Source organism: Dinoponera quadriceps, unplaced genomic scaffold, assembly GCF_001313825.1.
Source record: "Dinoponera quadriceps isolate SergipeBrazil2010 unplaced genomic scaffold, ASM131382v1 scaffold1421, whole genome shotgun sequence".
In the NCBI taxonomy this organism is placed as follows: Eukaryota; Metazoa; Arthropoda; class Insecta; order Hymenoptera; family Formicidae; genus Dinoponera; species Dinoponera quadriceps.
Genome location: NW_014555502.1, coordinates 7,475 through 61,615, shown reverse-complemented (window position 1 = coordinate 61,615; position 54,141 = coordinate 7,475). Strand labels below are relative to the sequence as shown.

At 43.1% G+C, this 54,141-nt stretch overlaps 3 protein-coding genes across 13 annotated transcripts; 1 reads left to right on the top strand and 2 right to left on the bottom strand.

Annotated features, from left to right (window-relative positions):
• Positions 1-2,663: 2,663 nt before the first annotated feature.
• On the bottom strand, positions 2,664-4,857 carry LOC106744535 (seipin). Of its 2 annotated transcripts, none has more exons than XM_014619402.1 (5): positions 4,214-4,857; positions 3,821-3,966; positions 3,541-3,743; positions 3,135-3,420; positions 2,664-3,037 (listed from the first exon to the last, which is right to left on the bottom strand). In XM_014619402.1, exons 1-5 carry the CDS (start codon positions 4,435-4,437, stop codon positions 2,871-2,873), a joined length of 1,026 nt encoding a protein of 341 aa, XP_014474888.1. In that variant the 5' UTR covers positions 4,438-4,857; the 3' UTR covers positions 2,664-2,870. The 2 variants fall into 2 exon arrangements, with proteins under 2 accessions (XP_014474888.1, XP_014474889.1); XM_014619403.1 differs by having other exon boundaries at positions 2,664-2,992.
• A 2,608-nt stretch (positions 4,858-7,465) lies between these two features.
• On the bottom strand, positions 7,466-26,071 carry LOC106744537 (alpha-tocopherol transfer protein-like). 6 transcript variants are annotated; one of them, XM_014619405.1, is made up of 6 exons: positions 25,799-26,071; positions 25,316-25,711; positions 11,510-11,782; positions 8,881-9,244; positions 8,408-8,513; positions 7,466-7,697 (listed from the first exon to the last, which is right to left on the bottom strand). In XM_014619405.1, the coding sequence occupies exons 2-6, from the start codon at positions 25,354-25,356 to the stop codon at positions 7,543-7,545; spliced, it is 939 nt and encodes a 312-aa protein (XP_014474891.1). In that variant the 5' UTR covers positions 25,357-25,711; positions 25,799-26,071; the 3' UTR covers positions 7,466-7,542. The 6 variants fall into 6 exon arrangements, with proteins under 6 accessions (XP_014474891.1, XP_014474895.1, XP_014474894.1 ...); XM_014619409.1 differs by lacking the exons at positions 25,316-25,711; positions 25,799-26,071 and adding an exon at positions 24,615-25,307; XM_014619408.1 differs by lacking the exons at positions 25,316-25,711; positions 25,799-26,071 and adding an exon at positions 24,187-24,515.
• Positions 23,839-50,013, top strand: LOC106744533. 5 transcript variants are annotated; one of them, XM_014619399.1, is made up of 17 exons: positions 23,839-23,942; positions 30,633-30,767; positions 33,506-33,834; positions 34,464-34,641; positions 34,751-35,194; positions 35,882-36,188; positions 36,628-37,208; positions 37,428-37,554; positions 38,259-38,467; positions 38,896-39,300; positions 39,593-40,127; positions 41,140-41,355; positions 41,651-41,865; positions 42,511-42,747; positions 42,915-43,170; positions 46,068-46,336; positions 47,857-50,013. In XM_014619399.1, exons 2-17 carry the CDS (start codon positions 30,735-30,737, stop codon positions 48,373-48,375), a joined length of 4,860 nt encoding a protein of 1,619 aa, XP_014474885.1. In that variant the 5' UTR covers positions 23,839-23,942; positions 30,633-30,734; the 3' UTR covers positions 48,376-50,013. The 5 variants fall into 5 exon arrangements, with proteins under 5 accessions (XP_014474885.1, XP_014474881.1, XP_014474884.1 ...); XM_014619395.1 differs by lacking the exon at positions 23,839-23,942 and having other exon boundaries at positions 29,735-30,767; positions 34,473-34,641; XM_014619398.1 differs by lacking the exon at positions 23,839-23,942 and having other exon boundaries at positions 29,735-30,767; positions 38,283-38,467.
• Positions 50,014-54,141: the final 4,128 nt, after the last annotated feature.

Below are 54,141 nucleotides of genomic sequence, written 5' to 3'. Positions count from 1 at the left end.
CCCCCCCTCCCCCCCAAAGTCTATTACGTCGGAGGGTCGCGTCTGCAAGAGACTCATGAAGAGGATTCCGCCGAGGCCCGGATAAAGAATTTCTTCGCAGCGGCCAATCCCCTAATCTCCACCGCGTTACGTTAATCCATCTGTTCTCCAAATCCTCCCCTCCCTCGCCGTCATTGAGAAGACACACTTCTCGAAAGCGGCCGGGACGTCACGCGACAACGAATCGAACGATTCCGCAGCTTGAAGTTTGTACTTTGAAGCAAAGGAAAGCGAAGCGTCGAGTTTGCGCAAATACGATCCGATTGCGTTGCCGAGATGCCCGATAGCTTCCGAAATACGCGAATATCGGAGGAAGCGAATGCATATGCTGCAACGATTGGACTTGTACTTCGCATCGTGCGTCTTCAATCGTTCGACATGGCGATCGGGGGTGCGAAGAGCTCGCGTGCCCATCCGGACGTTGCAAAGAGAAGTCGGGCGGGTTGACGAGAGGCTCGGAATGTTCGCAGAGATGCGAACGAGCGGAATCCGTCATCGGCGGCTGCGTCCCTGGAAACCGAGACAGCCGGTCATCCTGGTTGGCCGCCGGGTCGACCGGACCCCGACGTCGGTGTAGTGCCTGTGCGTGCACTTGCCGCGAGGGAAAGGTGGATGGCCGCGACCTTGATGCGCGTGGTTCTCGCGTGCCCGAAGCCTCACGAGGCGGCACGAGGACGGCCGAAGCAGCGGCACGACCGGAGCAACGCCTGGTACACGGTGGTTAAATTATCTCTGGCGCTCTGCCGATCTCTCTCTCCTCTCTCGCGGACCTTTTCCTTTAGCGTCCGTTCGCCTAGCCCTCTCCCTCCGCGAGCGCGCGCGCCTTTTTCTTAGCTTCACGAGCACGCACGCACACACGCGCGCGCGCCTGCACGGACTCACAGGCCGGCGTGTGGCGAAGTCTCACGGAAGCTGGAATGACTATCGCTACACTCCGCCAGTTCGAGCTCGGCTAGTTCTCTAAGATGGGACGACCGGTATTTCGACTTAACCAACCAGTCATCCGAGGCGGCAGGGTCTCTCAACTCGTTACCGATACGCGCCCGCTTAATGTCGCTCGGGGAGAATGCCGTCCTAAATGCGGGATTTATGAGCCTCCGCCGCGAAAATTGCGGTAATTGTCTTGTATGAAATCCACGGCGGCGTTCCTTCCACGAAATGCCTCGGCCGCATCTATGCTTTCAGATTTGATGTTTCATTGTCTTATTGTACCGGGATGTCGCGTGTGTTTTTGTGTTTTTAATAAGGACAGTAATGGCAATAACTCTCGGTAAACATTAACCGACAGTAAAATTGCATTCAATGTTATTATTTCCCACTCAACGATACGTGACTGTTACATACATGTTATATTGCATTTACATTATTGAACGGGAAATTATAACATTAATGTAATATTATTATTGCTCGGTGTTTACTGGATAATATGTCGAAGTGAGTGGATCTATAATAGACTCTGACGATATACGTAAATCATTGCCGCTGCATTGAATCGCCTCGCTCGCGTGTGATTGCTATAGTATCGAGTTACTCTCTGGCTGCAGATCGGTTATCAGACTTATAAGAATACTTACCTTCGGCTCCTCTAAAAATCAACTTTAGCCTCGAAAAATCAACAATTCCACACAGAAAAAGATGACGGTAAAATTCAAGTAAATCATTACTCCAGTACTCCTTAGCAATTTTTTATTTAGATTCAATAAATGTTTTACTTAGATAATTTATTTGGAAAATATTTTACTTGGATCAATAATTACTTCAATACTTCTCAGCAAACTTTTATTTGGATTTTAAGTAAAAATTTGTCAAGGAGTATTGGAGTAATTATTTATTTGAATCTAACGTCTTTCTCTATGCAGTTTCTGCATATAAAAGACATTATGCCGTAAAATATGTACGCTAATCTCTTTTATGTCTTCACGTAGTCGACACTCAGCTGTGTTGCGCGGGTCCTAAGTTGAACTTATGAGCTCTCAGGACTACGCAGCCTGCTAATAGTTCCACTGCCACCTTCGAGTCTTTGTCTTTTCATTGCCGAGAGCTCATTAGCCCTACTTGGCAACGGGGATCTCATCAGGACCTTGGACTGACGGCCGACTGCTACAAACTTCCCACCTTCGGATCCTCCCGTCCCTTGTAATCCCCGTTGACTGCTTTGCCAACGGCAAAAGGGACACTATTCCGTCAGAAGGTCTGCTAACCCCATCTATAATCAGGCTGTCTGCAATCTCAGGTTTGCCTGATGTTCCTTGATGCCCAAATCAAAGTGATCTTATTCGATGGACCCGATATTTCCGGAGTCTGCGTACAGTCCGAAAACAAGGATAACTCAGTAATCATTTTAGCATGCGCAGCCAGCGTCGTTTCGCCACTCGAATAGATGTGGATCCTCCCCGTTGCTGTCTACCTGAGGAAGGGGAGCTCCAAGTTCTACATCAAGATAGGCGGCATCTCGGCCGAAAATATTATAGATAGACTTTCAATTCTGGAACCGCCCCCTCCGTCTAATATATACCCATATCAAAGTGATTATTTAGTTCCCGACCTATCCATAGATATCTATCGAGGATCTACATTAAGGTCGACGGAAGAAATGGTAAAGAAAAATGAATAGGAGAGCAATGTCATGTATAAAATAACAATATATTTGAAAATCACCTTTCTTAAAGTAACTTTACACTTTACACAAACAATACATTTTAATGACTCTTCCTTTCTCGTCGATTCTCTTTTTACTTATATAGTTGATACCTTAATAACTCATAGTTGATTATATATTATATCCACCACGTATATCCTTACATCGTACCATCACATTTCTCAGCATCAAATCACTTATCGCTACTTGATGCCTCGGCGAGTAATGTGGAGATCTCCTGAATATAACTCGGCTCACCCCCAATTGTCTCGGGTGTACGAGATAAGAAACTTTTCTTCTTACTCTTGATATCTTCTGAAATAGGACTCTCTTGCAATGACGATGTTTCCGATGACGATACTATAATATAAAGAAACGACGATTTTTCTCAGAACCTCTACCGCAGAAAAAATACCCAGACCTTAACAAGCATGGTAAATATCGTAAGATAACTTACGTTCGCTAACAGTCTTATTATCCTTCTCATCCTCATCTTCGCCCTTCTCATAACTGAAATTTTCGTCCGTGTTTTCCTCGTCAACTACAATGTGCAGGTACGAAAGCGTACATACAAGTGCTATGAAAAACAAATTTGTACCAATACCAACAATGGCGGACAGAGTTGGCCAATGAAACATCAAGTAACGCAGTCCTGTTAAATGGGCATTTATCATGAGGCTAGCGGAATAGAATTCGATATGCCTCGATTGGATCTGAATGTAAATAATTGTTACTGGATGACTCTGAAACAGATATGGAGAATTGCGTGCCAATGTGCAAATACATGTATACATTTATCTAATTGATCGAACTGAAAAATGCTGAATGTACGTATCAGATTCTGCTGCAATTGCATTCATTACCTGATCCTCTTCAAAATTACCAAACAATTCCAAAACGACATCTTGCTTCTCTTCAACGTTTCCAAAAATCATCATAGGTGAGAATGTAAGAGTTGTAAGGGCATGCAATAACGTACTACGATAATGTAACATTGTAGATCTGCAGGAATGGTCAACAAGAAACCCATCACGACTCCGCAGCTGTGCACAAACCATGAACATACCTAAAAGATAGATTAGTTTCAAGAGAGATCATGATATTTGACATGAAGAGATCCAACGATATGATCAGACATCTTACCAAGTTCTCTGTTGGCAGGTGATTCCGGCATTTCCAGATGCAAATTCACTTTGTACGCCTGACCTATCATTAGAAGCTGCTGTTTGTTAGTCAACTGCACATGAGCCGATGGAAAACTACAAATGCCTTTTTCTTCGTCGCATGATCTAGAATGAAAATCAGTAGTGAGAACGATTGATACGATTGTCACCTTTGTGGTTACATGCAATCACACTGCCACATCACGCTGTGTTATTTTTCTCATCGCTCATTACTTTAAATGTGTGTCAACAACTTGTTTTTTTCACACAAAATCTCTAATATTTTGAGTAAATATAATTTCTGAGCATTATCTCCGTCGTAATTATCGTTTTCTTTACAATACGAGTTTACAGTGTTCTAAATAAAGCTTACTTGAATTGCAAATGTACAGGACGCACGTATGACATACTGGGCATGTAGGTGTAATAGAAAGCCGTATAAAGAAACACGGATAACCAAATTACGAAGATAGCGCAAACAACAATAATAGCGCCACGTACAACCGCATCCCTGGCCGATTGCACATTTTGCGTAGTTCTCTTGCGTACGACGAACCACTTCTTATTGACCTCACGTATTAACCTCGAAATCAACATTTTGCACAGCTACTGCCAGAAACGCACGACGAGATTCAATTTACGTTCGAAAGGTGTGTAAATATGCGTACGAACGTTTAACGACGTTACATAACAATAGGCTAAACTTTGATCGATTTGGTGATTCTTTTTTTTGCATCATTTCACCTTTGTATACTTCAACGTGTACGTTGGCTGGCGTTATCTGCAATTGAGAAATCGATCTCGGGCCTCATCAAGAGATAAAATAACGACTGTCGACCAGTGATTCATACATTCGAGGAACGACACAAAAAAAAAATGAAAGAAAGACAGATAAGTAATCTCTGAGATTATGCTGCTGAATAAAAATTATATATTCACAAGAAATCTTCAGAACTTCGTGTTTCGCATAAACCGAGAGGTTATGTCCATGCGGCCGATGTTTAGATGGCACCAGTAATACAGCGAACTGAAAAGTAAATGCATAAAAAACAAACCATTTGTCACGATCATGAAAAATAGACAAAACTCGACAGGCGGTAACTCCGACAAAGATTACGATAATAAGTTGGTTTAAAAAGCACTTAAAAGCGCTTGAAGTCTTTATTTTTCAGGAATATTAAAGTATACATGATATGTTGCTGTCGTTTTTCGATGAAATATATCAACTTAATGAGAGAAGTGACAAACGTTTAATTTTCAAACACACTTTCAAAATTAAGTTTTAAAAAGTTACTTTTATTAAAAATATAAGAAAGATGCAGTTTAAAGAAATTTTTATCAGATTCATTGCTTGTCCGTGTTATTGAAAAATAAAAATATGTTAAATAATACAAGATTAATTTAATCCGATATTGAGTTATTATTTGAGATCAAAAACTAGCTGATTGGACAAATCATACTATTCACAAATTAAATAGTTGTTTGATTTGACCTTGAAATATGCCTGGAAATTAGAAACTTCAAATTATAAAATCCTTCTTTATCTCATTATTATTATTCTTGATAAAAATATAACCTATAGAAATTTTGTTCTATTTTTTATGATCGAGAAGAGTAAAATTCAATTTTTAGGATAGATATTGTTTAATACAAGCTGTAACATCGATAAAAATAATTATAATGCGATTCAAGAAGCACTTTGTATTCCTTAGTCTTTATATTTACTTATTATTATTTTTATTTTATTTATTAGGTATTCACTGCAAGGGACAAATGAGTCTGACTGGTCGTTGAGTTGTATTACTACTCCGAATCGTCAATGAGTATGGTGGCGTCTCGTAGTGGTGACTCTGGAACTAAATTCGACGCCACATTATCCAAGCTCAAATATATTTTCAGCGAATAAATTTTTCCTCGACATCACTAAATGGCGTCAAGTAATCCATTAGATGCCGGATTTATTTTTAATAATTAATATATCTGAAACTAATATGAATTCAACAAAATATTCGAAACACAGTTTAAATATTTTACATGTTACTTACCATTTATTAAAGCGCGTAGCTATCGATAAGTGCATAAGCATTTCGAAAACGGTAATGCGTTAACTGATCGTCACACAATTAAATATACAATTAGTCTATATTGAAAAATAATCCATCCATTCCTGCGTTTCGTTGAACTCATCTTAGTTTTTAGGATATTAATTATTAAAGTTAGACTTCATGACTAATGAAAGGTTTGAGTCTTGGCTAAATAACCGGTAAACAATAATTGGGAAAAGTTCGAATCTTAATGTTCGACATCGACTTTTGGTTCCAAATTCTCCGCTACGAGCCGCCACTATACTTCTCGAGATTCGAGATCGTGATAAGTCCAGTAAGCTGCGCTTCTGAATCCTGTACGCTGGATTCTGCATCCACTTTTGTATGTACAATCTTTATTTTTAATAAAAAAAAAATGATATCACAATAAACATAACGATAAGTCAGACACCTCTCGCATTGCTCAAGTAGTATGAGCGACTGGCTCAGTGACCAGTCAGAAGCACTTTCTCTCATACTGAAACAAGTTCAATAGGCTGTAACTTTGGCAAAAACAACGATAACGAAATGATTCCGAAAGCATTTGAAAGCTTGAAGTCTATTTTTCAGACATATTAAATGCATATAATGCTGCTATCATTTATTACAGATATATTGAGTTAAATGTAAAATGGCGATTGTCCGATTTTAGACTTCATCTTACAGTTGAGTTTTCACATTGAAAATTTATTTTTATTAACTATATAATAAATGTATATTATATAGAAAAAACAAAGTTTTTTATTCATTGCCTATCAAATGTCATACGCTGATTCGTTCGCTTAAACAATCAAACCCGAAAGGACAGTTTTTGCTTTAACATTGAATGACCCGTTAAAATAAAACCACATGATACTCTGTGTACATGCAAATTAAAGAGAAAAATTGATTTTTGTACACTATAAAACGATATTCGTGTTTGATTTGGTGTTTACGTGATGCAGTTTGACAAATTTCATAAAAAAATTTTAATATTTGACAGATCTCGATTTATTCTCGTACAACAATCGTAAAAATTAATTAAATCTTATTAAATATTCGATGATATATCTGATAACTGAAAACTATAAGCTGTAAAATACTTTTGAACCATTTTGTTATCGTTATTTATGTCAAAATTACAACCTGTTGAACTTTGCCTATTTTTTGCGATCATGAAATATAAACTTTTAAATTTGATCTATGGTGATTAACAACGAGTCTGAAAATGTTTGTAAGAAACCTTATGTTAGATCAGCAAAGTAGTCTTTTCTACAATCGCGAACACAATTATCTATGAAAGAACGTATGATCAGTTATAGAAAGGTTGCAATATTTTTTTTATAAGTTTCGAAACGCATCTTGTGTCCAATAGGAGAATTTAGTGTTTAGCAATTGTCAAGAGATATATTTTCTTATTGGATAAAAGATGCATTGCGAAATTCATCGAAAGAAAAATGTTGCATTTTTGTGAATGACCATACGTAAGTGAGAATTAAAAAAAAATTAAAATGATACTTAATGTAATTAATAATTAATTAACTAATTAATAATAACACCTTTATTTATCTGTACAGTAAATACCTCATATTATACAGATAAGATTATTTATATATAAGATCTTAAAACTACTTTTATGTCAAGTATCATCGTCATTCTGATCTTCCTCCAAATTACTAGTAGTAATTTGTAGATTATTTGATATCTTCGTCTTGCTAGATGAATAATTATGAAACAGAGATTCCTCCTCGCGAAAATAGTTCCGCAACTCGTCCAATTTCACGCAATGCAATTCTGTAAATTAAGATACAATAAATATTAACGCAACGTTATTATTTATGCAACAGATACCTAACGAGAAATAAACGTCGAATTGACAGCAAATTAACATTAAATCAACGTCGAAATAATCGGAATTATTATTATAATTCAATGAATTATTTCTCCCTAGGTAGCGTTCGTATAACAAGCAGGAAGTTTTTAATTATAGATATATTCTCTCACGGATTTTTTTAGAAATTCTCTTAATTGTTTCAATAATAAAATGTCACGTCCAATATTTCTTGAAAAGAAAAACTTTAATTTCTAAGTCTTTTCAATATTTTAAACATCATGTAGCTTAACACGATGTTTTAACACGTGTGTAGCTTTGAAAAACAGCAAAGAATTACTTGCACTTTGTTGCAATATTCTGATGTTATTTACTTTTTAGAAGTCACATATTTTCATGATGCGATTTCTCATAACTTCCCAGACAGTGCGAATTTCTTAAAAAATGTCTCAGACATCCAAAAGACGCCTTATTTTTTCAGATATTTTTAAAACGTCTTTAAGACGTCTTTTAGACATTCGTGTTGCCTGGGATATTTGTATGCAAACATAGGATTGATTCTAAGTGTAATAACGCAGACACGCCAGATGAAGCGTCTTAACCTGACATTAAAGGAATTAACTGTACACGCTCATTGCATAATCGCATAAATGCATATATCGCATGTACTCACCGTGAAGGTTTGCGATACAGTCCAATTCCCCACCAAAGTCTTTCGGCAGGCATTCAGGCGGTACATGAGGATATACGTCGGAGACGTCACCGGTGTAAAGGTGAAGCTACGAAGTATAAATGAACTCTATTAAACGAGCGGATACACGCATGCGCGTTTGACGCGTATAATTTTCGCACGCGCGCTCAGTATTGTACGCGCGGTCGGAAAAATATCAAGCGCCTTTGTCGGTATCCGATACACACGCGATAAATATTCACGGTGTGCACGCATGAAGTAGCATTTTTTATCGACAATGACTTTCACCGATCCGAGTGCAATTGAGGTCAACTTGCGCGAAGCTCAACAAGTCCGGAGCGTGATTATCAATCACACTTGCGCCGATGAACTGAATCGCGCGAACCTGGAGAGCGCCCTGATTTTTCTTTTCCCTTTTATTTTCCTCTTTCTCTATTTTTTTTTTCTGTCCTTACCATATCGTATAGTTCCCGTTTCATGAAGGGTTTGATGAACGCGAGGACCTTGTCCATGAACCAGACCGCGTTTAACACGTAAACGGCCTTGAGCCTGACCGGCATGCCCTCCTGAATATACTCGAAGAATCTCCGGATGCTGTTTATCGACAGCTTCGGCAAGTGGCTGAGACGCACGCCGTGCATGTCGAGGAGAAACACATATCCCGGAGAACAGCCGTCCGTGTAGAGACTCGCGTCGATGGACATCAACAACAGCTTGATGGTGTCGTTGAATACGTACTGGAGCGGTCGGGTGTCCGCCAGTCGGTGAAAAATTATCCGATAGCCATTTTGATCCGGCTTCGGGAGCGTCATTAATACTCTGCGACGAAGTACGGGCAAATTAATGTGTCAATGAGAAAGAAATCGTCGCGAGCAAATTTTATATTCTAAGAGAAAGAGAGAGAGAGAGAGATTTCATTTAGGAATAAGATATCTCACACGGTACAATAAATTAAGTACAATGCTAATACGTGAGGACACGCAATTAAATCTAATTTAAAAATTTACTGCGTTCTTATTTTTACATAATTAGCGGAGGGAAAAAAAGTGAGAATAGAAAGAGAGGCGAGCGAGAGATAAATAAATAGCGAAAATATACAAGCGACATCTGATATTTAAGGCTTTCGCAACGTGGAGAAATGTTCGATCTGAATTCTGTGTTGGTACTGTGTCCTTTGTGGAAGTGATTCCAATTGTGAACATTTAAGTTCACCTGTTTTTGAGAGAAAAACATTTTGAAATTGTTTCAAATTGTTACAGGAATAAGCTGAACTGTTCGAAAGAGAAGGGCAAGCTGAAACGATTCGGTTTACTTGAGAGGAGTGACCGGAAATTATTTCGGATACAATTGTACAATTTAAATTGTTTCTCACGTTGTTTCAGAATCCGGATCGAACACACAAGAGAGATATCAGCGTGAGCGTGATGAATGTGTGAAGTTGCAACGCCGAGAGAGTAAATGTTGACCGGGCCTTCATTGTCGCGGTGATTTGCAACGATTTCCATGGAATTGAAGAGCGGTAAAAGAATGCGAAGGTAACAGGATCTTTCTCGGTGATATCGTCACTAGCTAGTCGGTATCAGGTGGATGCATGCTGCAGCTGCATCGCGAACAGGGAAATTGCAGCGATAAAGATATCTAATGCGGTCATATTAAGCACAAAGTGCTATTGGCAGCCGCGCAATTTGTACATACATATACACACACGATAGGGATAAGGGATGAGACGGGATTGGGAAGAAGATGAAGAGGAATCGATCGGGAACAGAAATCGCGTTCGACGCCGCTCAATTCTGCGCCAGTACGTGCATACATGTCTGCGATGACGAGTGACTTATCGACCTTGTATTAGTATTTTCTTTAACTTTCCGTAGGAGGCAATGCGTATAACGACAACACTAAACGCAATGAACCTGACAGGCACGTTGCTACTTTAGAAAAACAGCTGAAAGTGTCTTATTCATCAGCTTTATTACCAAGAAAGTGCCTTATTCGTCAGCTTTATTACCAAGAGAGCAAAATAATGTATGAATAATTTTCAAATATAAAATCATTTTTTTATCCGCACGAAAAATTGTACAAGAATTAACTTATACTTGCAAAATATTTTATTTTTACATTGTTTAAATATTCATTTTAAATATTGTATCTTTAATTGTATAATATTTATACAAATTTATACAAAATTTGCCGAATTTTGTATATTTGACTAAAATTCATTGGCGAGAAAGTGATATCTCTTATTGTGCCAAAATGCGTGCCCATGCAGCACAAATTAGTTGGCTAACCGTTGCCCAACGTTCGACTAACGTTGGCAAACAGTTAGCCAACCAATTTGTGTTGCTCGGGTAACCTATATAATGACAGTTGCGAGTCGGGGTAAGCAACGACTCGTAAGCATCGAGATAGAGATTTCGAATAAATGGACTGTAAATATCCGTGATATATGTATACATATATACACACATATTTAAACATTTATACGCCATTTTCTAATATGTGTGCATTTTTATTAAATCAACTGACATATAAATAAAGCATTAATAAGAAAAATAATATATAAATATCTTCGTAATTTTTATATTATACGTATTGTATGTATATTTTATTATTTAATACTTATTTAGTTCAATCAAGTTATAGAAAAGTATTAATTTTTCAGTAAATTTATGTAGGGGCCTTTTAATATCGTCGTGGAAAATTCGACACTCTACAGATCAAACTATCTTAAGAAAGCCGATTAAGAAAGTCCAGTTGTTAAACAATTCGGTTCGTACAAGCAAGAATACTATCAAATTACCGCTACGGTTCCTTTCGCTTCTGACGCGAAAACAGTCACGCGCATGCATAATATAATTTAAAGAAGAAAAGAAAGAAGTAAAAAGAGGCCATTCGGTATGTATTTATGATCGATGAGTTCACTCTCTCTTTCTCCCCGATTGTGCTGATTCATGCCGCGATCGCAGAACGTTAATGAAAAATCTGTACATTCTGTTGACGCAGAACGTTAATGAGAAATCCGTATAGTCCTGTTAGACGAGAGTTAAAGGTCGAATTAACAATTAGACGCGAGTAAGAACGTACGAGACTTTCAGAGAGTGTTGCAGATACTTGAGCCTGGGATCCCTGTTGCTGAAAAATTCCGGGATGGTGGTCCTCATTCTGTAATAAACGTCCATGCATCGTTCGGTGGCCTGCAAATCGAAATAACAGCTGTACGCGAATAACGCCAGTTGCTCCTCAGGAATGTGCGGTAGCCCGCGCTCCTTCGCCCAATTTTGCAGAACCTCCAACAGCTCGTCCGTGAGTTCCGGGCATTTCCTGCGTGAATCGCTGATCGTGTGCCCGAGCTTCATTCTGAAAAAGCAAAATCGCCCGTCAGTTAAATACGCGGAAACAAAAGCTTGATTCTTGTGACCGAACTTCCGTTCTCCATAGACCAAACGACAATTCGAGTAACAGATAATAATTAATGTAGCAAGATGTTATTTCTGGACTATTCAAATTAGGAGATCAGAAAACATTAAAAACGCGGAAAACATCCGAAAAAACGCCAAAAAACGAACAAAATACGCAAAAAACCGTCCCTCACATCACTTTCTATTAATGATTGTCCATCTCCCAATTTTTGTCATTTTTGGACCAGCTGCAATTGGGAGATAAAAAATCACTGGAAATAGCGACTTTTTGTTATTTTTTTTTTGTGGAGAGATGGAATTTTTTTATTATTTTATATAGTATATTTTTCGAATATTTTTAGGGTTGTTTTTTCGTACGTTTCTAACGGTTTTTTGGATCTCTCAATTGGAAGAAATGGACTAAATTTCTCAGATGGCAGAAATATCAAAGCCTAAAAATAGATTGGGAAATTATTCTTCTTCTTTACGTTTAAAGTAGAAATGAATGCTATTACAAAAATATGTCTTGGTTTTAAGTGATTTTTTCTTAATATGAACATTAATGATTTTTTATTAGTGGGTTTCCATCTCCCAATTACAGAATACATTAGAACTCGGTTGAAACAATCGCGAGTAGTTGATTGAACAACGAAGACCTCCTGCAGGAATCTTCCTGTTCCTGCGGTCAAGTTTTCGTCTGGCTCCCTGGAGGTCCGACTTTTCCTCCGTATGTTTATACACGGAACAAAAAATTTCAGTTGACATAACCGAGTGAGGGCAAGACAAGAAAACACGCGACAAGAAATGATCTCTCCGTTATTGCGACTGTCTGAACGTTCGGCTACATTAAAACTCGCTTGAGATAACCGAGAGCAATTGACTGACTGATGAAAACCTCTTGCAGGAATCTTCCTGTTCCTGTAACTGAGTTTTCATCCTCCGGTCTTCCGGGAACAGAAATTCAATTACGCAAACCGAGTTTTTCTCTCCATGTGCTTGTGCACCAACTTTATCCCGAAAAAAAGAAAGGAATTGTTCGTCAACTTGATTGAACACTTCGCGAATTAAAATCGAACGCTCCGCCGAAGTTAACGGGATGACTTTTCTCGCAGCGATATTAGAGACACGCGAGATTAGAGCTCGAATAAAAACAGGCGGAAAGTACGCGAAGTCCCGGCTGTAAAGTCGTACGAGTGAAATACGGTCCATAGGTTAGTCCACACGACGAAACTTTCACCGCAAACGTAAGAACTGTCGTTTACTGATAGTTAATTGTTTAATTTCGCCTGTTGTAGTGGTATCATTGTTTAAATTTAATTGCTTTTGCACGCGTTTTGGCCTGTTTTTGGATCTCAGGTAAAATCCCAACTTCTCTTTCGCTTATTTTAAGGTTATTAATAGTAATGTTAGCATAAAATGAACTTTTTAAGAATACATTGATATTTCCATTATATATAGATTTAAATATGACCTAATTATTGACGCAATTAGAATACGATTCGATCATTCGGAAGCTAAGATGTTGGCAACCCAAGTAGAACAAAAAAATCATATAAAAGTCAAGATGACGTCAAAATAATATATCTTTTTAACATCGTTTTTTGACGTCATCTTGACTTTTATGTGACTTTTTGTTGTATTTGGGAATTGGAAATAACATTTTTTATACTTTTTATGTGTTCCTCGAAGTTAAAGTCCTATTTTTTAATTTTAATTTTAATTTCTTCCAAATCACATTTAGGGTTTCAATGAAAAACTACTATGATATTAAGGATTAGTTTAGAGACACTATACAAAAATTTCAGAATTATTGATCATTTTGTTTTATAAAATACAACGTTGCAAAGTTCATGGCCTTTATTCTAAATACGCTTACAATTATGTTAGCGCGTTAACAAGTCAACTTATTGGTAGTTCTGAGTAGATATTTTACTGCAAAAACTGCAAAAACGCAAAAATAATTATCGGTTTTTCCTAACAGAGCATTGTTTTTATCGCGTTTACAATACAAGCGATATTGAAAATGCTCTTATCTCTTAACTTGATAGCGTGTTAACCTCATTGTAAACGTGTTCTAAATATGGGCCCATAACTTGTAATAACTTTTAGTAACTCAAAATATATATTTGAGATATGCATAAAATGAGATATGTACATGTCAAAATTACATGTGTGTATATAATTTTGACAGCTGTCCGACCATCTGTTGTGCATGTTCGTGAATGATAGGTTCGCTTCGTCGTATTTTTTGTGTGTCTCGAAGTATGTAAGAAATAAATTGTTGCATCTGTCCTGTGAATTATTATAGCACAGCATACATAACGTCAATATGCAATTATACGTATATATGCAACGATATTTGCGTGTCATTCGCTCTGCGCAATAAATTCGGAACTATGCGGCTATTAAAATTTAAATTTATATGCCATAACAAAAAATAAATAATATTCTTAAAAACGTGCAACATGCTGAAAAATGATTGATAAGAACGCCTTTTGCATTTCGACGTTGCGTTTCTACATGTATGGTCAGTGATGAAAAGGTTGCAAAGTTTTTTTTCTAATAAGTTTCGAAACGCATCCCGCGTCCAATAAAAGAATTTGTTTTTTAATAGTTGTCAAGAAATATGTTTTCCTACTGAATACGAGATGCATTGCGAGACTCACCATAAAAGAGAGTTGCATTTTTTTCGTGACTAATTGTAAATGTAAATTCTGCAACGGCTGCAAATACTGACATGAATGACGTGCAGTTTTTCAGGGCAAATATAAGATGTCCCAAAATTATTATACAATATATTAATTCAAGATTTATAGTGCTTAAATAAGCGTATTCTAAATTAATTGGATATTAATTGAAGCCGGAAATTTCAATACAAAAATTGAATCATTAATATGAAAAAAAAACGATCAATTCGAAGAGACGATTCGTAGGAACAACTTGTATATAGTAATTAGGAAGAAAAACGCAACATTTATATATTGGAGGATGTGTTCAGGGGATCAAAATAAACAAAAAAGTCTCATAAACATGGTCCGATTTTCAGTCGTTACGAAGTTAATGGATGTTATAAATAAACTTTCGCATCGTAACGACGTTCGATCAATGCCATATAGCAGATCGGGCTCCCATTGCAGTCCCACAAATGAAACTGATATCAGCATATTCTCGACGCGTAAATGCGTAAATTTTGCAGGCACTGCAAAAGTATGTAATATCTAATTAATCGACTTCAACAAATAAACGTCAAAATAAATGCTTACAATTCCAAAACTATTGTTTTCCCATGCTACGTGTGCGACTTTCAGTTTCAACGTGTGCCCGGTCTGCCACATAGCACCACTGGTCTACATTGCGAACGTTTATTTATAACATCCGTTAACTCCGTATCGACTGAGAATCAGATCTTTATAAAACTTTGATTGTCTATTTCGATCGCCCGAACACATTTTTCAAATATTGCGGTTCCCTTCCCAATTGCCCTGTATATACACCGCGCGCAAATAAAGAGCTTTTAGCGATCGAATATGCGCAGCTTCTGAGAAGTTTCGATCGAAAAGATCGAGAAATTTAAATACCTGAAGACAGTCGAAGATCGCGCTTGAAATTGACTTCCTTCCCCGCGCAGCGATCACTCACAGCGATATATTCGTCACCGCACGCGGCAGATATTTCTACAAGATAGATATTAGATATATGTTACGTTTGCGCGGCACAGATTAATTATCCATATTCTTGTGAAATAGAATCAGCACGCTTTTCCGCATCGTAAACACGCTCAGCTGACCAAGCATATCGCGCGACTGCGAGACGCGCGTTTGACTCGCGCCACATCGGCCACCGTGATACGGCAGCAAGTACGTTGGGTTCCCGTTTGCACAGTGGGGAACCGGTTGCCTCTCTTACGTAATCGAAGGACGAACGGCGACGCGTAAAAAGATCAGTCGTCGTTGCGAAAGAGCAGCCGAAAATCGCCGTCTCGAGATGTACGGTGGAGTCCCGACATCCCCGGAATTTATCACGTCAAAATAGAGTGAGAAACCTCACAGGAGAAGCGGAAGCAGCCGGATGTTCTTTCGAGGTGAACGAATGTTTCGGGAAAGAGTAAGGGATCCTGGAGATTCGTAATCACTCCTTTTTGACTTTGTTGAATGTCTCAAAAAATGAAGGGAAGATCAAGACGTTCTTATGCTATATCAGAAGTATTTTAATAATGTATCTAATTACATGGATCAGGTTAAAAAATAATAATAATTCTTAAGCTGTGGTACAGTAATTTACTACGGATATTTTATCTGCATCGAAAATTATAGAAGTTGCTGATTTCCTAGCAGCCTGCATTTTAAACGAAGAATATTCCGCTTTATTAAACATCATGGAAATGTTGAAGATAAAATTTAGTCCTCAAACCAAAGTATTCATCGATTAGCGCGACGCAAAACGATTGAAGGCTGCCGGGCGTCAAGGATTACACGAGTCATGAAAAATTCATAAAAACGAAAATTACTAAGGATTACTCGACTTATTCGAGAAAACAGATAGTATGCTCTATGGTCCTTGAATGGCTGACTAGATCGGCATGTAATAAAAATCTACAGTTGAACAAAATAACATAATACAAAACCTTAAACTTGTTTTTCTCGAAATTATATATTTCAAGTTTGCGGAAGAAATTCCTAAGAAGCTACTAAAGACATCGCTTTGAAATTTGACATGCTTATAAAAGACATAATTTACAGAGTGAACTACAATGAAGACAAGGATGAATTTACAGTTTTGTTTCAAGATTTCTGTGTAGTCCGCTCTCGTTTAATGACGTCAGAAGCGAGAAAACGTTTGCCAAGATTTTTTGCGCTATACTTTCAAATAAAAGGATATATTCGTAAAATGCACTTGTGATCCAGCACATTTGTAATAGATATACATTTTTATTTGAACAATCAGTAAATAGTCCTAAAATTAACGTTGGGAAAATGAAAAAAGAGGTTGGGAAGGAAAGTTCCATGTCAAATTATAAGGAAACTTTCCAACTTATGAGAGAATGAAAGAGATGCTTAGTGGAAAAAATTAATTGAAAAAACTACAAAATGCTTCTATCGATCCGACCCACCTTGTGGAAGGTATGACCCCATGAACTTTATTAGACGAGAGTTAGAGTTCACGAAGTACCCAGTGAATATCACGACTAACAATGACATAACATCAATATTATAATTTTTCACTCAACAATGTAAATGCAACATAACACGTGTATTAACAATTGTGTACGGTTGTGTTAACAGTTTGTAACGTTGTTGAGTGAGAAATTAAAATATTGATGTTATATTACTGAATATTATTAATACACTGAAATTATAATATTGACGTTAATTGGTGTTCATTTGCTAGATCCTGTGTGTTAGCTTATATATTAATTATTCCTTGATTGCATATCAGAGAGCCCGTTATTTCATTATTATATCTATCTATCCATCTATCTATCTCGACGTGGAATGTGACAGCGTTATATGTTCATCGGGAAACATTTTGCGGAGAATGAAAAATATGAAAGGGAAAGCGCGCGCCGATTGGCGAGTAGCCCTCGCGCGAACTTTTCCTCCGCGTCGTTCGGCGTGCGTCGTCGAGCGGCAAATTCGCATAATCGGCGCTTGCGGATGTTACGCGCGCGCGAGAACGTCACGCACGCGTGATCCGGCAAACGCGCATCGTACCGTGAGCACGAAAATTTATTATGTCGCGCGAAAAAATAATAATCGCAATCGACGCGTAACGTCGATGCAACATCGGCCGGGAGATTCGAACTGGCGAAGTGTCACGCGGAGACGTGATTCATTTGACGGAACAGACGAGTCGTTCGGCACTGCCGGACGATCGATCGAGGCCTCGAATTACTCAATGAGGGTAACGTACGCATCGTCGCGAGCAGCGACCGCGCGAAACAATCCACAACGTGGGATTTTCCCGATTCAGCGCGTACAGTCGGTATCACTTATGCCGTTCTATATTAAGGGGCCCGAACACTGTAAAATTTTCAAAGAATCGATTTTTTATTTTTTTGCTAAATCAATAGTTTAGACATCGAAGAACATGTATGTAAAGTTTCAAGTAAAAATTCGAACTCTAAGTATTTGAAAAGAGCGTCAGACGCTGACGTGTTGGCCGAGCGTTTTTGGGCGTTTCGGAGCGCTGCGCGCGTATGGTAAATATAACCTTAAATTTAGTGAACACAACGTGCTCTTGTTTTGTTGACAAAAGTTTTGATTTACGTGTTTTTGAAAGTTAAAAACATTGTGATTGTTTAAATAATGGATAAAAGAGGTAAGAGGCACTCTGCTGGAAAGACGACAAAAATTCGCGCCGAAATCTACGTTTAGTGGAGCCAAAACTGTACAAATTGCAGCTAATATCGCTACTATTATATTTAATAATGGTCATACGGCTCTTCTCCGTGTGTTAGAACTCATGGGAGTTCGCATTGGAATGAATCTCTACGATTATTGTCAAAAAATTGACGAAGAACGCATAAAGTACGCGAATCGTCATACACAGGCTAACACGCACGAAGGACGTTTGCATGCCCAGCAAGTACTTCGAAGACAAACTATGGATGACGAAGAGCTGCTATACGGTCCAGGGATAGCAGACTAATAAAATAAAACACGTAAGACCTTTTTTTCTACCTTATTTCATTCGATTTACCCCTTTCAAAACTTAATACGTGTTTTTCTCGAAACCATGTTTTTTGACCGTGTTGACAGCATAACTCGAACAGTATTAATCCGATCGACCTGATTCAAAACGGATTTTGTAGAGGAAACGTGTCGCTATGGCCTGACGTAGCTGTTTTTTGATACATGCCATACTTTTTTTTTATAAACAATTTAGTGCAAAAATTTACGCAAAAAAAATTTTTTTATCTTAAAATAGCCGCCATTTTTTTCTAATCACAATTTTCAAAACCCCCTACGTCGGGCCACAGCCAGTAATATATATTTAAAGAATCTTTTTTGTTTTTTGCCCTAGGACGTTCCGTTTTGCTGGAATGCTTTCAACCACCCAAGGGTCATTTAAAAAAGACGCAATTTTAGATTAGCTGCAGAAAAAACAATGGCCGCCAGAAAAAAATAAAAAAAATTTTTTCATATAATTTAAACATTCATAAACATATGTGTAAAGTTACATGTAAATCGGTTAATCCGTTTTTTTTTAATAAATAAAATAAAAACCATATGAAATATCGCCATTTACAGTGTTCGGGCCACTTAAGTGATTTTTCGACCCTATATAGGGTCAGCGATAAAAAGATTGCAACGTTTTTTTCCATAACTTTTGAAACGCATCCCGTGTCCAATAGGAAAATTTGTTCCTTACTAATTCTCAGGAGATGCATTTTCCTACTGGATACGAGATGCGTTGTGAAATTCATCGGAGAAAAAGTATTGCAATCTTTTTGTCGCTGACTATACACGTAGGTCGAAAAATATTATAATTAGAGCCATTATAATCCTACTATTGTAATTAAAGTTACTTTTGCAATTTTCAACCTTACGTCTCATATGTAATCATAGAGATATAAGAATAGAGGGAACAAGCCTGTAAGTGGAAGTGATAGAGGCAAAGAGAGGGATGGATGCCGAGTGTCCTATCTGTCTCTTTCTAGTTGAGCGCTGTGATTGGTTGTTACAATAAGCCGCCAAGACGACCACGCGACGTCAGGAGGGGAGAAAGCAGACTAAAATTTCGTTTTGTAAATATGCGTGCACATGTGTGTAGAATTAAAATTCGTTAAATATTCGAACGTTAACAAAATAATAATTGGACGCGATTTGTTTAAAAATGAGGCATTGTTTGAAATGCAAGGCGGAGTCTTATCCTGGATGTAACCGCAGTTTTCACTCGTAAGAAAGTACAAATACGTAACCTCAAATAATTATATGTTATTTTTCCTACATTTAAAAAAATATCTAAATGTTGTAGGCTTCCGAAGGATGTAGATATAAGGCGTAAATGGTTGAATATACTTCAACTACCTTTGTATTTTGAAGTGAAAACAGCATATATTTGCAGTGATCATTTTAGCAATGACAGTTTCTTTGAATTGGATGGAGAAAAATGTATAGCTATATCGTCGTTGGCGCGGCAGCCAATCCCAGCGCGTGACTAGAAAGAGACAGATAGGACACTCGGCATCTATCTCTCTCTTTGCCTCTATCACTTCCACTTACAGGTAGCATATATCCCTTGTTCCCTCTATTCTTATATCTCTATGTATGTAATACTCTATCAAAATCGTATAACTTAACCTTACCTAGGTTAGGGAATGGCACACATACATGACGTTGACTGTATGCATATCGATATAATGACTTTTTAGCACGCACAGGCTATATAATTAGATTATTAAAATATTTTATGTACTTTTGTTTATAAGCATGAACGTAAAGTTATTATAGTGACAGTGTTACTGCATCGACACATCGTCCCCGTTTTTTTTTAATAATCAATCATTAATAAATCAACGGTGCTCTTTACAACTGGAAAATTCGAATAACCTAGTTGCATTGTTAAATTGATGTTTACATATCAAGGCACTATTGTGCTGATTTGCGTATTCTTACGTCATATGTGCCTTATCATTGTAACTGGTGTTATTCATACGATTTTCAACCTCATGTGTGCATGAGTAAGGTTGAGAATTGTACAAGCCTCAGTTATAAGGATATGGCATGCATGACGCAGAGCGTGTATAAATACAAGTAGGGGAGAGCTTAAGGGGAGCGGCTCAAGATAACCGACCTAAGGGTCACGTTGGCTACGCGTTTGGTTTGTATATCTATTGCGGGAGAAACGGTGGAAGAAGAGTCGCGCAATGTTCCTTATAGAATATAGATACACAACTCGGCATAGTAGTCGTGACAAATTAAGTTACATCCTAGAGATTCTCAAATTATGAGTCGTAAACTGACACTTGGTGGGTCTCAAAAATTTGTGAAATATGAAATTACACTTCATCACTTCGCGTAGTTTTACAACCGAATACAGACTCGTCGTGTATCCTCGTATCGACGTATCATAAAGCGGTATAAATAAATAATCAATTTATCCTTTCCTTCCCTTTTTCACATCCATCAATGCTAGGTGAATCATGGATGTTTACCGTTCTGAGGTCTCCGAAAATGAGTCGTGGTTCACATAAGTTTGGGAAACTCTGCCCTAGAAAGCATAATGCACATAGCCAACGAAAGATAGGTTACATCACTTTTACCCACCGAAAGGGATATTGTGCAGTTCCTTTTCCACTGTTTCTCTCAGAATAAGTATACAAGCGAAGCGCCTGCGTTTCGAACCTCGCGACCTTTTCCCCGCATTATCCGAGTCCACAATTGCAACGCACAAATTTCACGATCGCAACGTGATCTTCGCAATGTTCTCAAGGAGCGAATTCGAAACACGTAGATGATCGGAATCTCGTCTTTCACCGTCTGATAGTGTCATCAGGATTACACAAGGACTCCTCGCTTGTCCACGTGAAATGTTAAACAATCTCAAACGGATAATTTTTTTCCACCACATTGCGCGTTGCGCAACGCACGTACATGAAGAAGTTAGTCGTGCGATGTCGTAGCGACACAGCAGCAGCCTTCATCCCTCGTGATCACACCTGACCTGAGCGATGAACGGCGAACGGCGATCATGTAGCGCGAGGCTACGACGAGAATGAGCACGTAGGGCGCGCGCGGCGCAAGGGCGAGTAAGGGAGGACCGGAGGGTGTGTTCGTCGGCGCCGTGCTGGAGAACAGGTACTCGCCGTAGGCATCGTACGTTCATTGATAAGCGTATAACACCCCGCACCTTAAAGCCGTGACGTCAGCGGACGCCTGCGCGGCGTCGAGCTCAATCCTGAATCGCAGTCCTGACGACCATGAGCGTCGCGACGCGCCGGTCTCCCGATCGCGCCGCTACGATCTCGCCCGGCGTGAGTCAAGCGAATGAGCGTGCACTGCGGATCCCTAGTGTGTAGATTTTACATGTAATCACTTTTGACGCAATCCTACGCGTGTTAATACTGTGATTTCACACACTTTTGCATGTAAAACTGTCATTTTTACACATTTATGTGTGTAAAATTGTAATTTTTATACACTTATGTGTGTAGAATTATGTACAAAATTTACACACTTATATATGTAAAATTACACTAGTAACACGTGTAAATTATAAATGCGTAAAAAGTGACCATATAAAATATGTAAAATTACACACTTGGATTTGCGCTCGCTTGATGCGGCCGATTAAAGGGATGCCGCATATCGCGAGAGAGATGTTCGTTTGACTAATAAACTCGTAATTTCCTTGACAAAAGTTACGCACGCAACGTGGAGTCGGAGGAATATCACTCTCTATGTATGTCCCGGGGATAATCCGAAATGATGTCTCGTCGATCCCACCTTGTTGACGGAGTGTCGTCGTGTGGAACCGAAACGATGTGGTTTCCTGAGTTGGAATATTTTGTCGTCGGATCCTCGAGTCGCAAATTATAAGGAAAAAATCTAAAAAACTGAATGAGAGATCCTGAATGACGCGTCCAATTGATGGAGCGATGTAAAAATTTGGAAAATTTTGGACAGTTTTGACAAATTCTCAATCACAGACTTATCGAAGCGACCAGCGATGAACGTCTCGCGAAGTTGGCGTCTCGCCGGAAGAACTAGATTATCCGCGCGACCGAGGGTGGTACGCTCCTGATAATCCGGCGAAATCGTTTCTAGAGAAAGAGGGGAGATGCTGTCATTTCCCTTATACGCGGATAGGTGTGCGTGCGTACGTGCATGCGTACGTGCATGCGTGCGTGCGTGCGTGCGAGCGTGCGTGCGACGCGGAGTGTACTCTCCGCTAAGTTAAAATTAGACTATTCCGCCGGTTCCTCGCGAGTCTCCCCTTCTCCTTCTCCTCCACCTCCTCTTTTCTCCTCTTCCTCCCCATGTCACCTCTTCATGATGGCCGTTCGTTCACGCGAGAAAAATCGCACGGCAGAAGAAGGCATGACGGGTTAGAATGAAACGAATGGAAGAGAGTCTAGGAACAGAGCTAGATAAATGAAAGAAATACGAGCGGTGGGAGAAGCGAAGGGCGAACGGAGGTAGCGAGGATTCAGAGCGTCGGTGCCGGCGACGGGTAAAAGGAACGAAGAAGGAGGAGAAAACCGGGTGGAGGAGAGAGAGAGAGAGAGAGAGAGAGATAATCGGAGAAATGAGAGGAGAGCGAATGGGAGAGGGTGAGAAAGTGTGGGAGAAAGAGAGATATCGTAGGATCACCTCTTGCGTATTGATTGGTCTTTTGTGAAAGCTACACCCCCATGTAGTCGCGACGCGAACCATTTGGCCAAATCGCCAGACTTTCAGGGTATCAGCCGCCAACGAAACCGCCATGTTTGGCGCAGTCGATCGAATCCTTTAACGCCGCGCGCGAATCGTCGCGGCCAACCGTCCCCGAACGAAGATAATGCAGCGAGCGAGTGGACGTGCAGGCGAGCGAACGAGCGAGCGAGCGGACGAGCCATCGACGAGCAGGTGGCACACAGCCCCGCACCACAGAGGCAAGGGACCGTCCACCCCCGCCAGGCCGGCGAGATCGAGCGAGCGAGAAGTGACGTAAGGGAGATCGTGCGACGGACTCCGGCGATACAGCGACTCTATATCGACATCGATCGCTGAGTGACCCATATCTGGTGGTGACGGGAGCCCTTGCCTCCCCCCTCCGGCCCTCTCTGCCACCCCTACAACCGCTCCTCCGACGCTTCTCACACCGTCGCGCGTCGCTTCCGCCCTCCTCTTTCGACTATCCCCGTCCACCTACCATCCCCTGTACCCGTACTGGGGGTGCACCTCCATCCCACACGGACTGTTCTACCCCCACCTCTCACCCCCCAGTAGTGGCAAGCGACCACCACCATCACCCTCTACCCCCGACTCCGACAGCCCTGCCTGCCTTCCACGGCCGAGCAGATCTTGGGGGTTGTACGGGATGATAGCCGAGTGAAAAAGCTTGGCGAGTCCCGAGGAGTTCGCTCATCAGCAGCAGCAGCCCTGGCCTGCCACAATCCCTTCGACTCGGTCATCGTAAGTGTCGCGACGACGACGAGGTAGAGTGGAAACTGGTGCGAGGGTGAGAGAGAGAGAGAGAGAGAGAGAAAGAGAGTGAGAGAGAGGGTGAGTGAACGAGCGAGAGAGAGGATGCCTGATGAATAGAACGAACGAAAGAGCCCGACACCGGCCTCGCGACCTCCGGAACAACCGAGAACACCGAGTACGGAACGAGTGAATGAGTGCTACGTGAGTGCAGAACATACGAATACGTGATCACCGTCGTCGTGAACTCCGTCGACTCCGCGCGAAGCGTATCGTTCTCGGGAGTGTAGCACCTTCTCGTATACTGGAACACGAGCGGCTCGCGCGGACATCAGTCGCTCGATCTCGGCCTCGCGATCGTCGACGTGTCGGAGTTCACAGTGACAATCCTGTTCGGAAGTGCTGGTAATAAAAGCGACGGCAACGACGACAACAACGACGACGACGTCGGCGGTGACGGCGGCAACGGCGACGGCGGCGGTACCGTGACAGCGGACCAGCATGGCGGACGATAATCGTGGAGTGTCGGGGGTGCCACCACCGCCGCCACCGCCACCACCGCCGTCGTTTGCCGTCACCGCCGTTGCTCGTGACAATGGTTGCACTACGTGCCGCCGTGCAGTGGTGTTTGGTGCGCACCGGGTGCACATGTACGCTACGTACCTTTTGCCCTTTAGTGAGATCAATAAGCAGTACCGTGGCCACTCGAGCCGTGCCCCCGCCGGGAAAGTCGTTCCAAGTCTGTTCCCCGTTCCCCTCTGACAACTCCGCCTGCTACCCCCTTAATATCGTCTCGACTTCCGACTCGAGGTACACTGTAAGAAGTTCGATTTCACGCCGTTGTGCCTCGCCGCCACGGACACCGAACGGAAGTGCTGGGTCGAGCTCGTATGCGGAAGCGAGCTAGCCTCCGCGAGTCATCACCGGGGGTTGACTCTCTTTTTCTCTTTCTTCCTCTCTCTTTCTCTCTCAGTGAGCGGAAGTGCAGTGCTCACAGAGAAGCTTTCTTTCCTTCTCTACTACGATCGCTCGCGCGGACCGTGCTTAACTCTCGGCAAATTTTTAACACGAGATTGCTCTCTCGTTCTCTCTCTTTCCCTCACACACACATACACACACATACTCGCACATTCTCTCTCTCTCTCTCTCTCTCTCATCTCTCTCCAAGTGCTTATCTCTATATATCAGTCGCTATCTCGTCCGCCATCGGTGTTCCTCGATATATCGCTTGCTCACGCAGCACTCCTCGTCTGCATCTTGGAATCGAATCATTGCTAGGCAGACTCCGGTAGGAACTCTTAACGTTTCCTTATCTCTATTGTGCTTGCCACTCTCTCTCTCTCTCTCTCTCTTTCGTTTCTTACCTCGCTGCTTGCCGCCCGTTTCTTCGCCCGCCATCCTTCATCTTCTACCACTGTACGCTTCGCACACTTCTTCTTTCTCTCTCTCTCTCTTTTTATTCGACTCCTACCGCGACTTCGACTACTTTCTCGGCTAGCGGGCAACGACGACCTCGGTGTTTCTTCGTTCATCTTCGCATCTGCTTTCCCGTCCGGCATGGTGTTGTTATCGGCTCCATGAAACTCGCGGTATTGATCTTCCGCGAGTGACTCGCTCATCGCGATAACCTGGCCGCCTCCGGGTATCCCAAAAACCCCGTGGACACAGTCGCTCGTGGATGAAATCGCCGTCCTGACAGAGATCGAGATCGGCGCAACTTGACAGATCGACACTGCTCCCCGGAGCCGAAGTTTCATGAACTTGAAGAAGTGTGCTGTCAGCACGAGGATACCGAGTGCGCCGTGACACGTGTAAATGACAGCCACTGGCGGAATTGCGATACATACCTCGCGAATGTGGTCTGCGGAAAATCCGAAAATTCCTCCGAGCCTCGTCCGTCGCGTTTCCGCGTTCGCTCATACGCACAATTCCGCTTTTAGCTTTCGCGTACTCTCGCTTTCGACGGCGCTCAATCGGACTGTAGGTCCGAGCCAATTATCCGGAGCCGACGACGACCGGTATATCGGCAGTCAAAGGGTTAACGAACCGCGAAGAACAACCGCGAAGTAACGGCGCGATAAGACGTATATTTACCTGAGAGCCACTAGAGAAAAAGAAAGAGTGAGTGAGTGAGTGAGTGAGTGAGAAAGAAAGAGAGAGAGAGAGAAAGAGAGAGAGAGAGGGGGAGAAAGAAAGAGAGAGAGAGAGAGAGAGAGAGAGCCGGACCGCGTGCGACGCGAATAAAATCGATAATTCGACATTAATATAGAAGTCCGGCTGCGATAACCGCGAATAAGGGGCGGAAGAGGGAAGGAAAGGAGAGAGAGAGAGAGGACCGGGAGCGGTTTTAGCCGCGGAGAAATTGTTGACTCTGCTCCGTAGCGGGATCATACGCGTGTGTGATAATTCGAGTGATAAAACATACACTTGGGAGAGCTCACGTCACCGTTATTGTGCACGCATCTGAAGAATTTTCGCACTAGCCTCCCTCCCACCCTTTCCCCCTAATCACCCTCGGTGTGTTATCTCTCTGCAGCCGGTTAACTGGCAGCCTTTTGATCGCGTCATCGTTTGATTCATCGCGTTTTGGTACACGTTCTCTCCACGCTCGTTTGTATGTGTGTGTGTGTGTGTGTGTGTGTGTGTGTGTGTGTGTGTACGTACGTTACTGCTGTTACATCGTAACAGCGTCGCCGATTGTTCGCCCGACATGGTGCGAGTCAGTGTGTCAGAAGAGCGGATAATTTCCCGATCGTCGCTCTCATTGTATTCGTTAGCGTCCGGGGAAAGAGGGACAAAGAGCGGGAAAATGCACAGCAATTAGATGTATCAAAAGATAAAAGCACGCCCGAGAGTGTGCTATTATTAAGTCATGTTAATAGGGAGCTAATATAAGAATAGGACGGGAGGAAAGGGCCGGCTCGCCTAGCTCGCCTAGCCCTGCGAGATGTATTTTCTTCGCACGCTTTATCGCACCAATCAAGTGATACAGCGGTTTTTCACGGCGCGTTTTCTTTAATCGCGCAAATCGCGCCGCGTTAAATTACACGCACGACTACGCTCTCACGGCTACTCGACTCCGCGACGGAAACGTGCGATCTCATGACTTCCTTCCCGACGGATTCGATTCCGCCCGAACATCGAAAGGTCTTTTCGTCGAGATCTTTGCCGTTTCTTTCGAATCGAACGATCTTGATAATAATAATAATAATCATCATCTTTGTTCACGAGATAACTTTTTAGTATATATAATTAAGTAAATATCGCAGACGGACAGTCAACAAATACACTGAGAAAAAGAGACTTAAAAATTTATTTGTGAAATATAAGGTTTATTTCACGGAAATAAACGTTTATTTAAATACGGCGAAATAAAATTTTATCCTTAGTAAATAAACCAATTACATATAAGGTTAACTTAGGCGTATTTCGTAAAAATATATATTTCGTCGTCAAATTTTTTTCTAAACAATAAATATCGAAGAAATGTCATGAGAAACATTTATTTCGCAAAATTTCAATTTATTTTTCTTAGTGTACATTAGAGAGAAGATTGTACGGCGAAAAATATTTTGCTGGTACAGCAAATTGTTAGTTACTATAGAGACGCAAAAAAATTTGTTTGGGCGGCGAAAAGATTTGTTCAGATAGCAAAAATATTTGTTAAGAGTATTAATTGCTATTTGCTGGATATATAGATTGCAAAATAATCTGGTTATTCTAACTAAATTTCATCTCTGTTACAATTCTACTACAACAACAAAATTTTTTCCATGTAACAAATTTTTTTGTCTCAATATTAACTTATAATTTGCTAGCAAAATTATTTTCTCCCACGTGAGAGATAAAAAAGATATATAATTAATTCTTAATTATATAATATTGATTGACCTTAACCCTCTAATGGTAAGGTTGGGGTTGGATCCGACCCCATGCTTTGTTTTGTTCATTTTTCATATCATTTTTAATGTATAAAATAGGTAAAAAAGTAAATAATAGCATGAAACTTTTTCCTCCGTTTATTTATAGATGAAAAATACAGTAAAGTTTATTAACTGGCTTTAAATAATTGCAGTAGAATACGTTGAAAAACGCCTTGAAGTTCTGAAAATCCATCTTGCCCATTGGAGGGTTAAAAATTCTACTCTCGCTTGACTCTTTTTTTTCCTCTCGAACGAGCTGTCCGTCTGCGGGCAGTTACCGGACTTCGACGTCGTCCTCGTGCTCCTCGGTGGGTGCGCGTATCAAAAAGTGGCGATTATATCTGATCCTTCGCGTATCAAAGATGGCAGGGAGGCGAGGAGGGAGAAAAGCGTGCTCAATTGACCGTGGGACAAAGTTAACTGCGCTTTTATCTCGGCGCACGGACGCGAGATAACGGAGAGGGTTGCAAAACTGTCGTCGCGCGTAAATCGCCGACTGATGCCTCGGATGAGACACGTGCCACTTGTCCTAACGTGCAGGTTAAACGAGATTCTCGTAGCCGGTGCGATGTGCTCGTCGGTGGTGTGCGTATATGCACGAACGTTTACGTATGCGTGCGTACGAATGTGTGTGTATGTGTGTTTATATACGTGTGAATGCATGTGTGTGTGTGTGTGTGTTGTGTGTGTGGTTCTCTCGATCGCGCCAACTTTCCGCGCGAAAAACCGAGCGAGTGAGCGAGCGAGTTTCGCTCGCTCGATCGCACGCGACGTATTATTAACGTGAAATCTCGCGCACGGTAATACGGTAGCACAGCTATAACGCGCGGCTGATAATAACTCGCGTTTCGTATAGTTAACACACATGTACAGAGAGAGAGAGAGAGAGAGAGAGAGAGAGATCGCTTTCGTCGCTTCTACACGCTGTTCGATGCGCGGCGGTCGGGCTCATTGAGCGAGGGGGGCATTTGAGAGCGATCGTTGTGCACGAAGTTGTGAAGCGAGGATTTCCAGAGGCGGATTACAAACTCGATCGAACACGCGCGAGTACCTGTTGCCGATAATCGCGTCGGCGGAATTTCTCATTTAATAACGAATTCGCCGAGAAACAGCGAGAGCTTGAGCGCGACACTCTCGCGAAGTTTGGTCTTCTTATTTTTCGCGAGAGAGCAGCGAGACCGAAGGCAAATCATGAGGGGAGATCTTCGTCAACCGGAGGCAAATTAAGCCATTAAGAACCGACGCAAGATGAAAGTTGCGAAACTTAGCCGATCTTTAAGTGAAATAAAAAATGGGCCATCTCAAACGAACCCGTCCGAGAAAACTGTCCGTTGTTGAGCAGTTCGAGGAAAAGTTCGTTTGTTACCTCATTTCTTGTTTCACTTATGCACGGAGAAAATATTGCAGTAAAAATTGCTGCAAAATTTTATAACACTGGACCGTACTGGAATTATGACTGTACACACATCATAATTTCTGTACGGTCTAGTATTACGAAACTTTGTGGTACTTTTTACCACAATATTTTCTTCATGTAGATCGAGTGAGTTTCGCAATTTACATCTTACGTCGTTTTTCATTGGCTTTTTTCATCTCCGGTTGGTGGCTCCTTTGAGCGCCTTGATAATAGTGTTACTCGAAATTTTAAAATCTGTCATATGCCTCTCTAAAATAAGCCAGAAATAAAAGGCAAAAATAGTGAACGTATACATACGCTCTATGTGGAAGTGCGCGCATATGTAAAAAAAAGTAGTCAGTTTTACGTATGTAATTGTCTTTATTATGCAAATATAATATAAAATAAATGTATGTAAATTTGAATTAAAACATCACATATTGTGCCCCATTTTTCCGTAAAAGTTAAAAATTTATTGGCTACTGCGTCGCTTACAAGATCTGACTATGAGTATCATAATGAGGTCTAATTAGAATTTAATTCAATGTGAAACAAGAAAGTTAGCTTATTTCGGAAGAGAAAATTCACCGTTTCAATTTACGAATAATCCAGGAAGTACACTAAGATGGAAATAAGCTGAAATATGACTTTTGCATTCTAATTGACATTCAAATAAGCTAGAAACGACGGGAAACGAGTCGACAATACTGCTTGATTGAGAGATCTTCGCGTCGATTATGATCTGCGGATCTGCGGATCTTAACGGGGTATCGAATGTGCGACTCTTTAATTCTTTCTCTCTCTGCTTTGATGCTTATAGCTCACCTCTTCCGTACATCTTTGAATTAATGAACACACCGGCTACTGAATATTTCGATAACCGACCCGAGCATTAGTACCTCCCGCCTCTGGGTTCTGAAAAAATCCGAAAGCCTGCGGCGGGGTAGCCGCGCATCTCTTTCCACAATCTCACGAGAAATCGTGGAGAAATCCCGCAAAAACGTGCGTTTCCTCCTAGGATGATCCGATACCTAACGAGTAGCCGACGAGCCCGGTTCGAGCGAGCATTGGTCCCCTTTAAATGCGAGGTCGCCCCGTTTCTGCGAGCCACGAGAGCAACTTTTGACTCGTTCCCGCAGCGAGCTTACGCACGTGCCGAGAGAAATAAGAGTCCCTTTTCGCACTGAACTAGAGTCGCACTGAGTTGAGCGTGTGTGGGATCAGCCGTCGGTGGTGCGCGACCCGGCAAGCCGCGCGCAAAGGCCGCCAATTAATTAAGATAGCTCCTAGACACACGCTAGATCGATAGGGACCGGCCGCGATAAAGACTGGCGAGGGTCTCAGACTTCAGGGATGTTGCAGTGCTGTGGTGTTGGAGGTGGCGTTTCCACGGCACCTCAGGCTCCGCAGCTGCAGGGGACCGGATCCGCTGTCGGGGCTACCACCTCCACGAGAACCACCATCATGCAGGACGCAGTTCTCGAATCCATCTTGGAGGTGAGCTCAGCCGAGTTATGTCACTTCGCGAAATCACAGCCGCGAGCGACCTCCCGCAATTCGCGAGGAATCTCGGAGATTGATTTCGGGCGCGGTTCTTTGAGCAGATTGTGTGCGAAAAATTCGTATATATTTTTATATTTTGTTATTTTTTTGTTTTAATTCTCTCTCTCTCTCTCTCTCTCTCTTTCTTTCATTAATCTCTTTTTGGTTCATTTTTGCTTAGCTTTTCTTATTTTTTAATCTTTCTGGCGAGGTATATGAAATTAATTAATTTTTTATATATCTTGTGTTAAAAACAATCTACGGAGATTTTGGGTTTCTTTAACAAAGTGAATTGAAAGATATACTTTAAAGAGGAAAATTTTTGTTAATTTAACAAGACATCAATAAATGGCTTGTAAATATGAGACAACAACCACTTTTAGTGATGGGAGCAAATAATTTATACTATTAATTTAACTGTATTTGTATTATTAGCACATTTCCCGTATTAAGATGACACAAAAATTTCAGTGGATCTTTTTCAACGCNTCTCCTTTTAGCTCGATACACTTGACCCAGCAATGCTCCAACTTCTTTAATCCATCTGAAAAATACTTCTCGAAATATATTTTCTCGAAGTCTGCAAAATAGGCCTCCGTGGCGGCGATGACCTCCTCATTCGGCCAAATTGGTCGAATTGGACTACGAACTGCTGCCCTATCCACTGTATTCTCCAAATTTGGCCCCGTGCGACTTTGTTTTGTTTCCAAACTTGAAAAAGTCACTCGCAGAAATTTCCCAGGCAGAAATTTGAGTCGAATGAGGACGTCATCGCCGCCACGGAGGCCTTTGCAGACTTCGAGAAAACGTATTTTTCAGATGGGTTAAAGAAGTTGGAGCATCGCTGGGTCAAGTGTATCGAGCTAAAAGGAGACTATGTTGAGAAATAAATCGCCACTTTTCCAAAATTTTCGTTTTCTTTTGTAGGCTAAATACTTATCGGACCGCCCTCGTATATATCTTGCCATTAATTTCCGGGTGAATTTTTATCTTGCACGCGCGCGCATAAATCAACCCGTATGCGACGTACCTTTCTTGGAACTCGTTATTACCGATCGTATGCGCGCCCATCGGTAATTATTCGCTTTTTCTGTCCTCGCGAAAAGCGCTCTTTCGACGTATTCAAAAGCGTCAAATCGCCAAAAATTGAAAATCCTCCTTCCTCCTCACGGTGACGTTAACGAATTCGCGGCTGCGGGACGCGTGCGTGCACTCCTCACGAACCAAAAGTCCTTGAAATTAAAGTAGATTACGTAGAAAGGTAATATGCATGTAATCAATACACACACACATACGTGCACACGCGCGCACACACGGCATTACACATGAGCTCACGCGCGTGAAAGTTACGTGTAAACCATCGACAATGAATTGCGACTTGTGGAGAGCTCTCTTTCACTGCGGCCGTGCTTTCAGATACTCGATAAGCCGGCCATAACATGAAAAACAAAAGTTTTTATTAATACGTTCCGGCCGCGATTGCTCGCTCGAGGAAACTTTAATTCGTGGCCTCGCGGCGGCGTAAAATAAACCACTTAAACTTTGTTAGCGTCTGAAAATTTATGTCTCCTGCTGCTACTGGCCTCTCGCTGGTTTAAACGCCCCGGAATCTGTACGCAGGAAATTAATACTGACCCGCGCGACACAAGTTTACGTCGCACAATCTAGATAATTAGGCTATTAATTTCGCCAAGTGGTGAGCAATTTTGCTGATTATAGAACGATCCGCGTGCCTGCGACCCGTAGTAATTGCTCCGGCTAATTTCGGAGAAGTCGCTAAAAAGTTGCCGGATTGATACGATTATCGACGCAATCCCTTGAATTTTTCTCCGATATCATATTCACGAGAGATTCCCTGCTGGATTACGCGCTGAGCGGAAGTTCGGTTGCGCCGCTTCAGGCAACGGTGGTACAAAAGCCTCCCTTTTCATTACAAACGTGACATTCCTGTCGCGAATCACATACCCAACTAGAACGTCGCTCCAGGTTATTAAGTATGGAGATTCGTGACCGCAAAAATCGAATCGAAGCGCATCTTCACTCATATGTCTCCTCTCCTTCTTCTTTATTTTTTTATTTTATCCGCCGTCTTCGTTCGCGTTCGATAATAAATACGAGATTGTTCCGCTACCGGTTATAAATCCGCAGCATCGCGCATGTGAACGACATGTGTCAACTTGCCGTGTAAAATTGACGCTACTTACCCCGAATCGAGATTCTGCAAAATAACCATTTATTGACAATATTAACAGACAACGTTCTCGTCTGCGTAACTACACGTTATCACCCCGAGTCGATATTTTGATGCTATTCTAACGCTCTTAAGGATACTTTGCGTCTACCTTAGACGGCCTATAGATTAATAAAAACCTACTTTGACGATATCGACACTCTTTAACTTCTCTTTTCTAATTCTACAGATCGAACTTTAATGCCACTTTCAACAACCTATTTTCACGCTAAAACAGCGAAAACGGAAATTTAAGACATCATCAGGGTCAAAATCGAGGTTATATCATATAATTATCGAACCTATTTTACTATCTTAGCTTCTACTATGTTATAAAATTAAAAATTTAACACAGGGCCAAAATTTCGACTCGGACGTCGCGTCGGTCATGTGTGTCTCTTTCACTCGCGAATGCCGGCGGATTCGAAGGGTTTGCTAATAATTGTCGACTCGATTCGTCCAGCAAATGCGGGAGACGGAAGCCCGGCGTGCGGATCTGGAGAGGCAGCACGCGGAAGCACAGAACCAGCTGCGGGAGAAGATAGCAGGACGCTATCAGGGTCCGGAATCGGTCGAAGCGTTGCAGTCGAAGATCCGGGAGCTCGAGAAGAAGACGGAGCTGCAGATGGTGAAGCACGAGGAACTGTCGTTGGAGTTGACCAGTCTGAGACGTGCGCGCAGCAGAGGACCGGTCGCGGGGCACGTCACGTCCACGAGCGTGCCGACGGCCACTTGGCCGCCGGCCGGCACCGAGATCGATCGGATCATCGCCAAGATCGAGCAGGACAATAGGTACGCAAACTTATCGTTGAAACGCAATTTTCCTCGGAAAAGAAAAACAAATCGGGCCTCATCGAGTCTTTGCGACAGTCCTATTACGCACGGAGAGAATTTTACAACAGAAATTATACCGTAAGATCTTGCGACCGAGGAACATGTCGACATTCTGTGTTAATTTATTATCCTTTGGGGTGAGTTATTTGTATTTTAGGAACTGAAATCTGCTAACTGAAATCTACATAAAACTAAAATATTCAAGCGTTATAGACGCCTAAAATTAATAAAGAAAACAGTTTTTATTTTCTATTAGTTGTATGGCCAATTACGGCCAACTATGGCTAATTTACTGTGTTCCTTAACAAAATCAACTCTACTGACGGTCTATTTTTATATTACCAAAGAACATGATAAAATTGGGACGAATTTATGTGAGAAAAGCTATAATATTCTTCCTGTGTGTACGTTCGCGTTTGATGATACCCAAACAACACATATGTTGTATAAAGTACGTCTCAAAGATGACTTATTGTATAAAAGACATTTTTTATCGTCGACGTCTTAGGGCGTCCTAATGTTACTCGAGTCGCACTAAGAACCATAAAACGCGCCGGTGAGATACTGTTTAATTAAAATAAATACAGTTCCGGTAGAATGTTACACGAACTGGACCACACACGGAGCGCGATAACCACGCAGCAACCCTCGGCCACGCAAGGTATCCTTCGGTCCAGCTCGGAGAATCTTCCCAATCTCGGCCAACATCAACATCCACCTCATCCGCATGCCCTTAATCTCGGAATGCCTAGCCAGATGGGCCACGTACGTAAGCCGTGTCTAATTCATTCCCGTTCCGTCTCGGGACAGACAGAGACCAAACGAGGATAGCTTGTGAGATTTGCTTCGCTAATGGGAACCCGTTCGAAAACAGTACGCAGGCTCGCCGATGCCGTTGACGCCGATGATGCCCGGTTGCCCTCCGCTGACGCCGAACGGGCCGCCATATCACTACAGCGAACCGATACCGCCGGCGCCGTCACTCTCCAGCAGCCAGTCCCAACCCGCTTTCCAACAGAAGATCCAGCAGTATCAGCAGTCGCAGCACGAGCTGTCGAGTTCCCTCTCCCAGAACACCCTACCGTCTCAGCAGAAGCAGCAACAAACGCACACTCACTTCACAAGCAATCAGTACCAGGAGAGTTATCCGCATACGCAAACGTATCAGCAGCCGCTGCAGCAGCAACAGAAGCAGCCGCAGCAGCAGCAGCATCCGGCCTCCACTACGTACCTGACATCAGCCAGCCAGAGCGTGTTACCCCACTACACACAGCCTGCCCAGACCGCCCAGAATTATCAATTGAACGGCAGTCAACAGGTGAGCAATTGATGACTCGTCATCGAGTCCTATTACACGGACAACGTTAATCCGGTTTAACGACAACCGTAGTTGGTAGAGCCTTTGCATTTAATTGGAATGTATTTTTAGATCTATCGAGAATACACCGATCGAATGCGAGAGGTGATTAATTATACGGTTGTTTCTAAACCGGATTAACGTTGCCGTGTAAATGTAGTCGTTGTTATCGATTACTTCTTTCGATTGCAATTATTTCCTTCGCGAGCAGCGAAAGCTACCGAGCGTATTCCTAATGCGGATGCAGCACGAAACACGCGTCGCTTCCGATTCGATGCGGTCGATTGGTGAAATATCTATCTAAAATCGATTTGTTCGAATAGTACACAGTAAAAAACACTTTGTACTTGTGTAAGAGTCGGTCCTTGTTAAAATGTTTGTGATCAATTTTTAACAGTGTGTTAATTTAGCATATTGCGCTTATGTTATCTCAATATTTTGTGTCGACATTCGACATGTGTAAGTGTCAAAATAACACATTATAAGTGTTGAAATAACATATACTTCAGTGTCGATTAACGTGTTAATGACATTATTTGTATTACTTTTCAATATGTTTTACCGTGTAGTTGAAAGGTTACTGTGTAGTTGAAAGGTTAACGCTGGCCACGACAATTTTCGTATCTCGTATCGATTTTCGATGCGCAGGCAACGACATATCCGAGTTTATCCATGGCGTCGCATCCGAACGGGACTTACAGCACGGGGGCGACCAGCTTCAACACCCAATTGCCGCATCACAATTACACCGTGCCGCAGACGAACATCACGCAAACCACGCTGTCCTCGCTGCCGCTGTACTCCACCACGTCTTATCATTCCACCCTCGGGGGCCTCACGAGCGTGCCCCAGTCTGTTCTTCCTTTCTCCAGCGGTCAAAGCACCTTCGCCACGAGCGGATCGACTTACTCTACCGTCGGGACCAACGCTTTCGGGACGTCGGGCGTAAGCTCAGGTCGGTATCGCTCTCGGTGAAATCAAAAAGTTCGAAGTGACGGTGGTACGATTTATCTTTTCAACTTTCTCCCCACCTTTTCAAGACTTCCTTTTCTAATTTTCTTACGAGAAGAATTTAATTATAATATTAATTACAACATTTTTCATCATAAGAACATTCCATTTTCTTTAAATATTTGAATTTGATTTTCTTTGCTTTGCAAAATACATTGGGTGTAAAATGCGTCAGGATTGCGAGGGACTCTTCAATTTATAGCAACGTCGAGTCTTGCATCAGATTGTGTTTTATCGGGTTAAATAGCGCGACGATACATGGAGAAGAATAATTTGCTGTTGCAACGAATACGCTGCAACAGCAAGATTCTTTTGTTTCCGTGTATCTTCACGATGAACAGTCGAGTATTCTAATAGTAACTTACTCGTCGCTCTTCGCGCAGGTACTACTTCGGGAGGCTTGTTACAAGCAATAGGCGATCCTCTGCAAGCGATGCAGCAACTCTCCGCCCAGTCGCAGGCTAATCAGCTACAGCAGCAAGCGATCATTCACCAGATCCAGCAGAGCTTGCGCGCCAGCTCGCCGACTGCGCCCAGCACCGCGACGGGTCACCACTTCCTGGGTCCTAGGCAAATGCCGAAGATCCCCACGAGTATACTGACGAACCCCGTGGACCGACTGCCCAACGACAACATAGTACCTGAGGGTCAAGTGGACATGCTGGACGTGCCGGGCAAGGGCAGATGTTACGTTTACATAGCTCGCTTCAGCTATGAACCGTGCCATCATTCACCGAATGCGAATCCGGAAGCGGAACTGCCGGTCCAAGGCGGCGATTACCTTCTGGTCTGGGGCCAGCCCGACGACGACGGTCTCCTGGACGCGGAGACGCTCGACGGTAGACGCGGTCTGGTGCCGGCTAACTTCGTACAGAAGCTGGTCGGTGACGATCTGCTGGACTTTCATCAAGCCGTCCTCAGCCTCAGAGACGTGGACGATTCCGCTTCGACGAATATCCCTCAAGTGAGCACCACGTGGCACTTAACCGAGATACCGTATACACTTGCGTATATATTCGCATGTGTTCTCTCACGTGTATACTCTCGCCGCATTGATTTTCACGATTAGGTGGTCGCCGTGTACGACGACGTGTAGCCGATAAGGGGCCGATATTATCGTACAGTTGTTGTATCGAGCGCGCCGCAACCGGAAGATAATAATCCCCAATTTGATCTATTTTAGTGCTATCTGCAGGATATTGATTTAGAGCTGGCCGCGTTGGAGGAAGGTAATCGGAATCGTCAGGCGGAACTGTCCGCATATGCGGAACTCGACAATATCGCGGAGGAGGACGAACAAGAGCCGCCAGGTTGGTACGCTTTTACGACTCGTAGTCGTGGAGCTTTGCAAGACCTCTGACGCATGACGCATGACGCCCCTATGGACGAGCTCAATTAGACGAGATGGTTGTCACAAGTTTCCCCACGCAATCCAGTATACGTCTAGATGTACTTGGTACTTGGATCGATTCTTAGAAGAGAGGCTAGGGCGATCGGGCCTCTATTCTTAGCGAAGTAACACGCGGCGCACTCGTGGAAACTATTCCAATTATGCAGAAGTTCCGTACCTTCGCCTTTGTGTGTTGCGGAAAGAGAGGGACTTGCTTTTACAAACTTGTCGATGCCGCTTGTGCGATGTGCGTACGCGGTGTACTGTGNGTGTACTGTGTGTTGCCCCCCCCCTTCCCCCCCCCCCCCATAAGAGAGGGCAACACCGGAATCAGCATCGATGTGCGCATCCCGCCCACCCTCGGTTCGTGGTCGCTCATTGACGTTGGTAATCGCGGGGAAAAGTGCGTGCATGCGTTGCGCTGCGAAAAAAAAAGAGTCCACGTTAATGCCCGAATCCTGAACCGGTTCTCCAAGTGAGTAGTTCACGAAGTGAACGGGGACAGAGAACTGACTCTTGCACTTGTGTTAAGTGTGTTGGCTGGACTTAGGCTGGCTTAGTCAGATAGATAGTGAGAGATCCTTAGCTACAGCTAGGCTTTGTCTTTGTCTTTTCCTCCTGAAGAAGTCTACCTGTTTTCGGACCTAGTTCCGGCGCCGCAGCACCTCACGCTCGAGCGGCAACTCAACAAGAGCGTGCTGATCGGATGGACCGCGCCCGAGAACCCGCACCAGCTCGAGTCCTATCACGTCTACGTGGACGGCGTGCTGAAGGTCACGGTGAAGGCCACCGAGAGGACCAGAGCGCTCGTGGAGGGAGTCGATTCCACTCGGGTTCGTATAACAGGCTCATTCTTTCAAACCCAGCAGAATTTACGCGATGTATCCTTAGCGTGAGCGCCGGGCCGATAAATTTTCGAATTCAAATCAATTCGAGATTATCGATCACCGACTCCGGGCATTCCAGTTTAACCTTTTGAAGCTCCTACCTACGTCGAGTTTAAAGCTGATTCTATGCATCAATGTTTTTATTCATTAATAATATACTCGATACAAATATATTACTATAAATATATATCGTTGCATCATTAAATACTGAAATATTGAAACAAATGCACACTACTTGATATTGTCATGAAATAAGTGATCTAATTATTTTTCCACGTTGACTCTTATCGTCTCAGTTTTTCACGACTAAAAATTCGACATGTCGATCCTACTTGGCCTCTATTGAGAAAACGCTTGTTCTTTCATTGATGCAGCCGCACAGGATAAGCGTGCGTTCGGTTACGCACTCGAGGAGGACGTCTCGCGACGCCGCTTGTACGATGGTGATCGGTAAGGACATCGCGCTCGGCCCGACAGCTGTCAAAGCATCGAACGTGACCGCGACCAGCGCCGTGATATCCTGGCTGCCCAGCAACAGCAACCATCAGCACGTGGTGTGCGTGAACAACGTGGAAGTGAGGACCGTGAAGCCGGGCGTCTACAGACATACCATCACCGGCTTAGCCCCGTCAACGATATACAGGGTGACCGTCAAGGCGAAGAACCTGAGGGCGACGCACTTCGAGGACCAAAACGCCCAGGCGGCGAACAATCTGGCCTGCCACGTCCACTTTAAAACGTTGCCCAAGGGACTACCGGATCCTCCGGTCGATATCCAGGTTACTAACGTTACGTTGCACCTTGCATCGAGATCCTTTCAGTACCGTCTGTGTCACTTGCCCCACGCACACCACCCTCTAAACAGCTAAAAATGCGAATAAAGAGAAAAACCGTAAGAAAAGTAACTCCATATATATATATATATATATANAGAGAGAGAGAGAGAGAGAGAGAGAACAATATTACTTTCAAGTACTTTTTATGTTTATACTTTGGTACTAAAAGGATAAAATCGCTGAGCTGCCCGGGATCAGGTAGTCCGAACTAACGAACGTCCTGTTCCGTTTTCAGGTGGAGGCTGGACCGCAGGACGGCACTTTGCTAGTGACCTGGCAGCCTGTTGCCCTAAACGGTTCGGCCGTCACCGGTTACGCGGTGTACGCCGATGGTAAGAAGGTCACCGACGTCGACAGCCCTACCGGTGACCACGCGTTAGTCGACATACACAAGCTAATGGGCCTGAATCCGAAGCACATCACCGTCAGGACTAAGAGCAGGGAGAGCCAGTCCGGCGACAGCTGCGCCACGGCGATACCCTGCAGCGTGCTGCGCGGTGGCACCGCCGCTCACATGCCGCCCCATGGGCCGCCGCACATGATGGATCAACGGCAACAACAGCAGCCCGCCGGCATCGGCCCGCAGGACGACCCCAACCGCCATCGCATGGCGGGCGGCGTCAGTCAGCGGTACCCGAACGCGCCCGCTTCTTCGCATATGCGACGGCACGTGAGCAACAGAGTAGACGCCCACGGTCAGGTCATCATCGAGACGGACGAGAACCTTTCCGACAAGGAGATTTACCCCGGACAGAGCATCTCTCAGATGGGTGAGTGAGTCGCGCGGAGTGACGCTGCCATGCAACTTGGCTATGTGAAGAACTCCGTCCAGTGAGCGAAGAATCATCGGCAGAACGTTGTTGCAACAATATTCAATAACGTGTAACGTCTCCTGATACTAAGAAATAGGCGTTAATATTGGCGATTTGTGGACATTGTTGACTGTAACCAGGTTTTCGCCCTTTGCAATGTACTAAAAGACCGATGGTGCTCGGCCAAGGAAATATGCAGGGTACGTTTCGTAGCTAGGAAGAAAGTCCTCAGCTTTTTTTAACATCTCTGTTAGCTCCGATACTTTCAGTTTCTCTTCTTTAATTTTTTACCTCTCCAGAAGATGTATCACAGTTTGATTTTATTGTAAAAATTGTCCAAATTAGGATTGAAGAGTTCGGCAGAAATTGGACTCTGACATTCGGTGGTGAAATTGAGAAATTTTCATTACATTAATTTTCATAAAGCATCGCTAATACTTAGTCATTCGTTTTTAATTACAGAACATATACTTGTCGCTGTAGATTGTAATATAACAATTACATTTCTTTTATGATTTTCATAATTTGTTTCTTTTTACCAAAATTTGAGAGAGGGACAAGCGTTTCCCTGCATCCCCTTGGCTAAGCTCATGCACAGATGACACCTGTCGTCCGTGCGAGTGCACTGTAGAGTTAAATGAAAACGGGAAAATGGATCGAAACGTCTCGACGACGACAAATTAACGTGTTTACATCACGTTCGGAATTATACTAATGTATTGGAGTTGAAGACTGCTTTCTTTATCGCACGATTTCTAACGCTCTCTTGCCTCTTATAAGCCAGTTTTTTTAACGATTTAAAATTATTCGGAGCTATTTACCTCTTATTCGAGTGAAAACGTTCACGAGACACGTGAAATCGATATTTCAATATGTCAATCTAACGTTCCCTGCTTACTGGGGAATTCCCCCACGTGGCTGCGCTTCTTAAGCGACTTCGCTTAACTGTGGTATCGTTAATCTTTTCCAGGTATTCCGGAGATCACGAAGGATTCCGCCAGCGAAGCGAACTACAGCGAAGAGGACGACCCCACACGAAGGGCGCGAGGCATGCCACCGCAACATCATGGGCCGCATCACCGATACGGCCCCCAAATGGACCCACAGGGCCCGCCCGGAACGCACAGGTCTCCCAGCATGGGCGGACCCAGCGGTAGACTTCAAGATCCTTATTATGACCAAACGGGTAGATACACGGCCATTGTCTCAATGCATTTGGTTATCTCTGAACATCCTTTCTCTCTCTCTCTCTCTCTCTCTATTGGAGCGCATGTTTTCTCGCTCTGACATTTGTTGCTGTTTAACAGAATGATTTTTATTAACGAAAAACCTTTTGTTCACCGAATTTATTTCGCTCTCTTCTTTTCGTGTATGTTTATGTTTTTGGGATGGTCGATAACTACTCAACTGTCTCTCTTCTGTGTTACTTATGCCAACACTGACGAAAGCGTGTCGTTAACGTCGTTTTCAATGTTATTCAGGATCTCAGAGGGGAAGAGGACCGGGCGGGGTTTATCGCGGCGGTCGGGTGACGCAGGCTCAAGGTGGAGCGGGTCACCCGTCGAGCGCAGCTCAACAGATGAACAAAAGGCAGCGGTGGTTCGTGGCATTATTCGATTACGATCCCACGACCATGTCACCAAATCCGGACGCGTGCGAAGAGGAACTGCCGTTTTCCGAAGGCGACACTATCAAGGTTCGTTCCATTCCCATACATCGTTCCCTTTTGATACTTGCAAAATGTTGAAGATACCGTTCTGATCGGTCTTAAATTAAATTATAATTATATAAACGAAACTGAATTCATGAACCTCAAATAAATAACTTAAATAAGCATCCAAGTTAAAATTCATAGTATCGTTTAATCATTTTAATTCAATTAAATTCATCAAATCTTAAGTAAATAACTTTGATATGTGCTAACGTTAAAACTTGACCTGCTTGATAATTTTAATTCAACTAAATTGATCAAATCTTAGATAGATAATTCCGATAAATGTCAAAGTTAAAATTCAATGTATGTATTGCTTGATAATTTTAGTTCGACTAAATTCATCGAACCTCAGATAAATAATGCCGATAATTGTGAAAGTTAAAATTCAACATACTGCAACGTACTGCATGATAATTTTAATTCGACTAAATTCATGGAACCTCGGATAAATAATGTCGATAATTGTCAAAGTTAAAATTCAACGTACTGCTTGATCATTTTCAATTCGACTAAATTCATCAAATTTTAAATAAATAACTTGGATAAATGCTAAAGTTAAAATTCAGCGATCTATATTTGTATAAGTCGCGTAAACGTTGCGCTCTTTACGATACTTTGTTATCACAGGTGTACGGGGAAAAGGATGCTGATGGCTTCTACTGGGGCGAGTGTCGCGGCAGACGCGGATACGTTCCTTACAACATGGTGGAGGAACTTAAAGATCAGAATCAGCCGGGTCAAGGTCCCGGCAGGAGAGGGCCGCAAAGCGACAGATGGGGCGACATTTACGCGAGCGTGCCCGTGAAGAAGATGATAGCTCTCTACGATTACGATCCTCATGAATTATCTCCCAACGTTGATGCTGTAAGATTCTTATCGTAATAGCCTCGATTTAGAAAGTCATTTCGAGTCACGCGAGTCGCTCAGAGCCGTACGAACCGCCGTCCTTAAACGCAGATTCGCAAATTATCCGTCACTAATCGCTCGCCATGTGCGATCACCATCGACCGTTAATCCCCGCGACTTTACAGCAAGTGGAGTTAACGTTCCAAACCGGAAACGAGATCTACGTTTACGGTGACATGGACGACGACGGCTTCTACATGGGCGAGTTGAACGGCGTACGGGGCTTGGTACCGAGTAACTTCCTCACCGAAGCGCCGGGCCAAAATCAGGGCCAAGCGCCGCAGGGCAGCAGGAGACCCGGTCAGAGTCAAGGACCGGGCGCGAGAGGGCCACCCCCGCCTCCGCGGGAACCGCCCCCGGCTGGTCACCGACGAGGAAAAGGTAAACAGCCGTCGTATATCGAATATCTTCCTTGCAGTCGCCGGTAATCAGAGCATGGATAGCTCCTCTGGCCAAGACGACGACAGCTCGGGAACCAACGACGTGTCGCGTACGACTGTCTGTGCGTCGACACGTTCGACGTTCCCAATTACCGGGGCCCAATCGGTCGGTTCCGTCGACGCGATAACTATCAGCGTCCGCGACGTAGGGAAAAGCGTAAAGCGCAAAATTGCTAAATTGTTAGAAACCGCTAGAAGCCATTGGTCTCCTCGTAGTGTAAGGGCCTTGGTACAAATGGCCGATCTATCGGCCCAACACGATGTTTTATGTCTTAAGTCTTTGTCTTTACGTAATGCGCAATGACTATCTTGTGTCTCGAAGAAACACCCAATGTTTGAATTTGTGACAACATTATTGACTTTGTGTAGACGTTCTTTCGAGAGATGGTTCTTCAATACTTTTTTATTTATATATTACATAAAACCCACTGCAAAATGTTGATATGTAACGCTATTATTACTGCTTCCGTGAAGCTCGTTATCACTAATCAGCATTCAAAATGTCTCGATAACTGTTAGACCGATTTAATTACAATTTTGCATAGAAATTCTTAGTAAGATTATTTAGTCTTTATTGTAGAATTTTTTGATATCTATTATAGTTTATTTCTTATAAACGCAAAGAGGGGAAACTTTGATTTCGAATGTTAATAACTTTATCAAAAATTGATATTTTAGAAATTGACTACGACAAAGCAGTAACAAACAATAATAACAGCGTTACATATCAACTTTTTGTCATAAACTTTATGTAACATGTAAATGAAGATATTTAACACTTTCGCTGCCGATCCCGCGCCAGTGCGGGGTGATGTATCGATAGCTAGTCACGCGTTCTGCGGGGCACTATCCATCAACACATCCCCACGTGACCGGCAGCCAATGTGTCAAGTAAATATTACTTGAATGTGTGTAGCACTTTTTCGGCCCGGCAGTCAACGTGTTAAGAATCACCCCTCAAAAGTACATCTTCACAAGGTCGATAACATGATCAGCCGAAAAATACAAATATTGATCATTTTTGGGGGGGTGTGTAGTCCTTTAAACTAAAAAGCCATTCTGTTTATGATTGGCAGCAAACCGCTATATAACAAGAAAAAAGTGAAAAACATTATAATTTAGACCAAGATTGAGGGCATGAAACATCGTCTTAAAATTATGTTAGCCATTCTGCTAATATTCTGCTATCTAAGCTAGAGATTACCACGTCGTGTACGACTCGCTGCCTCGCGAAGTCCGCACAGCGACGCTTGACGTTCACGGAAGAGCTGGCTCGGGGGGTTGTTGTTTACGATGACGTTCACACCGACGCGACGTTTCCCGGTCGATGTTCTCTGTCGCGTTTGGTTCGAATGTGCATCCGTGTTGTCGCGAGACACTCGAGGGACACTCGCGTTGACACGCGTCGCCGTTGGCACGCAACAACGTCGCGTCGATGTAAACGGAAATGCGGACGGCAAGCAACACAAGACACGAAACCAGATGTGCCAGACGAGCAGGCAGAGAGGGTCACACTCTTTGATGATTAGCGTCGCGCAATCTGGCGTGCCCCGAGATCAGTCAATCGAGAGATGCTATTCGAGCCGAATGAGCATGCGGCGTATCATTGTTCCAAGACGATGGTGAATCGAGTGCGAATCACCTACGAGAGTGACGCGCGCGCGCGCGTCTCACATGCGCCTCACGCAGAGAATGAGGTACTGGCCCTCGTAGTAGTGTCGCTTCTCGGTATTACGGAACGACGGACTCCTCCCCGTCGCTTCTACCGGCGACACGTCCGAGATGTGCCACGCTTTTGCAGGCATTTGCAACAGGCTATCCGAAATAGCCGATTACATACACGTTACAGATATACATACGATAGAGATTTTCCCTCCAAGTGTGTCACATGTATATAAGACAATTGGTGAACGTCTCTGAGGAAAACACGTGCTGTCATACACACGACGATATATAGATTGTATATATATATACATATATATATGTACGATATGTGGATTACATGTATGTTATATATATATATATATATACACATCTATATGCAATAAAACACTAAGCTGCTTTCAGTGTCTTCTCTATTAAGTATATCTAACATATATATATATATATATATCACACACGTATATATATTTATTTTTTTCTCTCCAGGCACTTTTCTGCCTCTGTTACTATTATTCTACGTATCTGTCCTATTTTCTCTGTTTATATATACATATACGTATATATATATATATATATATGTATATGTATGTATGTATGTGTGTGTGTGTGTGTGTGTGTGTATATATATATATATATATATACTTGTCGACTGACTATACACACGATCATGTTGTTGTGATATAACAGTTTCTTTATACCAACATGATCTGTCTCTGTGTGCCTGAACTGATCGATGGTCGTCGTGTCACATGATTGTCGTTCGTGTCGTGTTGTCATGCTGGCCATTTACGATTATGTTGATTCACGATGATTTCCGTTTCTTCACCATTGATCGAACAGAGATCGACGACGCTCGCAACTTTCGTCCAGAGGTGCCTAATTAACTAACGAGCGACGGTGTTGCTTTTGTCCCGGACGAATTTCGCCTGACGTTATTAGATCTCATCGAGTAATTCCAAAATCCAGCGCGATTTGATACGGCTGATATCCGCCGGCAATATTCTACGCCGGAAAGTCTCCTTCGCGTCTCCTCTTTGAGATATCTATCTCGAAAGTATACTCGGCATGCTCGATCGACTCGAAAGAGCGAAGAGAAAAAGGAAAAAAAGATAAAGATAATGAGAGATAAATGCGCCATGAATGACAACACGATTCTGTTCTCTTCTCTGTTGCTAGATGCCTGCATTGTGCCTGTGTCTGTCCCTGTCTGTCACTTAGACTCTAGACAACTACAACAACAACCACCACCATCACTAATGAACAACCAACAACAACTACAACATCAACAAAACAATCCACCGCATCTAGCGTACCAACAAGCGAATCACCACAGCTACACGACCGTAACCACGTCCAATCAGCATGGGCCCAGTCACTTGCCACCCGGCGGCGGTGTCATGGGTGCCCATCAGCAAGGTCCCGTACCGCCCCACCTTCAGCAACAGGTGAGCCCGCTCCTCTTCCGAAATTTCTTCGTACGCTTTGTCTCTTTCGTGCTTACCAAAGCGAGCTTCCGCCCGTACCTTCCATGCTTGTCCAAGTATATTGAAGTTCTTCTTCAGGATCGACGATCGTCCCCTGATTGTGATGAGTCGTCGATCGTGTGTGAGATCAAGAGTTGTCGATTTTCTTCCGACGGAATTAGAGAAAATATCATTTTACTGCTAAATTCTTTTGAAACTTCAATAAAAAAAGAAAAAAACTAAAAATTAGTAACTTCTCCTTATATTTCTTTTATTAGTTTTTTAGGATATATGAGTTTAACGATGAGTTTCTTATTCTTTCAATTGACACGCATACCGTCATCTTTCGATTCTAAGATATAGATGACGATCAAAATTGAATTACACGAAAATGCAAAAGTCTGTTTGAAAATTATACATGATCTCTCGTATTTCTGTGCGTATTTGTGTCGTATATGTCGCTTTCTGTGCTTTGCTGTCAGCTCCAATTCGTAATTGTAACTCGTACTCTCGCAATTGTAACTCTCGCTGCGAATATTGAATGATCTCCGATTCTCTTGCATGAGTGCGAAATACAGTTTAAGAGTAAGAAAGATAGTGAACTTGTAATTTTGATACCTTCTGAGTATATTCAATATTTCTCTCTCAAAACTGATAGCAGTCTCGTAAAGAATCTCGTAAAGTCTCTTTTCCACTACAAACGCCCGACGATCGTTTGTTTCGATATTTCTGCATTTTGGTTATGGCTGTATGTACCTTCTCGTAATATATATTTTGCAAGCGTGGGCTACGTTTTATTGCCAAATACATGTGCTGAAGGTGGCACATGAGCTACGTGCGTTTCACATCCACGTGTATTCATATACATACCTGCCATGTGACCGCTTTAAATCACAGCATGCCATAGTATCGTCTTACTTGGCGTCTCGCCATATTGACTGCGAGAAAATCGTCGCAATTAGAAACGTACTTTGTGCCTCGGCGATACGATCTATTCTATACACCGACACATATTCCGTAAGATCTGTTATAACGATTCGAGAATATACGAGACACAAAAGAGATCCTTGCGAACTTTCGTCTCTCCATCCTTATTTTATTCTCTTCGAATCGTACGAAATTTTACGTCTTCGCTTGTTTATTCGATTACTGACACGCATCTCTCATTCTTTACTTCGCCGATTACTTTCGACGCCACATAGAAGTAGAGAGGAAAAAGGACAAACGAGAAGCATCGCATCTTCTCTCGAACTGCCGACAATTCATGTAGCGAGGCGTAGAATTTTTCTAGAACGATAGAACAGTGCCGTCTCCCTTGCGGAAAATGACACTAGCGAAGGAACAATAGTGCGATAGAGTTAGGTATCGACAGATATAGTATTAACGAATTGACGAAAGTCATATTTTCTAGCGGCTGGGCGGCGGGAGAAACGAGACAGTTCGCTCGTCCGCAGGAGGAGAGAGATAGAACCGTTCGAATCACCCGGTCTCTTTGTTCCTAGGGGAAGGGGAGGGGCGGCGTGGTCAATCGGCTCGCTGGTAGTAACATGCCGAGCATGCAGGGTCCGCACCTCCAGCAACAGCAGGACTATCAGGGCCAACAGCAACCGGGCCAGCCGTACCAGCAACAGCAACAGCCGAATCAGCCGTATCAGCAGCAACCGTCGAGCCAGGGCTACCAGCCGCAAATAGGATTCACCGTGCAGGGCCCGCAGTTTCCGCAGTCGCAACAGCAGCAGCCGGGCCAGCCGTTCTCGCAGCAGGTCCAACAGGGTCCGCCCGGTGGTCCTCAGAGCGCCAGCAAGCCGATGAGGGGAATACCGGCAGTGATACCTACGGCGCAATCGAAGACACCTAACCCGACGCAAGGTCAACAGCAGCAGCAGCAACAGCCGCAGCAACAGAGCACCGGGCCGAATCTCATGCAGAAGTTCACGGAGATGGCTGGCGCGAGCGCGGGCGGCGACATACTGTCCAAGGGCAAGGAGCTGATCTTCATGAAGTTTGGATTGGGCAAGTGAGGAGGAGCGATTGCTCCCGTGACGACGATGACGACCATGACGATGGTGATGATGATGATGCTGATGATGACGATGATGATGACGAGGACGACGACGTCGACGGTGACGCGTCGTCGGCAACGTAGTTCTTTCTGTTTCTTCCTTTGCGCGCTCCGCGTACACGTGGATGTTTAACGCGGATCGATTGTCGCGCGAGCCACCATCGCGCCTCAACACACACACACATAACACACACACACACACACACACACGTACACACGCGAGTCGTGTGAATCAGTATTACGACGAAGTGTTACACACGATTTACGCGGCGGATTGTATCAATCAGTACGTATCTCGTCGGGTGTCACGGAAGGGCGGAGAGGCGAATGTGCGCCGCCATCGCTGCTGCTGCTGCTGTTGCTGCTGCCGCTATAGTAACCGTTACTGCTGCTGCAAAATGAAAAAAGATAAAAAGAATAGCAAAAGAAAACTGTTGCTGGACGAACAATAATTGGAAGGTTAAAAGGACGAGCCTCACGACCGAGGAATGAGAAAAAGGCATTTGGTAGGAACCGCTCGAGGTCGAGAGAGAAAGAAATAGATACATAGAGAGAGACAAAGAGAGAGAGAGAGAGAGAGAGGGGCCATACCAAGAATATTGCGAGTCGATACCGACGATTCTGTCGTCATCGGGAACGGCCGATCGAGAAAAAACAAGCGATGTGTAAGAGATTCATCGAACTTCTTCTTAATCCTCCTTTTTTGAAATCTTCTTCTCGTTCTTCTTCTTCTTCTACTACTTCTACTTCGTCTTCTGCTCCGCGACGGTAGAATCCTCGAGCGCTGCAGCATTGATTCATTGAACAAAGAAAAAAGAGAGAGAGTGTGAGAGAGATACTGCGAGAAAAAGTACTCCGCGTATTTGGCCCACCGAGCTGCGTCGCAACGCAACCCTCTGACACAGAGACAAGGTATTTCAACGTCGGGATGGAACACACCGACACTGACCGCGAGGTATACCTCGAGCGTGTGCGATCGGACGAGCAGAGATCGCGCGGGACGCCGGTGTGCACCTCGTAAATCGCGTAAATCCGCGACTGTTTCTTCCAGTTTCTCTTCGTCCTCTTCGGATCTCGCGTTATTCGGAGCTCCGTTCGATCTTAGAATAAAAACCTTCTTCGTGAATTATATCAAGCCCTGAGAGAGAGAGAGAGAGAGAGGAAGGGAGATAGGGAGGGAGGGAGGGAGAAAAAGAGCGAAGGAGAGAAGGAGATCTCTCGCGTTGTAACGTGAAATAAAGAAGCTTCAGACGATCGTCTGCCGTTCAACGCGATCATCGAGCAAAAATAGAGAGAGAAAGGGAGAGAAGCCGAAGCCAGACTTTTCGTCATGTGGAAAGAAGTACGCAGAGGTCGAGAACCTAGCAAGGATAATCATATCGCCGTAGGAGTGTGGACGCGACACATGGGTGTGCCTTGGAGAACCGTCACCCAGCAACCAAATGATCATATCTCTAATCGATAATTCTAACTGTTTTTTTCTTCGTGGAAGCGAGAGCGAGCGAGCGCGCGCGCGCGACAGAGAGAGAGAGAGAGCTATATCCAGCCGTGGCGCATACACACGAATAAATGATGACGATCTCTCGTCTTGACAATTTTCTCTTGTTTCCATATGACTGGAAGTCCCCTTCCCCCTCTTCGTGTACGCCCCATCTCCTCCGTTTCTCTTGCACAACATCCCACCACCGGGGTCAGGAATCGCGTCGCGAACTGGGCGAGACAGAGAGGGGAGGATCATCCTCGATGGTCCTACGGTGATTTTTCGATCCTCTCGTTCTCTTCGGCCATTCACTCACTCACCCCACAGGTGAATCTCGAAATTCTGGAGCCGCTTGATGTCCGATCGATTCAAGGACGACGATGTCCGGAGGGAGATGGTATTACCGAGGTAGGAATATTGTCCCTATCGAGCCGTTCGGAAACGGCGCACAAATCGGTAGCGAAGCGAATTAAAAAATATAAAAATATAAAAGAAGAAACGGAATACACCCCGTACGAACGATAGACACTACTAAAAAATAAAAAATAAAAGAGAGAGAGAGAGAGAGAGAGAGAACGACGCGAAATATTTCTCGATCGTTCGAGGTCGGATCGCGTGAATCGAACGATAATCACATATATCACACAATTGTGCGGCAGGCGGTGGAACGGGAGATCATAGCGTACGTGTATTAACGATAACGGGATATACATATGCATATAGAGATATACATATATAAATAATATACATACATATATACATACATATATATATATATATATATATATATATATATATATATATATATATTATATTTAACTATTGCAAAAAGTGTTGTTATATCGCTACTTATATCGTATTTTGTACAAAGTATCTTTACCTTCGATTGTTTTCTTTCGCTAAGGTACCTTTAGCGAAAAAACGGCGGAGGAAGAGCGACGAATTCTTTCCGGATCACAGTCGAACTCATCGTCACACACCTCAGAAACAATCATCACACCACCAACACGATCTTGTACTTAATTGTTATTACTCGCGCCTATCCTTGTATGTTACTCGCTCCTCGTATGTTTTCTGGCGACAATGATTGATAGCGAGGTAAAAACTCGAGAGATTATAGGAGAGAGATAGAGTGAGTGAATGAGTGAGTGAGTGAGTAAGGGAGAGGAGAGAGAGAGAGAGAGAGAGAAGAAGAAGAAACGAAGGAAAGCACCGCGTAGGAAGATAACGATTTCGATTAGCAATTCTCCAGAGAGACAGGGTTACGCTTTAATCTTTTCACCTTCGTCACGCCGGAGACACGCTAAGAGAAGCCGAATCTCACGGTAGCTTTAACGATTCTTTTCGGGGACGGTGAGAGAAACGTATGTCTCTCTCTTTCTCTCTCTCTCTCTCTCTTTCTCTCTCTTGCTTTAGAGTTAACGTTACGATGTTGCGCGCTTCGCTAGAGTTTAGATGTCTAGGATCTGTTGACTATTGACCAGTGAGTGTAAAAGGATTAACACCGCGACGTTCACGGCGATAAAAGACAGAGCGATGTGAAACCGACTACGACGTCGCGAAAGAGGATGACGCGGATAAAGGAAACCTTATATACGTATACGTCATCATGGACCAAAACGAAATCTCTCGCGCCAAAGAGTCGAAGTTTATTATTTAAATGAAGTAGAGAAAAGAGAGAGGGAGAGAAAGAGAGAGAGAGAGAGAGAGAGGGAGAAAGAAAGTAGTCTTAGATAGAGCTCGTTTACGTTTATCGTGCAATCAATCTATGCGTGTTCAAATCGCGGTAGCTACCTTACGACTTCATCATGCACGGAGAAAACATTGTAGCAAAAATTATCACAAGGTTTTGTAATGTCGGGAATTATGACTGAAAGTATTATGTGTGTTGTAATCTTTAATGATGCATACAACAAAGTACATCGCTAAAAATTACAACACATATCACAATTGTTTCAGTTACAATTTCGGTATGGTCTAATATTACAAGATTTTGTGATAAGCTTTGTTGCAACATTTTTCACGCGGCCTACTATCGTCGATTCGAGTTCTTCGTGTATAAATATTAAAATCAGAGAGAAAAGGTTGCTGAGAGAGGCGATTGTTTCGACTTAATCTCGCGATTAAACGCGGTCGCGTCTGTATATGCGTTACATATAGCGAACATGGTATCTCCCTGGCGCGATGCTTCTCTTATCGGGCGAACTTCCGCAATCAATACGAGATTGCGCTTGCATCGAGTGAATCTGTCCGAATAAAAAAAAAAAAACAAAAGAAGTATCCACGACGAAGTAGCGGCGGCACTCGAGTGCTGAGGCGTTATTTACCCGCTTTCTTTCTTTCGCCACGTCTGCCGTGCGATAAGAAGCCGGGGATAATGAGAGCACTCGCACTTTCGAATACGCATGTGCGCATCCCCGGCGTGTAAATGCGGGTCGAATCGGTGTCGGATTTAGCGGCGTAGCGTCGGACAAGCTTCGCTTTTTCTTTTTCTCTAACTTTTCATTATTACTTTCCTCTCTTTATAACGGACATACGCCTAGAATATCGATCACCATGTTGCGATAACGCGACTGTCGATGCGAATAATTGCATAGAGCGTCAAGCGTCGCCGAGGATTCACCGAGCACTTCATTCGTCCCTCGCGTGACATTACTTTCGTCGTGTGCGACACACACGGACGGTTATATTTTTCAATTAGAATTATATTGTACATACACCGCGTTTGTACGCGAGGAGAAGGAGATATCGATGCTCATCTGCGTAACTACACAATTGGACCGGAGGCTGGATGTTAATCGAGCCGAGAGAGAATCTTAGAGCCATCATTTTTCTAAGGAGCACGTAACTTCCGCACTCGTCGTGCTTTGTGACCAACCTTTCGTTTGCCGTCCTCAATTGCTCCTCTTCTTTTTCACTTTCATNTATATATATATATATATATATAAAATACTAAACTCTCTCATATCTGACTCATGACCTTGATTCAGGCGATGTGAAAAAAGACTGATACTGAAGTTTCCAATGTCGCAGGTATTATAACAAATACCAAAATTAGCGAGTGTGTGTCTCTCTCGTATGTCGCGATCGTTATGTGTTTTCTTGATTGTTTCCTGCGTTGCTCGATTTATAGCCGTATATATACATACATACACGATAGTTCTTTCGCAAGCGAGAAAGTATAAATGTTTGTTACGGATTTAATTGATTATAAGGATAAAATATGAGAATTATATGGAAACACGAACGCGATGTCGAGCGGATTTACGAAGACGCAGAAAGTTACGAGAAAACGTAAAGAAAAAAGAGAAGAAACAGAAAGATAGCGCGAGAGAGTGAGGAAGAGAGAGAGAGAAAGAGAGAGATTTACTGTCGATGCGGCGCGCGTAGTGCTAATATCACGGTACAAAGTCGAAAAGAAATAAGCATTTTTACTTATGATCGTTAGACGTTTAGAAACCGATTTAAGAGAGACACTAAACACATCTATAGACTTTTACGAACGAATTCAAGTGTATCTCGCATTGACGTTCGAAAGGGTCATCCGCGATCCTTGCGCGCGTCAAAACCAAGTGCTGAGCGATTCAAGAGCGGTCGATCAAGACAACAAGAACAATAATAGCGACGCAACGGTCCAGCGCATGTGTAGGATTACGATAATACGCCCTTTGAAGCTTTCTGGTCCATCATCGCATCGCGAAGTCATGATCATCGGACTCGCAGGGTCAGAATAGAGAGACCGCACCGTTCCCTCCAAGAGAAGCATCGCTCTCTTCCCCCGAAAGACTTCCTTGTGAAAATAATTAGTTTCTTTAATACATAACCCCATTTCGCAAGATTCGAACCTGTCATTCTCTTCCCACGCGTCGCTTCCCCAGCTGTCACAACAACGCGCGTGCGGATCGCTTTTTCATCCACTTCCACTCTTGAAGTCTTAATTTCTTGATCCACATTTATAATTTTATTATATGTTGTAATACCTATATAAAGTTACAGCAATCTAAAATGATATTTAAACTGTTAATTCCGCTCCTCTTATATTTTTTATTTTTTACGAACTTTTCTTTCTCTCTCTCTCTTCTTACATGATATCTCTTCTTGAGGAGCGAGAAGTCACGTGCGATCTCTCTCTTCTAACACCACGATCCAACGTGACCCCAATATGACGGATCACGAGCCTTAATTGAGCGATCGACAGGACTACGTAGTTGGATATTCGTTAGACACTCGGGGAGGGGGGGGGGG

Bases quoted from the DNA above. Each gene is read 5' to 3' on its own strand.
- LOC106744537 (XM_014619404.1), bottom strand. From the start codon at position 21,469: ATGAAGGCTGCTGCTGTGTCGCTACGACATCGCACGACTAACTTCTTC. The intron at 8,514-8,880 runs GTAAGGACAGAA...TATACTTCGTAG, and splicing joins AACGGGAACTATACGATATG to CTTCACCTTTACACCGGTGA. The intron at 7,698-8,407 runs GTGAGTACATGC...CTTAATTTACAG, and splicing joins CTGTATCGCAAACCTTCACG to AATTGCATTGCGTGAAATTG.
- LOC106744533 (XM_014619394.1), top strand. From the start codon at position 30,624: ATGTTGCAGTGCTGTGGTGTTGGAGGTGGCGTTTCCACGGCACCTCAG. The intron at 30,768-33,505 runs GTGAGCTCAGCC...CGATTCGTCCAG, and splicing joins TTCTCGAATCCATCTTGGAG to CAAATGCGGGAGACGGAAGC. The intron at 43,171-46,067 runs GTAAACAGCCGT...CTCTGTTGCTAG, and splicing joins TGGTCACCGACGAGGAAAAG to ATGCCTGCATTGTGCCTGTG.
- LOC106744535 (XM_014619402.1), bottom strand. From the start codon at position 4,437: ATGTTGATTTCGAGGTTAATACGTGAGGTCAATAAGAAGTGGTTCGTC. The intron at 3,744-3,820 runs GTAAGATGTCTG...TCTATCTTTTAG, and splicing joins ACCTGCCAACAGAGAACTTG to GTATGTTCATGGTTTGTGCA. The intron at 3,038-3,134 runs GTAAGTTATCTT...TTTATATTATAG, and splicing joins TAATAAGACTGTTAGCGAAC to TATCGTCATCGGAAACATCG.